The sequence below is a fragment of the Tigriopus californicus genome, chromosome 11, assembly GCF_007210705.1.
Source record: "Tigriopus californicus strain San Diego chromosome 11, Tcal_SD_v2.1, whole genome shotgun sequence".
Lineage (NCBI taxonomy): Eukaryota > Metazoa > Arthropoda > Copepoda > Harpacticoida > Harpacticidae > Tigriopus > Tigriopus californicus.
The window spans coordinates 11,781,740-11,833,225 of record NC_081450.1 but is presented as its reverse complement, the minus strand read 5'-3'; the positions used below and the strand labels follow the sequence as shown (position 1 = coordinate 11,833,225).

The window sequence follows — 51,486 nt, the reverse complement described above, 5'->3', positions numbered from 1 at the left end:
GAATATCGTAGTTGCAAGGAAGTTTTGAAAGGCTCTCTTGCCCCTTTTTTGCCCAACTATGACTTGAATGATAGCTCAAAGAAATCAAGGATTATGGAAAGTCACGAATTTGTTTAACAACAAGGATAATACGTAGCAAAAGTCAAGAATCCAAAGTTCATGGTTCCTTTATCTGATGTTGATAACTTAAATCCTGTGGAATTTGAATTCAGCTCTTGGAAATATTTATGAAGTATTTTTACGAATAACGCCCTCAATAGTCGTAGTCTCTTATATAATTTTATGTATTCTCAACAATAAAAAATAATGAGCTATAAAACTTCGGAAAAACTGAAACAGTGTTTAGAGGCGTACTGAACTAGAAATGAATGCAGACCCTCCTCTTGATTCATTGGGGTGCTCGCACCAAGATATTTTTCATATTTGGTTCTGGGCAAGTTCCCGACTTGGTTTTAGCGAGCCAATAGACCGTTGAGGTGGAGAGCTTGAGCAGATAGCACTTCGTGTACGTCTCTCATTAGATGTAAGATTGTCATGGAGGATAAGGGACCATTGGGGAGTTGAACAAGAGATAGATATCCATTTATGGTCTCAAACTTCGAGGAGGGTAATAGAAAACGTTGTCTTTGACGATGAATGGACATTACACCAAGAATATAAACATAGTAGGAGAATGATTTAACCACTAACATTTTTTTGAACCCGGGTTTAAAATCAGATGGTTCCAGTAAAGCACGAAAAACGTGAAAATGTCAAAGTTGGATCATTTTGAAATAAACTCTAAACTCTAGTCCTCATTTGGATATGACTGGCTTTGTAACCTTACGAATTCACGCTTGAAACTAAAGTTACCCTTTAATGTAAGATCAAGAGGAAAGACATCAAATATACATCGAGCCTTTGATAAAGATGTTTACTCTGTACACGTCAATTCTTCTTCCACAATTTCAATATGCTTCAACCATTTGGTCTATTTAGTCCTTCAGGATTGCAAGAAAATAGATCACGTCCGGAAAAGTTTTAATAGAAATAAAGCATGAATTACAGAGCTCTCGTACTTACGATAGACTAGAAATGTTGCAAATTGTTCAGACAAGGAACGAAATATATCTGATATAAGCTCTGCAAAGCCGGCCATCATATCGTCCATTTTTTAGGCAGTGTCCGTTTCAAATTGATTCTCCGTCCATGGGTGTGATTGGGTCAAAAAGTTTCTTTTGAGGCAAGATCGAGGAGAATCGAACCACGGCCTCTCGCATTCTAAAACACTGCACTAACCAATATACCATCCCCCACGTATCCTTCCTCCTGAGTGACATACTCGTCACCATCCTTTAAACCCACGGCGCCTGGTGGAAGATTGCTGCCTTGTTCTGCAAGCCCCTAAGAGTTCTTGGCACCACTAGCTCCCTAGTTGTAACAAATAAATACCTCCAGTGATATTTCTACACCTAGACTTATAGGCCAAACCCTTCTTCCCAAAGAATGGAGTGCCACAGGGCGACCCAATCTCATCCCTTTTGCCTGCACATTTTAGATTGAAATGGTGTTGCCTTCAATCGGTTGGAGTAGCCAACCGAGTGTTCCATGACTCCTAGTCCATGGTTGCCGATTCAGTTGCAATAAAAAACCACACCAGACATGTTTTTACCTTTCTTTGTTTTCTTTTCAATGTGCCAATGACTGCGTTTTAGGAGATCCGAAGAAAATCTCCAAAGAGCGCTAGAAGATCTTCAGATTTGTTGTAAAAACGATCTCGTCCGAAACATACCGAAAACTAAAATGTCAGTGTTTTTTAAGGGGCGGTTGCCGTCTTGAGAGTTTTCCCTGTTTAGAAGAATCATGAAACGAGTCAATGAATGGAAATACCTCATCCAGATTAGTCCCATCTGCACATGTTCAAGTAATAGGTTCCCTTGTCTGAACCTCCGTCATTTTCCTTTCCCTCTACTGCACATGGTAATGCAGAACTTCCAAGCATATATTTCGCCTATTGTACTTTGAGAGAGCATAATTTTTGACCCAGTCGTTCGATTTAATCACTCACTTCCGAACGATTAATTTTATACCCTAGCTTCCCCCTTCATATTCCAGTGGTTCATGAGTAAGCGGAGGGAGCTGGAACAAAATATGTTTGAATTTCAAGATCTTTAGTCTGAATTAAGAATCATTATCTTTTTTTACATTAGACACAAGCACACAAATTGTAATATGATAACATCATCAAGAATGGAAAAAATAATCAATGATTTTCCTCAAGATGTTTTGTTTTTGACTGGAATTTTTTTCAAAATAAGTGGTGAAACGTGAAATTAAGCCATTTAAATGTTTTAAAAAGGGCTTAATTCAACCAGTTATTTCAGTTCTTGCGATGTTTTGTACCTTAGGCACGGGTCAAAAACCGGCAAAATGTTCTTTTTTTTCACGGGTTTATTTTTCATGGGGTGAACATGGGGTTAACTTTTAATTATCAGTTTTGCCGAAATATGAACTCCTTGAAGGGCTAAGCCAAAATAAATGTTCTTGTGGGAAAGAACAGATTATCTCTGAATCAGTCATCGAAATGACTGATTGTCACCCACCCTAATATTACTCAGGGCAAGAGTTTCATGAGCAGACAAGGAAGGCAGGACAGCAAACATTCGCGGGAATAACTTTGCCAACAAAAGCTAGCATTATTCGTGAAATTCCGTGCTGATAGGACATGAGTGTGACAACCTCCACCCGCCGTCCCACCGGTTGCCCCAATTTCACGATATGCCTCATCCAAGATCTTACACCGATGCAGTACTCTCTCTACAGAATGCCCTTGAGATGACTCAGAGACTTAGGTAAGAGAAATATGTATTTCATATGTTTTAAGAAATATGAGATCGAGAAATTTGGGACTGAAACAGGTTTTTTTTTCTTTCCTTTTTTATTTAAGAAAAGAAGGCGAAAAATTGAAAATCGAGAATCTGTTATCTTTCTATCAATATCCTGTTTTAGGTTACTCTTAAGTTACAAATAACGACACAAGTGATTTTACCGAAATAGGTTATAACTCAATTGATTGCTTCAATTTGTGCCTGTGTTAATTTGACCAGAAGTCAAATGCACTTAATCTCAAAGTGACAAATGGCATAACAAATGACAAACTTAATTGGCGTTTTTACTTACCAAAAATGTAACGGAAATTTCAATTGTCCGATGACCTAAGATAAAATTCGCTATTACGTCATTGCTTTCAACTCTTGTACCTTACGCACTTTAAGCCCTAAAACTTTACTAAGTGCCTTTTGGTTGCTCTAAATATTCATTATATGTTAAAGCTTCGACTTTTTTTGACAAGGTTCATCTTATTTTCATACAGGTACTTCAAGTACGATATTTACTATTTTAACATATTCTAAATCCTGAATATCAAGCCTTCCTTAGGCACCCTTTGTTACTCCAGTGCAACTTTCATCTTATCCTTACTACTAACTCACTTTGAAGTACATTGTTCATTATTGAGTGCCAAGTTTTTTCAATAATTAAGACTGGTTTGGAAGTCATTTTTGCAACGTCCCATGGTTGATTGTTGGCCAAACAATGCGTTAAAACATGTATGCACTTGATTTGATCATCAACTACAAACAAGATTGTTATTTCAAACCCGTTTAGGATGTTGTCATTGAATTCCGCAGCAAAATGTACTACAATCAACAGAGAAGGATCTAAGCTGGACTCTTGAGTGCTTATCAGCTTGCCCCTCTCGTCTCAAAAGCCTTTTTGAAGAATGACTGAAAATTTCAAGCAAATCCTGTTAAATAATAGGGAAATTGGCGTTTGAAATGCGCCAGAATGCAATTATTCAATCAAACTTAAATTACTCCTTAAAGTTTGGCGCGGTGGAAAACTGAAAAAGATGGATGCGAGTATTTTTCTCAAGACTTGATAAGGTTTTTTGACCACCGTGATGAGATGGGTGAGACGAGAGGAGGAGAGACGACCGTGTCCAAGAATCCAGCTCTAGTCCTACTTCATTCGTAAATTTCATCTACACCTTTTCTTGAGCCTTGGAACGACGTGAAAGCATATCGTTTACGGTAACAAGACAACTCAGACAAAGGCGTCAGCACATAAAACTTTGAGGGTTTCTAATTTCAATCTCCTGCTGAGTATGAATATTAAAAATGGCGACTCCAGCTCAATTCTCCATAACAGAATCATAGGAAGAACATACAGTCTTAATATGAAGCCTCATCCCTAGTCGCCTCTTGATTTCAGAGCATTTCATTGTTGTTGTTTTTGACATGAAATTTGGAATACCATATAAGCGGTAATGAACAGAGGTGGGGAAATTGCAATCGCATATTTACTGCAGCTTTATCACTTTGCGCTTATTCTGCATATTTTGAGTATCTGGGTCAATTTAGGAAAGGTTAGAATTCAAATGTTTTGAAATGTTTTGTCATTCATATTGGCAAACCTAATTGCGTTTCTTCGTAAGTAGATCAAATCAAAATCAATCGTTAAAATATGATCTGGTGCATGGACGACGTTACACTGGGCATATTTGATGCCGCCAAATGTACCCTAAAAGTATAACGGAAATTTTAGAAACCACTGAACTCAACGTCTCGACCAGAAATTGAAAAAAATATGGTCACGCTCTCCAAACCAGGCAAATTCCCTCGCCATAAACATTCGAAATTATAGGGAGGAACATGGCCAATTTTAAGCAGTAGCTGGAGGAATTCCTGTCTACCAGGATTCTTTTCCCACTGTTCAAGTTTTTCAGCTGTCCAAGTTAAGTTGAGGTAAACGGGTGATACGAGATGGACGAACCATGAAATTTGACTTGTTCGAATAAAAATTAAAAGTGACAAGAATTCGTGTAAAGTTCCAAAATATTTTTGATGTGAGTGGTTGCCAGAAACATCAAGGACTCCTTGAAAGTGAATCAGACGTGTTTTATTAACTGCAGAGTGAAAAAGGGGCCAACTACTACACAATCCTGGAATTCCAATGTCAATCATCTTGAATTAGAAACAACAATATGCGTGAAAATTGGACTATTTTGACTGGAAATGATCAGCAGTAACCTCTTAAACAGGATGGAGGGTGAAAACCAATCCAAGGTAAGGCCTAACTCATCGTTTTAGCCCCGTTTCCTAATCAGATCAAAACATACCGGGGTATACGGCGACAATTTGATAGACCTCCAGTTAAATTAAGACCTCCATGTCTGGAGAGAGAGTAGAACGCAAGTACAGTAAAAATCGGATATAAGAGCAAATCGGATCGAAGGGCAGGATTGTGAATCCCGGAATCAAATTATATAATAAAGTTCAGTAAAGTAGCATCGGATATAAGAACACAAAATTTTGGGCCACATCGAATATAAGAACAGAATAGAAGGCGGCAAAATATTTTTCTTTTTTTTTCCCGCGCTCCACAATGAAGCTTTCGATGGAAACTGGTTCAGACATTTTATAAAAGCAAGATTTCAACCGCTTTCTCATAAAAACAAACAGTCATGCATAATGGCTTATGCCAAGAGAACCACTTTTTCCATCAAGGAGAGGCAAAAGCTCCTTGCCGATTTTGACAATCTGTCCAAGATAAGCCTGACCGAAGCTGCCGCAAAGTTAGGAGTCAAACGTGCTTCCTTTGGAAAACTCTTGTTTTTTTTCAAACTTTATAGCCAGTATGTAATTCTATGACAAATTAACTACGTATTTGGCGCGTAAACATACGGCCAAGACACTGCCCTCCTTGCATTTTGATTCATTTTTCTCGATTTGTATGTTTGCATTTTGTTTGGACCGTAAAACTACATCAAATTATAGCTTAAAAATATGTTTTCTGTCATCAGTTTCGCCTCTGGAGCCGCGGAACTGGAGCATCGGATAAAAGAGCAAATCGGATATAAGAGCAGAAATTCACGGCCCAAAGCTGTTCTGATATCCAATTTTTACTGTATTGGCAAAGCGATTTTCCTACCTACGCTGCCAATGGACGAAATTCAGCACTTATTTGAAGTTGCTGGCTTATTTGGGAAAAAAAAATTCGATTTTGAGTCAGGGTAAGTAGTGCAGCGTTAAAAGCCCATCGAACAATGCAAACTCGTTGGTATATTAAGATTTTTAATATTGTTTTTGACTATTTTTAATGGACTTTTTTTAATCGAATTTTGTAGACTAGGCATGACCGATTCTTTGCTTGTAAAGTAGATCTTGGTGCCAAGAAATTTAAAAAGATTCAAACACAGTCAAAAACAGATGTGTTTGGCCTTGGTAAAGGAAATAAATGCCTTTATATTTTACATTGGCTCTAAACTGAGGCATACCGCATTACCAGAACTGCAATCAACATTTGTTATCAGCTGCTGTTAAGATGGAAAAGAAAATATTGGAAATAAATGCGTTAAAACCTACTTATTTAAGTGCATATTTTTGCCGTGTCGGTGCACATTCAAATAATAAATGGAAATTTTTTTGTGCATATTTTAAAAAAATATAATATAAACATAATATAAATCAGAACGCCATCGTTAGCACTCTTTATTGGGTCCTCAAATTCTTTGCTTTGAGCCGCATTAACTCAATACGGTGGATAAAAAGTCCGATCAAGTTTCCAAAGAAATATCTAACCCAAAAATGTTCTTTTACTTTTGTGACAGACAAAACCAGGGCATTTTAGAACTAAAAACGATCAAACTTGGACGATTAAATTCCATATACGTAAGATGTGGTTTACAAGATCATATGTTAATTTCGGAATAAGTGTTCTCTAAATTGTCATTGAATAGGGTTAATTTTTTTTAGTTTTTATATTCTTGTATTCATGGTTTTGCTTTCAACGATCAATCATGATTTACTATCATATATAGTGATTAATGGGCTAATCAAGTCATCATAACTGGCAAATGGAAAGAAATAAACACCAAGGTGTTAAGCTTTCAAGATTTATATTTAACTTGGAACGAGTCGAGTCAAGAATGAGTACAAAAATAGCAAACGATAATTTTTAGATTTGCGCTTGTGAGTAACAAGGTCAAACGGGTTGCCACAATTGAATAACTGAACCCAAAAATTCGACAATACGCAGAAGAGAGTCTGACCAACAATGGCATCTTGTTGCCACGATGCTATATCGTACTTTATACCTAGGTATATGTAACACATTCATAGCTAATGATAAGAGTGATAAGATTAAAGTCCATTCTAATTTGGAAGTGTCATCACAGAACGGGTTCGGCAGAAGAGCTCTTGGAAGAAGAGATCATCATTTCGAGTAGATTGGCCCTGACGGAGCTCCAGACCAACCCGAGATCAACAAGCCCACTTGGAGGGCTTTTGAGGGGCACTTTGGCAAACTTCATGGATCACGGAAACCTCTCACACATACCATTCACGAATAGGCTTCCCGTTATTCTTTTTCACCGTTGCAGTGTTACCATTTCCATAAAACCCGTTTGAGTCACCCACGGTCGTGGCACTGGTTCGAATCACGGTGGCACTCGTAGGAATAATCGTGGACCCTGCGGGCAAAGTATTCACTGTAGGTGTGAATTCATCTGCAGGCGGAGCAAAATGATAAGTCCGAGCTTCTTCCACTTTAAAGTTTCCATCGGCCGATGTCCTGGTTTTGAGAACGATCACCACTATCAGAACTATGGCGATCATGGCGAAGACTATGATTCCGATGACAAGTATCGTACTGGGCGCCGTGGCTGCAGACACATGGTTGTTTTGTGGAGGAGGGTCTTTAATTTCGGGCTCGTTGTCGTAGACATTGTATTTGGTATCATAGTTTTCATAAATGATTTGCGGCTTGGAGGTTGAGATGATGGGAGCTTTTGTGAGAGGCTTAGGAGCTTCGGTTGTGCTTTGCCAATGAAGCCAATCTTCTGTCGTGGAAGCCGTGGTAGTGAGAATGTAACTAGGTGCCCGGGTATCTGACAAATTTGAAAAAATGTATATCAAGTGAATATATGAAATGGAATAATTCAAAGTTGAAGATCTTACATGCTTGCTCACTGTCCTCGAACCCGGAACCGCAATCATCGTCGTCGTCATCACATGGCCGATACGGGTTGTATGGTTGCTTTGGTTCTCTCCAAGGAGGTCTCGTGGGGGTGATGTACACCGGAGTTATAAGCTCATCGCCAACTGCAATCCGGGGATGAAATCTTTGTTAACATTTGCCTTCCAATCACAGAGTGAGCCAAGTTGGATAATTCTTTACCCGAACCGTCGAACGAGAAACATTTTGGATCGTAGTACATGTCATCATCTCCAGTGCATCTGGACCTCCCATAGACGAGCTCGTCATTAACCCCAGGTTCTGGGCGATTTGAAGGGTTGGTTTGTTGCATCTTATGATCGTCAAAGAGCCTTCTATTCCGTTCTCGATAGTCGAATGGGATGATGTCCAATAACCGGACATCTCCTTGAACCTTGGTGCGGCCATCACCCTTGGAGGCTAAATCTAAAGGCCGTAGTCCATTGTAGACTAAACCGGCCATGACCCCCCGAAAAGGTCGTTCGACACGGCTTAAGGTCGGGTTCCATTTGCCTCCTAATTGAATTTGGGATTGCCCATTGAATACACTCAATTGTCGACCTTTAACAAGGAGATGAATCACGTCAACAACGCTTATGGTGGTCAGACAAATCTAATGAATTTCATTTACCATAAGGATACTTTGCTTGTATTTGGTTGTCGTCGATCTGTAAGGTGGAATTGGGTCCGGATCTGGTGAATCTAATTACGTGATATTTTCCATCATCCACCCTAACGCTCAAATCGCCGATGGCAAAATCCTCAGTGCCAAGGTTGTACCCCACAAAGATATTTCCACCGACCTAGAAATTCAATGTGATGATTGGAACACGTAACCAGTCAGAAGACCAACTGAACCTACAATCTCTAGTTCAATGTAGTCGTTGGCTGCATCACTATCAACTCGAATAACCACGCAATCCCGGAGAGGTGTGATGAATCCCAAAGATAGAACATCGGCTCTGGTGTCGGGTCGGTGGTCCATATGGTAATAGTAACGAATAAGGCCTTGTTTGGAGCCCCATTCATAGGCCACAGACTCTGAAAAGAGGTATACCAATGGATGATTTATTTGTTCTTGACATGAATCATTGAGAAGGTGGAGTAAAACGCCCATCATGCCGAATGTTCTAACTACATTTGATGTATAAACATACTGCACTAGTAGAAGATAGATATATACCAATAATAACTCTACAGTACAATGCATGGGCTTTGGCGATGCCAAAGTTTTCTGATAACATGGAAGTCCTGGATAGATACGGAGAGAAAGAACATTGGGTCTTTCATGAGGTTTGTGTTCCAAGACAACGGATCTCTACGAACTACGAGTGAACACTGCAGACAGTCGTTCTCCATACCATCGGCACAATTGGGCCCGGTAAAGGATGTGAGATCACAATCACATTCCGGAGTCAACCAATGGTTCTTGCATACACCATTGTTGGCGCAAAAATCCTTCCGACAGGACCCCGGAAGGGCTCCAAAGCCTCCCCCAGCTCGGGTCAAGGAGGCAGGCGAGGATCGGATGAGATTGGATGGGGGTGGATGGCCGAGATTGTCGCCTATTTGTCAAAGAGTGGTCGTGATGCGTCGTCATCCATGGTTTGTTTCGATTGGTTTAGAGAGTGAGGTTTTTGGAACAGTTGGTGTGAGTGTCGTGTGTATTGAGGTGAGTGAATGATTGAGAAAAGAAAGATTGTGCGTGAGTAGAAAGTACCAAAGGAGAATTGAAGTGCTCGATCCTGTGACTAAAGGGAAGGAAACTTTTATGTCGCTTTCCACTTTCTTAAGCAATCGAAGGACAGGGAGTAGAGCGTTGAAGGAGATGGCCTAATTACATTAAAAGCAGTGCAAGATGACTCGATGAGGTTGATGTCGGTGCGGTGTCCATCAACCTCGGAGGGGAAACTTGATCAACTTTCTTTTTCTTCGCCAGTGCCAATTCCAAGTGCAATGAATGGAACAATTTCCATGGTAAAGGATTGGGTGCTGATCTATCAATCATAAAATTCGGTGCGGAAGACGAGCGTCAATGCTTCAAGGACAGATAGTGGAACTTGTGTGAAAGGGATTGGCGACGGTGCACGATTGGTGGAAACTTTCGCTCGGTGATATACAACTTTTGTTAATTGATCCTTTTGTTTGTTCCATTCGTGCCACTCTTCAAGCTTAGAAACCAAGTGGTTTGGTTTAGAAAAAAAGATCCAGAATCTTACCCTCACATCCCTCATTGACAAGGTCTGAAGTCCTCAGGGCATTGTTCAAGGGATCCGTGGCCTCGCCATTCAAATCAAGACTGGCTAAACAGCCATGGTAGCCTTTGTTAGCTTCCACCTCTCTGGGCAGCTTGCCGTACATCGTATCCCGGACTCCGCCTAGATGGAATATACGTACATGTTTGAGGAGTCTTTTTTTGATGCATAGCAAAGTGTCACCATGTTCCCCAGTGTGATTATCCTCGTTCCTTATAGCTATGGTTACTCAATCAGTTCCTAGGCCTCATCTGTTCGTTTGGGATAATTGGCCATTGACCTTGAAGTAGTCTCAACTATAATGAACAACGATGATGAGGTGCTTTTTTTCAGGAGGGGCTTCTCACTATGACCCGAAGAGAGAGAGCATGGGTGGCCAAACCGTCTGCCTTGATGCTTTTCGAATTGCTTTCTAACAAAAGCTTATTTCAGTCAAGAGTGAGGGTATCTAGTGCGTAGTGTGAAGAGGAAGAGGAGGGGGCCATGTCATTGAATTTCTTACTTTTGTCCCCCAGAAACCATTGACGAGGTCTTTCTTAGAATAGCCTCTGAGCTCGAACGTTTGCAATGAAAAGAGACAGACTAAGGAGAAGAGGTAATGGTGGTCTTTGATGAGCTAGCTGATGATGGCTTTGACAAAGAAAGAGAACGAAAATCTTCTCTTTTCCCCCGTTTTTTTGGAGAGGTGCCAACGTCATCAGAGTATGACCAATTTATATGCCAGGTTCCTGATGCTTCAAAGTGTCTGACGAATTTCGGCAAAAGGCTCTCGAGAATCATTTGGAGACCCTCTTGACCTTGATAGACGATCGTCTCGCTCACCTAAGAAAAGAATTCCTTGCAAGTCCAAATGAATGTCACGTCCATCAGTGGTCATTGTGGCCAATTGGTTATCGTCAATGAGGAGTGTGTGTTTGGTCCTGCTTGGTCTTCCAATGAACACCGAGTGCCAGAGGTTGTCATTCAAGGCCTTCGCACTCGTGTCTCGCAAGACGACGGTATCGTGGCCCAAATTGAACACGTAATGAACATGGCCACCAACCATTTCAATGGCAAGAAAGTCCTTGCCCTTGCCAGCGTTGTACATGATCAAACCATCGGGCTCGAGAGTTCGGAATTGGAAGTAGATGTTGACCTCGTTGTAGGCCTTCATCTGGGGCAAGATCAGGTAGGTGTTATTGCTGGCAAAGCTTATGGTGTGGTAGAGCATCCCTCGCTTGCGACCAAAGGTCCCGCTGAGCACATGGTCATGATAAAGGCCAGACAAGATGTGCTCCAAGTAGGGGATCCCATTAAAAGACAGTTGTTGGATGTGGCCAATGAAATTAGGTGCCGTGCTTGGGATCACATGTGAAGGATAAATGGCACCCACATGTAAGCGAGAGTAATCCAAGAAGCTTTCGCTCCCATAAATTTCAGCTGCAAAAGAAGAAGGTGAACAGGAAGTTATAATATGAAAGTGGAACCTGGACAGCCCAGAGCAACGAATCCCGCGATTTCTTTTCAGCCCCCCTAAAGACCCAACTTTCTGAGTTGGGCTTCAACGTGGAACTAACCTTACCCAATTGCGTAAGAGTAAAGTTAAGCCTTGTACAGCGCGTGAAGCAGGTGCTTGGTAACAAATGATAGGAAGCTTCTCACTCACCGACGAGAGGCGTGTCATCGTCTACGCCCAAAGTGATGATCATGCCCATTCGTTTCATCATGACCGTGTGCCAGATATCATCATTCAACGAGTCCCCAACGATCACCGTTTTCGCTGTCATGCCCATCGTGACCGACAATTGGAGTCGACCAGATTCTGAAACGAGAACCGCCACCAAATTCATGCCCAGACTGGTGACTATTTGGGCCGGTTTTTTCCGCCTTTGGGTGTCGACTTTCGAGAGTGGGCGGAGATTCGTCGCATGGAACCCATTGAAAGTTACCTCGAGTCACGCAAAGACCACATTGAGTCAGAACCACCGAATCGATCTTTGTTCACGAACCTCGGTGGGTGCACTGAGAAACCCTTGCGGCTAATTGGTAATTACCTAGCGACAATTCCAAGCGGTCCGTCGACGAATCATGGCGTGTGGCCAATAAGAAGGCGTGGCTGAGTTTGGTTTGAAATCGAAAGGCAATCTCCTCGGCCTCACTCACTCCACGGCCAAGGTCATTGATGCTGAGATGTTGGTGGCCATTCAAGTGGATGGTGGCGGCCGCTGGAACAGGGCAATCAGAGGGGATTCATCATTCAGAGAGATCGTTTCAAAAGTGAATGGGACATGGATTTGAATTGATGGCTCGGGTGGGCGCAGGAAATGAGCTGAACCTGTTTGATTAATTAAGTGGCTCGACGTCGTAGCTTTCCAATCACCGACTTTTTCCCTGGCTATTGCTCTTATGTTGAAAAGGATTGGTTCGAGGCGAATAGTTAGGGCGTAGTTCTTTGCATGAATAGTTTGGTACATATCGCTCGATCTCCGGCTATGGAGGATGTATCTTGCGAGTATCCGGTTTCGGCGCTTATATCGTTGGGCATTTGAAATTCAGGGAATGATCTCTTAAGCTCCTGAATTTGTCTGTCAGGCCTTGTGAGACCCCTGGCGACAGCTGTGGTAAATCCTTCTCATTAGTTTTAACTTGGTTCACGTAAGAACATGTTCACTCGTTGAAAAACCGTCCTAAAGTGGAAGAAAGGATTAACAAGATACCATCGAGTCAGCTGGAATCGTGATGGGCTGATGGGAGGAGATCTCTAATGGTCCATTCCTAGTTTTTTTTTCTCCTTCAAGAATGGAATGGTGGAAAATGGGAGGAGAAGAGAGGAAGACTAGGAAGTTCCAGACCCAAAAGGTATGAATTTTAAATTGGAAGCTCCGTTAGTGGAGGCTTCTTGGTATGTGAATAGCGTTTGAGCCCAACTTCTGGTCCGTTATGCGCAGACATGTGCTGGCTTCGCCCCTACTATTACTACTACCACTCTCATTTCTCCCATAGAACCACAGGCTGTTCGTGTATTTGAATGTTCCACCACCCTTTAGCCTAACGAGGCTCTTGGCCTGATTTTCGAACTCTTTGGAAATCCCTTTTAAATTGATAGAGATTCTTGGCTTCCATAGACCTCAAGAGTCAATCCCTGATCGATGATGAACGACTCGTCAAAACATCCTATTTCTAGGGCGAGCTCTCTAATCTGTGGGGGACTTACGTTTTCCACATGTTGATCCGGTGAAACTGGTCATTGAACAATCACAAATGTATCGATTCCAACCTTCAATACACGTCCCTCCTTGTAGACAGGGTTTCTGGGGGCATTTGGGGGGCATGATATGGCAAGAAGACTCAATTGAACCTGGAAAAAAAACCGAGTAAGAATTGAAAAGCTAAAATGAATTCTTCGCGGCTCCTTGAATCCAATTTCTTCTCAAGCGTGTTCCACTTGAAAATCAAGGGTTAGAATGGCCCTGCAGTCATTTTTCTAGGACTCATTGCATGAGTTTGCCGGTGACAGCTGTTGGCTTTTCCAATTTCATAAGTGGTACAGTTGTAAATCTCATTGGGTGCATCTCCACCGTGGGAGATCTCCTCCGCTCCATAAATGGACCAGAGTGATGCAGGGTTTCTTGGTTCAGCTCCCTCAATTTCATGCAGATCAGAAACTCCTCTCACTTCTCAATTGTAGTAGTATAATCTATTCCTCATCTGTTTCTTTTCACAGCTCTTGTTCCTTCTTGTCTTGGCTGCCATTCTTTTGCATGCATGGGCGATTTCTTCCTCTCTTTCTTTTCTGTTCTTTCTTTGCCGGAAATTGTTTGTCTTGCATTTTTACACCCCGAGGCCGAAAAGAGACAAAGACAGCCCTAGAGGCCAGAGGCTTGCGCTCTACACGCGTTTTATAAGGAACAAATTTGGAGCATAACATCAAGAAGATCCAATCTTTGCAAAGCAAACATAACGTCCATACGTCACTTGGCTCAATCTGAATCTGAACGGCCTGTGAGTGGGCTTGCTTCTCCTCTGGGGTTTGGTAATCTTGTCTCACACTTAACCACAAAGCTTGCCTTGGGTAAAGTTAAGTTATCGCAGAACTGCGAAAGGCTCGTCGTTTTCAAGCAGACCTTGGATTGGGGCGAGCTCATTATGAAACGAATGTTTCCTTGGTTTTATCTCCTACCTGAGTCTTGTTGGCTGGCAAATTGGGCGATATCCACCGTATATCCATTAATGTCCAAGTCTCTCAAGCAACCCACATAACCCTTTCTGAGCGAGGCTGTCCATAAAACAGGGGGTACGCGGTAGGGTTCCAAAGACGGATCCAGTCCTCCAACATAAAGGGGTCCATCCAGCTCCAACTTAAAGGCCTCGCCTGAAATAAACAAGGCCGTTGGTAGATCACGAGAAGTGCACCTTGCCAAGGCATAAAAGTCAATCTCACCTGGAGTCTCGAAACTGTGGAGTTCTTCGTCCACGGTGATGGTTCCAGATCTTTGATTCCGTAGGATCTCCACCTTGTGCCAGGCTCCATCATCAAGACGCCGATTGGAGGCTCTTAATTTGACGGCTCCTGAGCCCAAATCAATGTGCTTGTACAAGTAACCCTCCATCATTTCCATGGCGAAGAAATCGCCCTAAAAGACCACCGAAAAGTTAGTCTGGTTTTCGGACCAAGAGATTGGATTAGTTTTCACCTTGCCAATGACGCCTCCGCCGTTGAAGAACATTAATCCCGTTGGTTCGGTGGTTCGAAATTTGAAGGAGAGAGATCCACTTTCGGTGTTATTCCACGTAGGAAGGATCTAGGACGAAAAACGAGATCAAATGAGCGAAAGTTCATTCCGGAAACAAACATGAATGTTCACTCATGACAAAGCCAAGCCAGTTCCAGCGTGATTTGATACAAAGTCTAAACTAATTTGGCAAGTGTTAAATGGGAGTGGAAGGTAGGGGGTGTCAGGAAATTTGAAAAGCAACCTACTTCCATAAGTTGTCTCCTGAAAGACATTCAATACATCTGTGAACTTGGGTGTTTATAAAACTCACATGTCTACGGCAGAACTTTGGTTGGTTTTCTATAATACATAACATTGTATTTGTGGCGCTGTGTGAAGCAAACGTGGACCAAAATAGGCATGGATTGGAAACTTCCTTACTCAAACAAACAAACGTTGGTGCCAAAGCCCTTCTAACCCATAAAAAGGGTAGATGTCCCCGCTAGTCAGTTTCCTATCCTGGCTTCTCGTGGTCCACGGTGCAAATAATGTAACAGAACGAAAGTGCAAGATCAGAACCAGAAATAAGAAACAAAACGACGAGTTGTTGGTGTGGTAAGAACGAGTGGCCACTCCAAGCATTTTTTTCGTGGTTGATGTTGGTTTCTTGCTTCTTGGACTGGGTTGCAAAGGCTCTTACCAAATATGCATTTGGGCGGTTGATTGAGACCACGCCGCCACCGCCTTGATGGGGGCGGGGGTGATTAGAGGCCTGATTAGAGCGAGGAAGAGGCACATCAAGAACACAATTTGGATCAAATAACAACGACTCAAAGGGTTGGATATCGGTTTTCCTGCTCACTACTACTACTAAACTGTTACATGGCGGTACTGTACTATAAATGCTCGAATGGTGAGTGATCCAGTTTTGGAACACTTGACTAATCCACCCAATTGACAGAATGAGTGGTATTATGGAATATAGCATATGTACGGATGAAGATATATCGTGGATGGAATGCATTCCGTTTCCCTTTTCTTCTTCTTGTTCTTAGTTCTTACCAAGTTGGAGTCGCTGGAAGTGAAGGCAATGGGAAGAATGGATTGCGAGGAGCTGCATTGAAAGGCGATCTTGCCAACTGCATTCATCAAACCATTTCCGTCCTTGGCCAACTTCAATAGTGGAAGATGAATGCTGTCCGCTCGGAACTCCACCTAAGGATCATGAGGAAATAGGCTTGCATTATTTCAAAGGCCACTCCCTTAACCCAACAAGGTCACTCAAAATCATCGAGGGCGAGAGTAAGTTTGAGGCCCATCCGAAGAAGAGCCCTGGGTGTGGGTGTGTACGTGTGTGTGTGTAAGGTGCATTGTTTGGAACCCTTGATCAACCGCTACTCACTTTCTTAAGGCAGCCCACAAAGTTGTTCTTATTCCCTGTTCCAGGGAGTTTATAAGGGGCTTCGCTTCCACCAATGAAGACTTTGGCTGATTCCAGCATGGTAAAGGTCCCGGTGGTCGTCCACTTCTCCGTGAACGTATTGTCTACCGTCATATTAACCTGAAATGGATTCAGAATCATTGACTTAGCTTACCAATATTTGGAGGGGTCATCACGTGCTCAACTACAATGAACTCTCTGGAGGTCTTGGATCCCACTTGAGAGGGAAAAAATGTTCCAAAACAATCACACATGCTCGCTCTATGGTCTACATCAATCAGAGATTGAGAAGGAAAAATCAGGACGAGGAAACTTTTCGCTCTATCTCTCAATTTGAGGGGCAGAAGAAGTTGCCCAACTTACGTCGCACATGGATCGAGTAAAGGTCAGCTGAAGTTGATCATACACATGTTAGTCACGGTTAGTTATACGCAGAATGATCACTATTGGCATTTCCCAAGTGGCGCTCTCACCTCTTTAGCAGCCCGGACTATGAGGACATGGTGCCATTTATCGTCATTGAATTTAATATCGCGAGGCTTGATCCCCGTGTCCAGACGCCCACTACCCAAATTAATGGTCAGAGCCACTTTTCCATCTTGCAAGGACAGATTGAGGTAATCCTTGCCATTTCCTGGAACAGATGTCGAAGGTTGAAGAATTTCGTTTGTTTTCTCTGGACGAGTTATTGGTCACATTCCGCAAACCAGAACCAGATTGGGCTCAAGAAAAAATGGGACCGTTTCCCGATACTTTTTTCCCTGTTCTGATTCATTTTATTCCCGCTCAAAGGGAGTGGAACTTCAGGTTCTAGATAGATATGGCACGCCAAAAATGAGGAAAATCCAATAAATTCCTTGGGAGAGAGAAAAATGGGAACCCTGATCCACGGGCATATTTCCAGAATGAAATGATAAATGAGGAAATGGATCTGTGACAGGATCCGAGGGTCCAGATTGACAGGTGCTAGGCTTCCACGTTACTTTTCCATCACACACCCTCACACAAAGACAGGGAGGGACTCCCAATCTACAAATATATGGGCGCCAAATTCCCCTTCGCTTGAGGAAGAAAGATAACCCAACCCTCAACTGTTGAAAAAAAGAGGTGAGCAAATGGTGACTTGGAGAGATTTCTCTTTCTCATTGGAAAATCACGGGCTTGAGATCCATGGCCTCGAATGTTTTGTTCCATGGGATCCTCCCTGAAGTGGATGAAACTCACCCGTGTGGAAGAGTAATCCGTCTGGTCGAGTGGTTTTGAAATGGAGTGATATTTCATCTTGCGTGGAGAGGATCGGTTGGCCACCCAGTTGGACCAAATCATAGCTGAGGTATTCGTCGCCTTTGAAGGTGGCCTCGGGGGGATCCTTGCCTGTAAAAACATATCAAAAAAACGTAAAATGCTTAAGATCAAGAAAATTTGAGACACCAAAAAGATATTCTATTTCGGGAGAACTTCGGTTTCATGAAAAGGGAAAATCCGCTACCCAAACTTTGGGTTAGATATTATGTGAAATTGGCTGATCTCTTTTTGTCCTGAGTACCAAGAAGCAAACCATTTTAACTTAATCATCAAATTTCTTGAGCATGTTCAAGAGGTCGTTGAATATGAACCTACACACATTAAATGATTGTGCAAAGTGGCCCAAAAATGTTCCCAAAAATTTAGCAACATCTCACGTTCTATCATTGGGGTTTAAAACATTTTATGTCTTTGAAGTGGCAGAACTGTCCTGTAAAAAAGAGGAGGCAAGCCAGCCCTTTTTGGAGATCATGGCTTTTCTGGAGCCTCTTTTTTTCTGGCCGAGCCTTGGACTTTCCCCTCCAATCTTGCCGCACGTTATTCATCCATATTAATATAAATCCCCCCAAAGCCATAAGCCACTTGACAATGCAGATTCATGCCAAGAGCGTGTGCCAGAAGGATGACAGTAAAAGATTAACAATAGATCTGTAACTCCAATAACCGTCCATTGCCGACAACTCAATGAAAGTCTTGAATTTGTCAAATCTCAAATGTGCGAATGATTGCACGTTCTTCCCGAATAAATTAATAAAAATAAATGCAATAACTAAGTGGGATTTTAGGGCAGAAAAAATATTTTTGCTTTTCTCATACGGCATGTGAAATGGAGGAGCAATTCAAGAAGCTAAAGTAGCTCTGTGGGCAATGAGGCGGAAGGATCTGACTCTAAAGACGCCCACCCACACGCTCGCGCAGCACTAAATGGAAACAAATAGTTTCGTGTCCAGAGTTGGAAGAAGAATTTCGGGTGTCATTCCACACCGAGAGGCCCCTTGGGCCATGAAATGGGACCGGATTTCTTGGGATGAGGGACGTACAGAAAAAGAGACGACCACCATTCCGCACGCAAAGCAGTAACTTCGGAACTTCAGACGGTTCCAGAGACATCAAGAAAGATGGGTTAAATTGGAACCATTTCCATCGTTTTTTGCAGGACCTACCCGGTATCAGGACAAATGCTATGTCGAAAATCGTGCGCACTCGAGTTGGAAGAAAAGGAAGGTTTCCATTCCATTTAGCTACGGAGATCTGCGGAGGATCACTTGAGCCTAGTTAAGAACATCTTCCTCTCCTTCTTTCATTCTGCCCTTTCGCCCAGATGTGTCTAAGAAAAATGGGAAGGACAGCATTAACACATCAAGGAATACAAAGACAAATGGGAGATCATCTCCAGAGTGTGGAACAACTTTCTCCTCCCTTCCGCTTTAGGAGCGTATACGGATAAAGTGTCCTTTCTGTCCCGCACATTGCTTCCTTACAAGTGGGGCATTTCATTCATGTCCTCCAATCACTTCCATCAAAAGCCTTTGTGACGCAAGGTCACAATTTGTCAAACTCATATCTCGAACCTCGAGGAAAAAGGTGTTTAGCGGGGAGGAATATTTGTGCCTGCCCTACTAAGAGTAGTGCCGTGGTTGGTTCGTAGAAAGGGGAAATGGGATTGGAACAAAATCTGTAAACAGCGGAAGGAAGACTCGAGGAAACTTTGTCAGAGTTTCAGCTTATCATCAACTTCCAAAATCGTATCCTGGCTAACTAGATCACTCTAACCAGGAGAATGGCATCATGGGTTGTTTGTCAACAGTGGGCAAAATAAGGTTTCATCAATCTATGCTCGGCGTCGTTTTGCTTTAAACTAACAAGCACCAAGAGAGAGGAGAGAGGAAGAGAAGGAACCAAGGTAGGAGAAGTGAAGAAAAATAGGAGAAGTGAAACTAATCACAAACTTTTTTTCTGGTGATCAGACAACCCTCCCCTTTCTCAAAAAGAGTCGTGGGTCCAAAAAGGCTACTTGAGAAAACGAAGCCGAGGATGTCCCAATTTCCCAGCGTCAAACCTTCGAAGCCTCGGATTGAGTTGGAACACGAAAAAGATTGGGTGGAACGCCAAGGTACAAGATCAAATGAAACCTCTTTTCCCCTCCAAACCTTGGAATGAAACCACACTTACAAATGCCGATTGGCCATGTATGGACATTAAATATCGAGCCGACGAATGTAAAACCCCAATTTTGAAACTCATCAAAAATGCAACACCAATTTGAGGGCACTTTCAAAGCCTCGAAGGCCAATCGTGGAGGATCATATGGTGTGCCTGATTTTGAAATTCGATTGAGAAGCTCAAAGCGTTTCGAGTTCAATGCGAGACATGGTACATGCGAGTAGTCCACACTAAGTGCCACATTCTGCTGCCAAAGATCCGCCTGTCTTTCATCGATTTGGAAGCCTTTGCTTTCCCACTCAACGGAAAGGCAGCCTTCAGACTGTAAGCAAATCCCAAGGAAAAGAGCTGACGGTATGATGTCACCGAAGTGTCAAAGCTCGAGCATCAAATTGAGATCCCCATCTCAATTGCCGAGAGTGTTCCTAATTATCCTGGACTGGTTGGGCCCTGGTTCATCAGATCCCTCCAACAGACTAATGACGGGAGTGATCCTCCAAATGATGATGACGACCACTAAGGTTGTCCATCTCGATCTCGTCCTATTCTGGGTCCAGTGTGGTGTAATTGCCAATTTCCTGCTTGTTCCTACTATGAACAACCGCCTGGAAAATGACCACAGGCACATAAACGAATTGGGACAAAAGGCTCGAAATGGAACTGGATTGACCTTAATGGACCTAATCTGTTTCCGCTCGCCGGCCAGATCCAGGATTGGAAACGATAGCAAAAGCTCTGATTTCGAGTCCCGGAGAGCTAATTTGTAAGTCTGGACAGAGTTCGCAATATTGGAATGGCATTTAACCATTGACGGATCGTCAATGACCGGACATCCTTTAAGGCAACCACCAGAAGATGGATGCATATTCCGTACCCCTTATTTGAGGCCGTGCTGATATTTAATCTTCCGAAAATCGAGGGCGGAAATAAACTTCTTGGCCTTGGCCCCTAAGTCAGAAATGCAAGGCTTCAAAAGGCCTCCATTTTCCTTTCTTCGCCCTTCCCTCTTCTCTCTCTCTCAAGCTTTTTCCGGTGAGTAACGGAATCAATTTTCTGAAATTTGAGCAAAACACGAGGAAATGGATGGAGCACAAAAAGCATTCGCTAGCCACCTTGATCCACATTCAGCACAATAATGGCCTTTTAATGGCTCTTGAGGTTGAAGTGGAACCTCTTAGACCAAGGTCAAATGAAGACGTCTAAGCAATATTGTCATCCTCGTGGGTTTACAAAAATGGAACCCTGATCAGGTAAGAACTCCTAGGGATTACTTTCCCCTCCAGGTTTGCTTTCCGTGACTCGGGCCAATTGACACTTTTATTGCTGCAATTTGGCCTTGAAAACTCCTGAGAGCGCACAAAGGTGCGAGGAATAATAATTTTGTTAAGGCCAATAAAATGCCTTCCACCACATTTTGCGCTTTGCTAAAATGTTTACTTCTTCAAAATAGAGAGTAGGAGGGACCCAGGGATCAATCTGCGAGTAATTTGGAGCATAAAAAGTTTTCAGTTTAAGGCAGATTCGAAGAATTGATTTGTATAACTATCACTTCTCCGTATCGATTATCAAATGGCTCCACTTTTTCAAGAAAACTGGAAAGGAAGCACTGTACAATTTTACAACGTTCCTCTTCATCCAGTTCTTTTAAAAATTTAATCTCAAAATAGCAATTGGTGGATATTTGAAATTTTTAAGCTTAACTTGAATGGAGCTCAATATCTAGTCCAAATATGACATTATGACGCTTCCGAACCTAGTCTTTCTGACTTAAGTTTGTTAATAAACGAAAGAACCATTTGGTATTCCCAAAAGAACGTTTGTGAAAACATTGTGGTTCATTTATATCTGCGGCAATTTGAAAATTCCAATGCCCTCAAGCTCGAGAACTGAAACTAATAACTGCCCTGCATATTGGTTCTTAATACGATGTTTTGTTGTTGGGACTTTACTTCCTAAAAGTTATCCTTGAAATGTCAAAAGGATTTTAGATTTAATTTCAAACCCTCCATTGTGTGCATTTTCACGAAAGAAGTTAGACAGATAGAGCCTCAGATAATCTGGCGGTAAAACATGAACTCGAAAACTATTGCTCTTCAATATCTTTGACCCATAATCCTGGAACAAAGCATCAGTATTGAAGGTAGAAAGATACGCTTTCTCTTTTGCTGGACTATGGGAACAAGCTGAGAGGTCACTGTTCGGTACCACATCAAATTTTATTTGCAGCTTGGCCTCCTAAATTGGCTCTTTGGCTCTTTGGCTCTTTCTCTCTTTCTTTCTTTCTCTCTCTCTCTCTCTCTGTTTCTTTCCTGAGAGTTCAAATGAGATGACTGCACGCTTTACCTCGTCGCTTTTGCTTATGACCATACCAATTGACAGAATGGACCAAACTTTGGCACACTACCAAGCTAGCTTCTCGGGACTGGAAAATATTTACAGTAAAAGTTTGCTTTCTTGACGGCATCACCATCGTAGCTCTTCTCGGCGTTCCAGTTGAGCCACTACCACAAGTGCAAGAGCCATCCCCGGACTACCTATTTTCCTGGAGGTTGGATTTTGGAGGTCGTAGGTTGGGCTTTAGACGGACACCCTATGCCTTTCTTGGTATAAAAAGTTAGTCGCAAGTTGTGCTCGGTGTCCCTTCGACGTTGCCCCCAAAGTTTTCCCATGCATGATGTCCAGTTCAAGCCATTGGGTCATTTGCTAGGTTCAAAATGTCTTTCCACCAAGTCAAACATGAAACTTCCATTGGTGATTGCTCTTCATCAGCACTTTTGACTGGGCCATGATGTGGATGAGAAAAGAGCACCCAAGATCCCGAGTCGTTTTGAGGGGTTCACATTTTCCCTCGTCTAATATACCTTCCACGTTTTGGGAGTGACACACACACATGTCAAGACGGTGGTCCCATTTGCTCCAGGTGGTCCACGAAGTTTCCCACCAGAGAGGAACAAGGAGAAAGAAGAAAAGGAAGGAGCAGAGGAGACCCCAGAGAGTTCATATTGAGTCTGCAAAGTTGGCAGTAATGCCACACTCTGGCCTCGGAGGCCAACCATGGAACCACATTTCTCTTGCCACACGAACCGTCCTGTGCATCTGGAACATTTATTACCCACCATCACTTTTTTTGAGTCCTCGAGGCCCTTGATGGTCTCATTCTGTGTCTTTCTCTGTCTCCCTCGTTCTGTCTTGTCTTTGATAAACGATGCCAATCACGAGTTCCAAGCGAAAACCAACCCAGGAAAGAGCGAAAAGTACTCGAGTCCCAAGGTTGAATTTGGACCACTTAAGCAGAGCAGCATATGGCCCATAGTTTTACTTCGGAGATGAATTGGTGGATATCTGTCTGGGAAAGTCGAGCATGAGCCAAGATTTTGAAGTCTGGCCACTTTTTGTGAGCACTTTATTTTGCCGGAGACAACCGAGCACATCCGGGGCATCATCCACAAAGACCAATTGAAACAGATGGTGTCACTCACAATCGTGCACCATGTATTTGCACACCAATTTGAAAGATTCGTGCTGACCTCAATGGGTCTGGTCTAGTTGGGGTGAGGTATGGGGTCACGTTGGATCGTAAAAATTCGTTCATCCAAATATTAAAAGGGCCATGTTCCTCCCCCCCACAGCTCGGTTAATAGTTGAATGAGTCAATGAACCATTGTCCACATCAAAATGTCGGCAGACAGCATTCCCCACCTTGACAATATTGTTGCTCTTGACAACCGGAGATCCCATTGTTGAGCCGAGAATTTCCATCAGAAAGAAAAGACAACAACCCGATCTAGGAATAATATGCCACTCTCCAATGGGAGGGAACAACGGGGGACTTGCGTCTTTGGAACAGAAAATTGAGTGAGGAGGCCACTGAGGACGGGCCAAGTAAGGCACCAGATCTTCAGAACAGGAGACTGCTTTTTTGCATGAGATTTCTGCCGAGGGACCTTTGAGTCCTGAGGACACACTCAGCCACAAAAAGGGATCGTAAAACACAGCCGGAAAGAATAGCAAGAGAGGGAAGGAAGAAAGAAAAAAAAATGAAGGGAAATTGGGACCTTTTGGGGTACACAAAGAAGACCACTTAAGATGGACCCGTCGACCCGATTTGAGGAAAGTTTTCAAACTCAGGGTGACCGGAGAGAATAAAGGTTATTCATGAAGCTTGATTCATTATAAACCTAGGTACTTTGCTTTTGGGTGACCGAGAAGGGCTATATGGCGCCCAATGTGTTCCTCTAAATTGATATTCCCATCTGTGCCCAAGGATGAAGATTGGTCCATTGGTCTATTTTTTAAGTATTGACCCGACTAAGCGGAGCAACTTTATCTCAGAGATGGCTTGTTCCAGACATATTTTCATGGCCAAAAAGAAGCTATGGGATTAAGAACTTCTCTACAGACCCCAAATGTCTCGCTACGACCAAGATGGATATAATCTCAATCTGGTAGGACAACTTCTCTGCATTTTGGCTTTAGAGTCGTAATAAGGTCATCCATTTCCAAAAGTGGTTCACATTTGCTTCTCATTCCTCCAAGAATGAGAAAAGATCCAGAACAAATTTACACATGTACTCAGAAATAGGATACTTTCAAATTATAAACCTAAAACCCTGTTCATCTAGTGGATTTTCGCCTCGAATGGCGACCCTCGAACCCAGAATGGGCTCCCCAATAACCAAAGATGTCAACAGAAACTGCGCTTATCTCGCAATAAAGAGTTTAAAAAAAGGTTCCAAATTTCGTCACATTCATCATGAAGCATGCGCAAATCAACTGCAAAGGTGGAGCAATTCCCAAACATGATTTCGCACTATCGAAATGATTCTCTTTCGAGATTGGACCGAAATCGGAAAAGCAAAACGTTCTGTGCAAAGCTTTTTTCTCCCAATGCTGATGCTTGTCCAGAAACACAGACTTTATCGTAGCAGGAAAAAGGTGTTATCAAAAGTACCCTTTGTAAAAGAAACTACCAATAGATAGCAAGCTCTGATAAAGAACCATGAGTAATATCTAGGACCAATAAAAGAATGATCCAAGAACTCTTTGACACTCCATGATTCATTTCCGCGTTTGAAACTTTCTTTGAAATCTGGTAGGGTCTTGAAATCATGATATCTGGCCGGAACGTGTGACAAAGGAGTTGAGGGTGGTTTTGGAATTCAGACCAAGCTCTTTCCTTGGTTCCACCCTTGGGAGCAGATTCTTTGTGGATGCTGTCTTGAGCAATAAAAAAACTTTTGTTCAAAGCTTCTGGGATTGCTTTGAACCAGCGTTTTTATGAAACAATATTTTCCTCTCTTTTCCCCAAGACCTTCAACAGAGGCCATAACGGATAAAACAGGAGCCTTAGCGATATAATGAATTCAGATCAAAGTAGTTATGAAATATGTAGATGTGATGAGGACATGTCCGGAAGCTGGCCCGACGTCTTGATCCCACGGGAGGAAGCCCAGCTTGGGAATATTTTTGCACTCTCTTAGAAATCTGTTCCCGTTGAATTATTAAATTTAGCCTGCCTTTCAGGAGATGAGGGATCATGTTCCATAACGTTCCCGTCAAAATCCTTGTCATTTTCTAATCCAACTTTAGAACCGCCATTATGTTGGATGCCGTTTTTGGCCCACATAAAACTTGTGTCCACTTTGTGTTCCCACTAAATTTGATACGAAGATTAGCGTTAGGGTCAGGATTATCTTTTACGTAAAGGTGGATTGAGGAAATTGAATGGGAAACTTTGGATCAGAATCCGGTTTTATAGCTCAGTCGGAAGACTAAGCTCAGATCTTGCTCTTTCTTGAAACCGTCAAAAATTTGACGTTGTCGTGACAACTTGAAAGATATTTTTGCCTTTGTTTCCCCAAAGTTTTCTGAAACATTTCCAACAGCTAATGTAAAGTAAAGCCTAAGGTCCGTGGCGTTGGATAGATTTATCAACCGGTTTTTTTTAGACATAAAAGGCCAGGGGTTTGCAGAGCATCTATGCTTCAAGTGTTCATTGTGTTGAAGATATGAGCGGATAAAAAGTTCAACTCCAGTAATGATTTGTGGTCTGTCACCGTTTTCTTATCTTAATACCACTTGAAAATGGAAGTTCTTCCTTAACTCCTCAATTGACAAAGCAACTATGATCAAAGTGTAAAATTGTAATTTGTTTCCTTCATCCTCGTTGGTGAATCCCCCCATAGATTTCAAGCGACGAAAACGGGTTCCATTTTTACAGACTGTTTAATATAATGCCTTTTTGGGATATGTGCTCGATCAGGTCCATCACTATACAGAGTTTTAAGATTGCAACCAAGAACCACTCATGGCAACAAGAATACAACAGAAGCTCAAGCGGACAGAGACCGTTACCAGACAAACATCTCTTGAACTCATTCAAAATTTCGAAACGACAACGTCAAGTGACAAGTGTAAATTCTTAAGGCTGCAATTGATCTTTTAGGAACTTATTTCACCCTTTAGTAGCAGAATGGGAAACTGTACGGGCACTCCAATTTTCATTGCTAGGACCTGCCAAAAGATGCAGATAAAACTGGTCTCTATTGATGACACAGTTACACGTTAAATCAAAAATAACCTGTTGAAAAACTAACGAACGAAGACCCTAGGGAAGACTTGTTGTTTACAAGGGCTAGTATGAGGGAAAATACGCGAGCAGTAGAAAAGCACAAAGTGGGTTTTTTAAAAAGGATGGGAAAATTAGATTCTGCTATTTTTGGCCGTCATTGGTTAACTTTTTTGTGGACCTGATAGCATGAAATATCTAAGATTGCTGCATACTCGAATTGATATGATATCTGATCCACCAAAGAATTAAAGTTGGCAGACCTGACAAACCATTGAAGAATGTTGTTGAGAAACTAGTTCAAATCTGCCCATTCTTTGCCAAAAGCAATTGTTACTTGGTAGAGAATAACTTATAGAGATGAAGTTATTACGAACTTCGTCGTAAGCGTTTATCTGGTCGGAGCTTTTAACTCAAACGGCGTCACACTTTTGATTGCCATTCCAGATCACCCTACGTACGTATATACAAGAGTTCAATCTGGTCTGATAAAATTTTCAATAGCTATCTTAAATCGGGATTTAGAAAAAAAAGTCACTAAAATACCAAGGCATAATATACTATCTTAATCCTGATTTCCTGATTTTCAGATGTTTTGATTGTTTTCTGTGTGCAATTTCGCCCTACTTACTTTGTTCGCAAAATACTCCTTCGAAGTCAATGTAGCGGCATTCACAGAGTGGTCCACCATCGGTCGAGATGCAAATCCCGCCATGTTTACATGGATTGTGGTGCTCACACGCGTCCACCGTACTGGCACGCACGCCCTGAAAAGAACCCAAGAAAACATCATGATTTACTCCATCCATGGCTCGATTTCCCAAGTTTGCATCATGGTGGCCTTCGGACAATCCCCCAGCAAGGCCAGACTTAATCCTCGGGATCTCTATGCATTGACTCAGACAGAAATCCCCCAGCAAGCAGCAAGTGCGGAGGATCCCCAGTTCGTATATTTCTCTGGCCCGACTTCCACTTCCATCCCAGTTGGTACGAGCGAGATGCTCCCTTGGCCTACATTTCACTCGTGCCTTTCCCTTTACGTCCAAACCAACCACACTGAATGGCCTTCATTACAATTCCTTACTTATTGTAGGTGAAGGGTGTGATCACTTATCGATCCAGTCCAAACGATTGAGAAGCGAAAGCAAAAAAAAAAAGATCTTTATAACGACTTTCAGGTCGCTTGGTATCGAGCTTAATGATCTCCGGGACAAAATGGAAAAATGGTGTAGCTGAGAGATCTTGGCCAACGTGGAAGCGTGGTTCTCTTCAAATATAACCAGGCACCACTGAGAACCACGCTGGTGCGTTTGGGAGTTGGGAACAACGCTAGCAGATATCTTTCCTCGCGCGGATCGATAATCTCGTTAAATGGCACATCACAGGCTCCTTCTTACAATAGTATATTTTCCATGTCAATCCTAGAAAAAGTATGGAGCCCATTTGGCTTCAGAGAAGAGTGAAAAGAGTGAAAAGAGACATTTTTTAGGGCTTGTTAACATTGAAGGGTTACAAGAGTATTGCCGGTTTTAGAGAGTTGGCCATAATTGAGCCCAAGTGAAAGCGTCGAATCGTCCTCTTCTTGGTGGGTGGACGATGGTGTTCCAAAGGAGCATGCTGAATTTCTAGGAACTCAAGATATGTTCCATGAACGACGAGCTCGTTGAGAGATTTTCGAAATATATTGGAAAGCAAGCCAAAAAAACAGTCCACGAACTAGAAAGTTTTGGCTCTGAACGCACAATAATCTTACTCTCGTTTGGCTGAATATCGAGAGTAATAAAGTTAAGGGGCTTGTTTATTGTTGCCTATTGTGTATAAGTTCGATTTTTTGTTATATTTAACTTTCTGATTATTTAGGTTACGATCGTTGGTTAGGCCGTTGCTTACACGATTCGTTCAGCAGAAGCCATTAAAGAAACATAATTTTCGTGGGTTCATTTCTAACTTTGTAAAAACATTTTTTTTCTCCCGTAATATTTGAATGATATATTTAAAAAAATCTAGGGGGCAAATCAGCCATTGAATTTGGTCTTGCCCAAAAGCATTCGGAAATACCCATTTTGTGGCTTGAGGAGGGCCAAGGAGGGCTCTTGAAAGTTTAAAGTTTGCTTCTGACACCCTTACGCTGAGGAACAAAGCAAATGGGCAATTAGTTAATGGTCGAGAATTGAGCTGGAACAGACTTCCCTCGGGAAAAAAGTTTTGCCATTCATTTCTGACAGAGATGTTGCCACAGACACTTGAAGGCTTCGATACTTTCCGGACTCTCCAAATCCTCGCTTAGAAAAGGTTTGGATGTAAATATCCTGATCTATTGTGGCTTTAATGCAGGATGAAGATGAATAGACTCTCCCAGTGGTCCAATGACAACTAACGGAGACTTTGGATTTGGTCCCACCATCAACCAACCAACCAAACAACCAACCCAACCGACTTTCAATGTTCAGCAATGAAGGGTGGCTGTGATGGTCGAGGGCTTTGAAAAGGCCTCGAATATCCATGGAGTTCACTTGCTTTAGAATGGCACTGTTGCACAACAGAGACCTTCTTTAGAAAATAAATTGTTTCATGACTAAAGTCCATCAATTGCGATGGCCGTGGTTTCCGTGTTGGACGGACCGGAAATCCACTTCGCGCACAAGAACGTGCCTCATACTCAAGTAAGTGTGACTGAGGCAATTCAACCCTGGTGTGTCATAGCCAAAATCACGACTAAAATCGCTTTCATTTCCACAGGTTTGCATGAAAAGGGTACCAGAATCACTAAATATGTTGCCTCAAATATTGTTTAGGTAAAAGACTGGCTCTAGTTACCCTGAGTCAGGATTTTGGGCTAATGACAATAAAATACGGCAACGCTGACTCAGCCCTCTCCGATTGTTGTCGATATTTTCCTTTTGGGGGAGTAATTTGTCGGAGGGTCTTGAAACTTGATCACATAAAAGATCCGTGATTATGCTTATGACTCAAAATTGCCTTCGAGTGAGCAGCCCCAATCGGTTCCGAGGATGAACCCAACAACATTGTCGTAAAAGTGGACATAGGAATTGATATTTATCGGACGTGTGTCGTGGGCTCGGTCTGCTGACCCTGATGCGGTCTCCTGATTGCGCCTTGAAGTGAGTCTCTGATCGGGTTCTAGACTTTGAGCACCCCTGAAGGGAATGTCAGACATCATGGGGGTTGGAGCACTTGGATGACATCCATGATTTATGAGCAGCTGATTCATCTTCACCCTCTGTCAACGGGGACGGGCTTTGACAATGGCAAATATTAAGTCACTCACATGAGCAGCAGAAGACACACTGAACGTTGTCGAATTTCTAGGTTCTAAAGCCAAGTTCGTGTCACATATTGTCGTTGGTTTCAATAGTCATGGTCAAGGACAATTCGTATTTTAGATTCAATTCAATACCATTGTGTTCTGAACTTCAAACTGAGGATTTATTCTGAACATAATGGTATGGAGGCTGGCACCATCTGACTTGCATCACAAGATGATGTCAACACCTACTACAATATTCTAATGTATTGAATATTTGCTTCGATCTACGTTTCTCAATTTTCTTCAACCTCAATACCCCTGGTAATTTCATTTCCAAAGCTCACGACAAACAAATTGAAACATTCCTTCTCTTTGAAGAGATCCGATCACCCTTTCTCCCCTCTGACCGTCCGTCAAAGGCAAATGCTTTTTTCGCGGAAAAGCAATTTCCATCACAACCCAAAGCAATGAGGAAGGCATGCATGAAAGCAAGAAAACTATTTGCACCACTGCATTGCCTTGAATCGAGCTGTCCACTTTGTAGACAGCCAATTGGGTCTGGACGTTGAACTTTGAGCTCTGAACAGTACTGTAGCATGAACCACTGGAATATGGACGAGGATGCTAGGGTCGAAAAATGTCAATGCATTTCGAAATCGAGTCATCGCATTCCGTTTTCCTTCGAATGAGACGAACCTCTGGATGTTACGACTATGCGCCTTGGCCGTACAGCAGTGAACTTCAATTTTCAGCTCATTTGAATGACAATATCAACAGCAATGCCCCTCAAAGCTCACTACATAACTTCACATAAAATGGACGAGAAACTCAATAATTTCACTCGTTTCCAACTTTTGAATTCTAGACCCTTGCATCCCCGTCCCTATTCTAGATGTTCATGACTATAACCAATGAGGAGAGCATCTATGTAGTCCAGGCGATTCCGCAGTCCTTTGTAATGGTGAAAAGATGCACATTGCACCAGCTCACCGCAAGAGTTTTGCCCCTCCATGAGGCCAGAAAAATGGAGCTTTGCAACTAATGGTGTTCTAATTTCCTGTTTGTCTTTGGATGTGGCGCACGATTGGAGGGAAAATTGGCCAAGACTGGAAACATTTCGGCTTTCTGCATATTTCGGTTATTTTCTTTGAACGAAAGTCATGGAACAAAATTCCAAATGCTTGTTCCTAAGTTTGAGGTGTGACAGGGCATTGAGGATGGTGGTCATTGCATTTCGGATCAACGTCAAGTTCAAGTGTAAACAAGTTTTCACATTTCTTCCCAAATTTTCCCCCATTGTGATATGAACCTCAAGTTTTCCCATGTGACCATGACAAAGGAAAGAAATCTGCTCAACTGCCCTCAAATGGTCTGATGGTTGTGCTTCTTTCACCCAAGCAAACCATATTTGAAAAGACCCCCATTGGAAGGAAGCTTGTGACATAGACGACGTAAATCTTTCTTTGATTTGCTCGATGAAATGAAAGAAACCCAGAGCCACACCCAAACCCAGTCATGCCTACACCTATTGACAACAATGCCTGAGTTATGGTAGGCCACCAATACAAAATTTGTGGCATTTTTTGGGGTTGAAAAAAAAAGACAAAATAAGGCAATTACTTCCCGAGTAAAGGCAGTGAATTACAGATCTCCTTCGGTCTCTTCTTCACTTCCAATCTGTACATGTAGGTGCATTAGCCACAAGGAAAGTGGAATTTTAAATGAGATTAAAGGGATTAAAAGACCCCCAACGGGTTAATCGTCACTTCTCTAGGGTATTTGTGCACCTAGAGGACCACACAAAGAGTTGTTACAGTCAAGTGCTCAGTCAACCCAAGCTTTCATAACCTTAAGCTTATATAAGAACAAGCCTTGGAATGGAATGAATTAGTCAAATGATTTACAAGAATGCTTGCTTGATAGGAATTCCTAGCCTGTTCTTGATTATTAGTATTTCCCAAGGAATGTTTCAATCCTGCGGTCCTCTAGATGTTCATTTTCTAGAACTACCTACTTATGTCGAGGGTGATACCTCTTTCCATCAGGAAACCATACACCGAATCAAGGAGATTTTTTTCTTGTTCTAGCCTTATCCGTGTTATTTACAGCGGTAGTGGCAAACTTGCCCCTAACTCTGTTATCAATACCGATGCTGTTGTTGTTTCCTCATGAAAGCTAGGAATATCTCGAATGCCTCGACTAGTTGGTCCCTTGCCTTGGGTATGCATTGGTTATGTTCCCTGTTCTGTGAATGAATAATGGAAGCAATGAGGTCGGGATTTGGGTGTGAGTGGTATTCGGTAATATACAGTAGTGGTGCACATCTACATTGGGAAAAAGAAAGGGGGAGAAAATCCCAAAGAAAAATCTCTGTCTTCCTGCGTGAGAAATTGGATCTCTAGAGCTTATCCCGGGCAGACTCCGTCAACCTCGATCACCACTACGTTTTCGCTCTGAATGTCATTGTTTCAACTTTGACAACAAGCCGGATTTTTCTCCTTTTCCAACTCAACCAGTGTTGCCATATTTGCAGAGTCCGAGCCAACTCATGAGACTTAACTGAGCTCTGCGGTTGCTAGTTGGGAAGCATTGCACATATCCAACCGTTCTGGTCCATTTCTTATGCATGAGGATTGTACCAGGCCCATTGTTGTTGAGAATGGTGTGCTGGCAATCTCTTTTGCGTTTCTTTGTTTGATATGCAGGGATGGGCGGTTGCATGCTTGGAAACGCTTTTAACTTTTTTCTTAAAATGAGAATGATGTTTTAATCCCTAAAGTGTTACCCTCTTATTAGTCGAACAAAAAGGTTGTTCCCGTGCATACTGATTTCCTTCCACTGATGATATTATTGATGTCAGGACGGACTAAACGAACAAACGGACGTCTTTATTCCAGAATGACTTTTATGAGTTTACGAAATTTCAAGACTCGAAACTTCTAGGTTCCTCTTGTCGCGATCGAACAAATGTAAAAGTGAACTTGACTTCTTCAAACCAGACACACTGAAAACACAATTTTTGAGGGAGGTTCAAATGATGGTTCAAGAAGAAGCCTGAACCTTTACATGGAGATTGGAGAATCCAGAATGTGTAGGTCCTCTTTTCTCATCCAACAAAACAGTGCCCAAGTTCCACCAAAGGAGTGTTTGGGTGCCATCCATCGTTTAAAGAGGAGAAAGACATGGACAGAGGGCGAGAAGAGAGGTGGGAGTGAGCTTTGGAGTGAGTGGCCACCTCACCTTTCAATGTGCAAATACATCATCCTGTTGTTGCACCAGAAAAATCTGAGGGAGCTTCTCGTATCGACAAATGAAGCTCTAAGGACCGGAGCTAACGAATGTTTTGACCGGAGGGCCAATAAATCACGCTTCTTTTCTCTCTCTCTGTCTCTCTCCCTTATTTTGGGCTCTTTGGCTATTGATTGACCCCAATAATGCAGAGAGAGATCCCTTTTTTCTGTGTGATGTATTGGCTGGCCTGAAGCCGTCAACAACTCCTTGAGAATCCTCACAGGCAGCACTTTCTTACCTGTCCATTGCCTTTATCTTGATGAACTTTGAGGCATCCCGGCAAAAAGGGGTTAAATATTTCACACTTTGAACGGAGAGGTCTACTTAAGGAGAACCGCTGCAAATGCATTCCAGATCTAGGCGCCAATTACCTTCTGTGAATATGACACTTCACTTTTTAGACCTCTAGACTCAAGAGGATTGGTTTTTGATTGAAGATCTTTCCCCAATCGCCTACATTTCGTCTAGATAACATCGTTCAATTATGAGCGTACTTTTTGATTTCGCTTGCAAGGCATCAAAAATGCAAGCAACCTTCTCGGTCACAATTCAATGGAAGCCTCAAGGGTCCTTCAAGAGCTGATAGATTATGATTTCCTTGAATAGGATAATTGAAGCATAAAGCGCCTCCTAGAGTCCCCATCACCCATCGATTTTTGTCAATTCTTTTTCCCAATCACTCCCATCGATCTTGTCGCCATTGACAGGACACGAGGAAACGTTTGAGATTTGTAATTCATTTTCGAACTTTTACAAACTGCGTTGCTTCACAAGCCCTCTGGTGCGCATGATAATGGAGGAAATAATTAGTTTGCGCCAACCAGCCCCACTTCATGGGTTGTTAGTCTTTATACGCTTTGATCATAATAGGCAGTTCTCAGAAGAAGAAGAAGAAGAAGAAGAAGAAGAGGAAAAACGTCCTTGCACTTCTCTTTAAGGTGCCAAAATTAATGATTCCATCCCAAGCAAAGAATCAAAGCTGACATGGGAAGACTCTTTCCTACCTATTTCCAGATCAATACATGAGAGAATTTCCCATAAGTAGAAAATTTCACATGAGCTCTAAATTGAAACAGAATAATGGTACACTCTTTCACCGGGGATGAATCAGTTCACGAAATGGTGTAAATTTATCGTTCAGCACCATCAAGGACCCTCCTGGGGGTATTTATACAATGTACGAACAACGCAGAGCTTTACCGTGGCCAAGAGGACCACCGAGATATTGTTTGAGGTCGTGCTTCGATCCTTTCTTTTATCCTATCAACATTTTGTCACGCTCTCCAATGTGTCGAAGAGAAGGTTTCATGCTTAAGTGACAGTTTCCATGTCGTAAAATATGAAGTGACTGAAGGTGAGACGACAATTTACATAAAAGGCTCGAGCTGGAAAGTTGAAAGTGCCGAAAGACTTTAGAGCCGAGATAAATCTTGGTGAATGGCTTTGTGTGGGCATTTTAATAATCAGTACCGACCGTGTACGTACACTAGGTAGGTTCAAACCAACGGCTGTGTTTTCTATGACGCGTTGTACTTTGCTAGTATTTTGCTACTCATTGTTAAACCAAATATATAACTTGATGGCATGGTCAATACTTCATGTGTGGTGTTTCATTATCTCGATGGACGACATTATCATCATGAGGCAATGATCTTGAGTACTTCTTACCTCCTACACCCATAAGCACGTATGTAAGCACTTCTTTCCTCTGCTTTGAGGGCTCTCTCCCTTCACTACTTCATCTCCATTCTTGTCAGATTGAGAGGTACGTAAGCGGAAGAGCACAGAGAGGAAAACCAAGGGAAAGAAAGAGAAAGAAGTACTCTCTTTTGGCTTCTTCCACTTTCTCGCTTTCTTCAGTTTCCTCTCTCCCTTCTCGATCGGCTTTTTGTTCCATTTTCATCGTTTTTCTTTCATTTGCTTCAGTTCCATTGTTCTCGATCACATTTGGAGATCGAACAAGTTCCTTGAAATCCCCACTTCAGTTCTACCAATCCACTCTATGAATTGTACGGTACCAACACAGCGCATTCGACAAGATCTGGTACTGAGGGGAGAGTTTAGGATTTGTAACCTCTTGCCGGCCTGATCGTCGAATCAGGCCTTCATTACTGGATAAACTTCAATTGCATTGCCTTTTCGGTTCACAAAATTCGCCAATAGCTCCCAATTATTCGCCAGGAACTTCCCTCTCCAGTTTTTAGAGTGGCATGTTCAAGCCTCGATAAGAAAAGGACGTTCGTAGTGGTGTCCTGCTCTGATTAATGTTGTGTTGAGCTGTCACTAAAGGTGTATCCATTCCGTATGTCATTGGTTGTAGCAAGGTTTGTCTTCCTTTCCATGCCTCATTTGCGGAACAGCTCAGCCGATGGATTTACTCGGTTTAGCTCCATCTTTCTTTTCCCTTGTGTTTTGTGAAAAGCCCAATGTTATAAAACACAAAAGAACGAGAGGCGTAGAAAAATGTATCTGCCAATTAGGCTTGAAAATTGGTTGCGATGAAATATAGATTGGGGATTCTGCTCATTGTTTTCGGCAAGAGCTCAAATGTGACATGAATGCGTTAATTGCTGAAGAGGATGAAAAATCCTGCTGAGCTGAAATGTCCCCTTTGTCATGCAATTAACATGTATTCAAAGATTATCTGATCGGAAGTACTTGAAAAGTAGATTAACCAAGCGTGGGTAAATAGTATGGTCCAAGACGAACCACTTGAACATGGACGGGGATGCCAGGGTCTAAAATTAACATTTCGGAAGCGGGTGAATACATTGCATTTTTCTACAAGTTAGATTGGTCACAGGTCATTACAGTTGCGTATTCGAAATTTCAGTTCAATCAAACGACCCGGTCAAAAGTTATGATCGCTCAAAGAACAGAACATAAAGAGGCACAGAACGAATGATTTAGCTCTGTGGATTTAGCCCTCTTCTAGTTACCAATTACTACGAGAGGGCTGGCCCATTCATTCTGCGAAAAATTGTGCATTGAGCTTTGAGGTCCATAGAGGGCTTTACTTTTAACGCAATCAATCGATTGCGCTGAAAATTGAAATGCTTGGTCGTAGAATCTTATTTGAAGAATGCATTGAATCGATTGCGTAATACAAATGCTGCACCCAAGCATCCCCGTCCATATTCCAGTGGTTCATGGTTCTAAAAGACATGCAATCACATTCCACTTTTTCTGACCAATGTTAGTAGAGGGGATTGGTTCTCAGTTGCTTCATGCTCTTTTCCAACATCAATTTGATGAAAGATTTATTCACGATGGTTTTCTTTAGACAGAAGTGCAAAGTGTGTAGAAGAAAAATTGTAAATCTTGCCACCCCATACCACAGATCTCCTATTTTGTTCTCCACTCCGGTCATGGGGGGGCGTTCTTGGGTACGTTTCGCACATAATGATTGGGCCCGAGCACAAAAGCAGGCCGACCACGATATTTACAACCATTTGAACTCTATCTGCAAATGTAGGTTAGCAGAGAGAGGGAGGGAAAAAGGGCCCTTGACGAATGATCGTTTGGGTTCCTTGTCCATTTACAACAAATGATGATGTGGTGGTGGTAGTGGTGGTGGTGGTGGTAGTAGTTTGTGGATAGTGCGAACCCGAGTAGTCCCAAAACATTATGGGGAAAGTGGTACATACGGTACAATAGAGCAGGTTTACAATGTTCTAGTGGCAAGTGGTAACGGCTACATTTTTCATGAGTATTCCGCAGTCTCCCCAAGGAAGTGAATAATCAAGATGTTATTCCTCCATGGTTTCCAACTTCGTGGTTGGAGTTGTTGTTTCTGCTCGCTGCATTTTCAAGTTGAGGGAAATTCGAATCGAATCACTTGAACCACCGATAGACATGACCCCATTCATTGGAGAGTAAGTGGAGGTGCTGAAAAGACACATCCAGACCAGAAGTCAACATTCGAGGGCCCTTTTGACTTCTCAATGGAGGCTCCTCGCCGCTAAGGGCCACTTCTTGAAAATGGGGTTTAAGTAAATATTGATTGACTTTTCACTCCCTATTTCTCGCTTAGTTGATCTTGAGCGGACCAAAGGCGTCAAATCTCGAGTGTAGAAATGGGGAAAACTATCGAACTTCATCCAAGTCCTGAAGTATTCCAAAAGATATCGGTTGGCACGATATTCCCGGAAAGAATCCCGACCAACCAATCGTGTCCTCTTTAACACCTCCCTCAAGTTTGCTTGCTTGGAGAGCGAGCCTCCCGAGGAGAGAAGCTGTTGGTCGGGAGGGAGCACATTGGAAGGATCAATCTATAGGGATTTTAAGACCAAAATGCGATGGTTGTCAATGCCAAAGTTTGGAATCATCTTCCAGTGTTTCGCCTCCAAACAAACCAACAAATCTCGGGGATTGTTTGTGAATAGAGCTCGTCTTCCATTCAAAGGAAACTTCGTTTCGTCTTCTTCATTTCCCCAGATTCAACCGAGACCCAATCGGCAAGAAACGCCTTTCAAGGCGTAGTAAGAAAGAAGATTGCTTATCTTCTCACACCATCTCCAATAATTCCACTCACTCACTCGCTTGACTATGGAAGTGGTTCTTCTGTTCTCATTATCAAAAGTATTGTATTCAGTTTGAAAAGGGGTTTCGTCGGCAAGAAAGAAAGAGTGGCCAAGCGAGTAAATTGATGCAGTATGCCGAACAGCTACACTGGGTGCAGCTATTGAAGCATCCCTATTGGCAAATAAGGGTGGGTGTCTGTTGTTGAGCGTGGCTACTACTATTACTGCTACTACTAGCTGTGCCACTAGACCAAAGTGTGGCTGGTAGCGAGAGAGTTGGTGATGACATGAAAGTTATGTCCAAAAGAAACCAGAAGCAACAATGCCTAATGAGGTGTGTGCAAGGAATGTGAGAGCTTGTTACGCTTGTTTGAAAGATCTTAAATGATCATTGTGCTCTAGACGTGAGTGCTATTCCTTCTTCATCTTCGTCTAGTACGAAGGCTCAGATAGAGACTGGTAGATAGAAGATAGAGCGAAAGAGGATCAAGTTTCATTTGGTTGTGTTGTTGATTGAACTGCCACGGATTATCGCTTCTTCGCATCGACCAATCAAGTGTAATTGGCTCGAATTGTGTCATTGGAATGCTCAGATAACTTATCAACAACCACTCTATTTGGCAGTGTTTGAAGGATTTGAGTGTGGCTTCGTCAGGTTAAAGGAATGCTTATGAAACAGCCACATTGATTAACAAACCAATCCACCGTGGGACTTTCTCTCTCGGGATTCAAGGTTGCCTCGCTTTTTTACTACTTCTATTTGGCAAAGCAATTAGAACACTCACAATTAGGGTAGGCGATTTTCCCAGAGAGCGAAAGAACGAACGGACTGAGAAATATTTATTTCCACCCAATTACTAACAAATTGCTCGCTTGAACGAGAGATGTTGGCTCTGCAAACATCGCGAGCTTTCAGACCCAAGCTTAAGACCAATTTGAAGAAGTTCTACTTAGAGTAACTGGCGTTTATGGCAGGTTACTGATACATGGTTGGTGGCTGAGGTTAGTGCAGAGTACTAAACCAAGGGTTGGATTTGGTGAAGAAGAACCTACCTTGTACATTGTACCACCATGACACCACCAACCGAACCAAGACGAAAAACTTTGAGGATCAAGAAAGCACAAAGAAAAGGAAGGAAGCGAACTTCGAAGCAAGAATTTGGAAGGCTTCTCTTTCAACTGAGAACACCATCGAAAGAAATTCATTGTCTCGACACTATTTTCCACTCAGGTGATTGACATGGTACCGACACCCTCATTGGGCCTTTTTCTCCAGCCATCCCCGGCGATATTTAGATTAGGATTTCATCTTAAACTCAGACTCAAGTGTCGGACTTGGGGGGCATGCAAAAGCAATTTGGGCGCTAATCTCATTACGTTAATGGGACTTTGTTGTGCATTTGGATACAACACTTCGTCCAAAGTGGCTCTTAAAGATTATGCCAGCTGTGGCAAGCAAGAAATCAGATCGGCTGTCTTCAAGACATGCCAAAAGAAGTCAGGTGGTGAAGAGAGATGGTAGTGTGTGCGTGTGTGTGCTTGTACATACAAGCATGTTGTACGTATGTAGTAGAAGTGGCAAATTTGACGTGAGAACCAACTCGCGTTATCAAGTTTGGGCTCCTTATTCATGATTCGTACCAGATGACGTATGTTCCCACGTTTCCCTATTCCTTACCCATGTCAATATGTCCTTCATAATTCTTAGGGATCTTACTGGAACACGACTTACATGACACAGATAGGACAGAGGACACTACACGGAATGCCAATTGACCATTGCAAACCATCTTATTTGATTCTATTAAGGGCAGACGTGCTCGGAATGGATGGGAATTGGGAACAAAGCCCGTTGAGGGAACACCACTTAAGGACCAGAGGAGGGAACAACGACGTTTTGGAGCTAAAGGAGCCACCTGAGTTGGCCGTGGATAGTTGGTTGCCTGGTCATGATAATTCATTTCCGTTGCACCAACCAACTTACTAATAATGCCACAATAACAAGAAACTCATTTACGGACAGAATCGGTGGATCAGATTCGATTCTTGTCCCTTAAAGTGCTGCCTGATGGTATTAGGCGGGGAGAGATAATTGATATCGTTTTAAAGACTCGAAAAGAAATAACACCATGAATGTTTTGGGAACCCTTGCTTAAGCCTTAAGCCCCGAGAAAGAAAGAATAAAGAGCGCTGAAGGCCTTAGCTTGAAAAGAAACTGCGTAAGACAACCGACAAAAGAAGGAAAGGAGCAAGGTGTCAAAGGTTTCCCTAGAGTTATATTGGACTTCAGCAAGACACCAATCCAAGAAACGTTGTCATGCCACAGATCAATTCGAGAAGAACAAAAAAATACCTCCAATCAGGGGCCTCCGCACCAGACAACTCGCGCCACTAAAGGACAATACTTTCCCTGTTGAGATATCACAACCTTTGATAGATGAAGCTTGTATCACCTTTCTGACAATGCCGAGGGATTAGAGTGGAGACCGAAAATATCTCCTTGTCACCAGAAAAAAAGTGATCCTGAAAGAGGCTCCGAGTAGTGGCCAAACAAAGGGGGTAAGCTGGATTTTCCAGCCCCTTCAAAAGATCATTTACTGATGTATAGCACCTCACATGAAAGGATGGAGCCCGAAGTCGAGCCCAAGCCAGCCCACAATAGCCTTCAAGGACCTTTTTCGAGATGGGAAGACTGGGTTGCGGAGGATTAAGAAGCCCAAAGAGACAGAGACAGAGCTAAGAGATCTTGGCTGAAACTTTACTAAGGGTTTCTACCAACAAATGGCATAATAGCTGAATCGAGAGGTTGGCGCAGTTCCGCCAATGAGCCAGTAAACGGTACAAAATCCCCAGACAGGATTAAAAGAAGAGCGAACAAAGAGAATAATTCGAAAGTTCAACAAAGATATGCTCTTTGTGATGATGATAAGTGAAGACTTTCCTACTTTCTGTGGAGGACGGTCCTCGCCTACGTTCTAGAATCCCTTCAAATCATGCAAAAGTGTTGAAGTTCATCCAATATTAACATGACCATTTGGTATTCACTAATGACTTGAAGAAAACTCACTCCAACCATGAAGTGTGGAGTCATTTAGCGAGGAAAGATTACATATCACGCTTCTTGCTCTTCAGTCTTCACGCATGCAAATCACGACATTTTGAAGATTGTGAACATTACCATTGAATAAATTGATTTCTCATGACAAGCAACCTCTCCCAATATAGGCAAGATGACACAATGACTAAGTATCTCCTTTACGGAAGAAAATGAAAATGAAGGCATCCAAAACTTGTTGAGGCCAGTAAGATTGGAACAGATTTCATAAGACTAAAATTCCTAGATGGAATATCAGTGCGGGTAGGTATCAGAGACAGTCTCCTTCTGGTCGACCCTGATCTTCAACGACATACAGAAAACGGGTCTTCAACAAGATGTAGAGTGTAGTTTGTATGAATTGCTAAATGCTTCAAATCTATTCATTTGACCTCTAGTCAAGACCACATACGGAGATGCCCTCATATGTTGGTAAATTACTCTCGGTTGAAATGTGCTTCATAATGTGAACATGAAAAGACGAAAGCTAAGGCTACAAATGGACGAAAGCCATTTACGCTTGTCTTCTTTCGTTCTTTACGATTGAGCAGGATATTTAGTGTGCGATACTTGACTACTGCAGTCAATGCAGAGATTATGAATAATGAAGCCCACAGACCATGGATTGGATTCCCCCAGGAACTGAGTGATGCTGCCTTGAGACCGAATAGGGAGTCGGAGAGCATGTTCCCTCTATTTCCAAAAAGGCATGGTGAATAGTGAATTTAGAAAATAGATTTTTCAACTTCTTCTAGTTGATTCGGAAGGCACGATAAATCCGGAGAAAATTCCATTACAAGGAACAAACGCCAACTTTTGGAGAAACTTCAAAGAAGATTCCACCTTTGAAGAGGCTTTCCTGACGGCACGAGACCATAAGTGGATCCCTACTTTTTTGGGTGCTAACAATAAAGGCCTTGAGGAACCAAGTTTGTCTTGGTGTTGTGATAATGCATCCAGTTGCAAATTGCCGCCGTCCGAGTCTCATGTCTTAAATTCGATGCCTTGAGCAAAATTGGAACGGGAAAAATCTTGGGAATTTTCTTTCGGTTCAGACCACGAGGAACAAAAACCTCGAACACGGACTTTTAATGGTCTTTACAAGGCTCTTAAAACCAGGGATAGAATTCTCTTCGAAAATTACTGGCTCTGTAGCGCTGGTACACTTATATAGGGCACAAACGCACGGAAAGAAGAAAAAAGACCGCTCCCAGCCTTTAAAAGGAGCCATTGTTGTAATACGAGATCAGTGTCCTTTTCTCAAGAGGTTCTCCTAAGAAAACCCGAGAGCCAAGTTCAGACTTCAGAAACTCCCGTTCTCTGTCTGCCATTCATTTCTCGTTGCCCATTAAGTGAACAGCCTTTCCTTTTCTATGTAAGGAGATTTCCTCCTGCTTGAATGTGAAAGAAAGACCAATCGGAAGGGCATTTTTGGTACGTGAGCGAGACGAGACGATTCTGATTCCAATCCTAATGCGAATGGTGAATTCTATTCTCCAAGATCACTCCTCCCCTATAAGGTATTGCACACATTGTTCTAGGGTCGACTACTGACAAAGAGGCGGCACGCAATGAGGAACTTTGGGAACAATTCATGCCGCGGTTAGGGGAAAAAGTTGGTTAAAAATTAGCGCTCTCTTACCCGATACGCCATCACCTCTTGTCGCCTTGGCTTGGCTTCACTGCCTTCATCAACATAGACCAGATTCCTGATCGCTCCCTGGAACCGCGGCTCAAACACCACCGAAGGTAAGGCCAGGTTGGAAAGCCTTGTGGTGTACCACGAGGGTAGTCCGCCGACGTACACATAGGAATTCAGGGTGATGTTGCCGAAATTCAAATCCTCGGGTCGCTTTGGTTTGGGGAGTTGAGCCGTGGCTCGGATCTGATCCACGGTCAAGGCTGTTTCCAAACCATTCCGAGCGATTATCACTTTGTGCCAGGTCCGCCCATCATTGAGGTTTTGCCCCACCGTCAGCACCTTGGGTTCGCGATCAAAATTGAACCTGAGCCTGACTGTGCCTTCGACGAGTTTGACCTCAATGAAGTCGTAGTACCCTCCGTCGTCGGTGTAGAGAAGGATCCCATTAGGCTGATCGGTAAGAAACTCAAATTCAATTGAACTATTGGTTGTCGGAAGCCACTTCCGGAATTGAGCGTAGGAGGTCTGGGATCCTTCCAAAACAAAGGCGTCAGCGAGACTCGGAGCTCCAAAGGCCAGCAGGAGCCAGACCCCGAGCATGGACCACAACCGTCTCCGTTTTCGTCGATGAGAAAACAATTGTCTTTGCCTGTGTTGTTGGATGATGGCAGGACCAAGGGACCCTTTTATGTTGTCGTCTTGAAGACCTCGAGCACCCTGCAGCCTCCTGCGGCCTTCAAGCTCCGAAAGAGCATCCTTGTCGTTTTCTTTGGCTGCCTCTTCTTCCCCCTCACTTTCTGAAACTTGATGTCGTGTTTGCAGAGGCTTTTCTTGTTGCATGACAGAACTTGACATTGCTTTGACTCTTCTTTTCCAAGGGATCTTTTCCGCTTCAGCAGAGACCTCGTTGGTACCACTTGAAAAGCAAGGACGAGACGAACGAGACGAAGATGATACAAGTTCCACTTCCAAATTCAGCTCCCAACAATTGGTGCGACTAACGTTTCTCGATAACATCTCCCTCATCCAAGAGGACTTTGTGCATTCAAATGACCTATCATGGTGATGAATTCCCTTAAACCTGTACAGGACTCTCTTGACACTCTCCAAAATTGACAGGAGCCGATCCCCCGTGGGTCCAAGAACTCGTCCGTTGTCACCCAGAGAGTGCGAGAGAAAAAAAGTTGTCTCAAGTATCGCTTGATCAGAAGACGAGTAAATTGGATAGAAGTTGGACAAAACTTTTGGAATTGTGTTCCTCGCAGCCTTGAGATCCTCTTAACTCAGAAGCTCGCCAGTTATGATATTTCAAAGGGCACTTGGGTTGCTAACGGGTGTGGTAGTTCTTCCTTCAAACAGTTTTGACAAAGCGTTTGTTCCACCTTTGGTTCACCATCTACATTGTTCGTCCAAACGACTAGATAGAGTTCCTTTTCTTGCACGTTGGATCCGCCACTCACTTTCTTGTCCTCATGGCTTCAGCCTTGACAGCTGACTGACTTGCCTGGTTTTTCCAAAGTTCCAATGGCAAGCGATATTCCGCCAAACTCCATGAAGACTTATATCGGCCGTGTCCGCGGACGTGTCCCTCTCTCTCTCTCATTCCTTCTTCCCTCTCTTTCTCAGCCCTTCTCTCTCTCTCTCTCCGTCTCCTTGTTCTCTCCTTTCCTTCCACTTTCTTTGGCTCGAGTTTCGTGCGGACCTCGGCGACCGTCGAAGCGGTTGAAGCCGTTGAAGCTGCGGAAGCGATGGAAGCGGTTGAAGCCCCCATGGAAGTTCGTAATCGCCTGTCCTCTTCCACTTCCATTTCTTGGTCCTTTCTTTTCCGTGTACGCTTACTACCTAGCAAGATATAAAAGTCATTTGTGCCGATGTTCAGTGTTGCATTTACTGCATTAGTTTGCCCAAGAAGTATTTCAATCTAAATTTCAACTCTCAGTATTAAATCAATTCACAATGGTGCCGTGGGCTTGTTCGTGTCAGAGTCAATATTAAATTAGTTAAGGTGTTTTCTGAATCGGAGCTGTCCACGTGCACGTTAAAAGATATTGCTGCCCACAGTCAGACGCATTGATTTTTGCCTCGACCTCGAAAATGACGTTAGGCCCGTCCATTCAAGCTCTTACATTTGTGACTCCTAACGTGCATTGAAAGTGCAGGTTAATTGGTTGCGTCTAGCCTGAGTTTCGAACCAACGAACCCCGAAAAATTGTAAATGCTGTTAAGAATTTATGCCAAACACAGCAAATACGTTACGTTAGACTGTTTAATTTCAATTGGAATGCCATCGTAGAGCTCAAATTTCAGGAAATATGACATACCAAGTAAAAAAAAAACAGGTTCCAAATAAATGTTTCCCTTTTCAGCCGTTTCACCTCATGATGGCATGATAAACTAATTCATCTCATTAAACGGGGAAGAGAATAGATCAAACTATTGGAACCTTTAATGAACTCACTGATGCGTTTCCATCATTAGTTCTGACATTTTTTTGGTCCATCCGGTCTTTTTGTTTCGTGACCCAAAATCGTGACTGGTAAGAGCAGCCCCTTTCCTTTAAAAGCATTCATTATTGTTCCCCCTTGCACTCTATCTTAATAGAACTAGAACTCAAGCTTCCATTACCTACCGCCTAGGCAATTACTTTACCCATTTCAAAATACAAAATACAATGCAAAACCTCACGGTTCACAATCTGAAGTACATGGTCATCTGATCAAGGTATTGCGAATACCATTCCCATAAAGTTGGACTCTATTGTTTGGTTGAAAGGCAATTTTCAAGTCAGAGACCAATTTTAAAGGCTCATTTTGCGGACTACTGGGAATATGATCCCCTTCCTTCCAAGATGAAAAACTCTTTGTTAGCTTTATATTTGTGTAATATCTGATCCATAAACAAGTTAAACTAGGCGGATCTTGAAGTTGGGAAGAAATTGAAATTTTGGTTAAAAACATGTCCGAGTCTTACTTGAGGCATCCTACAGGATCAACGTTTCCATCATTATACATCAAAACGTATTGAAGTATTTGTACTAAAGCCAAGTATTTGTACATATTTCCCCAAAAATCACCTCATCTCAAATACTTACCGAGATCAGTTTAGAATGTTTTTCGTTTTTTGGATTAAATATGATTTAGGTGTTTCACATCCAAGTTTTTTGTCTCAACTGATGATGGTTGAAGATTTGCAACTATGATCTAAATGTCCCGATGGAAAAAACTGTATCAAAAATTACCAAGTGCAACACGATGAGGGCTGCAAGTCCACTCAAGATGCAGTGAGTAGATTGGTTAACATCATGCTGGTTTTGTATTTCACTTACAACGGTATTCATAAGGGATTGGAGCTAACGTAGTAGCTCAAATTAGCATCTCGCTACACCTTCCCCCCAGATCAAAGATCTCACAAAGACCAGTAAGGTCCTTGCATTCAGCACAGGAGCTGCACTAATCATACTCTAATCGCAACGGCCACCCATGGCATTGCACCATCAAGGGCTCACAGAAGGACCGAATCCACAGATCCTCCCATCGCAACGGCTTGGTCAGATGGCTTCAACTCACACCATAGAGTGTTCAAGGGCCGAATCCACGGACTCCCTGGATGCACCACTGGGTAGAATCTTACTCCAATCTCAGGAGTCGCACCCGTTTGTTTCTCCATGAACATACAACATGGAACCTTTCTCCCCTCGCAGGAGCATCCAGCCGATTCTCTTTGACCACCAGATCGCTCCCTCAACCACGGAATCGCACCAAGGAGCGTCCACAGGACCACAGGAGGATCGAATCCACAACCCCTCCCCGATCAAAAAAAGGTCCAGGAATCCGTCTCTCCCTCGCATCTCACGAAAGAAGGAGTTGGTTTGTGATCCGTGGGGTTTCAGACACTGGCGCGAAATCCGCACACGCCTTGCCTTACCTACTCCCACTACGGAAACACCGCTGCCACCATGTAACACAATGAAGGCCGCAAGGCCACTCAAGGTGCAGTGAGTAGATTGATTAACATCATACTGTTTTTTTTCATTTCACATATCTGTGCTTTCCTTTGGTCATGGAAACGTGGAGGGTTGGAAATTTGGTGCGAAATACTCAAGCTAAAGAGAGATTTTTCTGTCAACCAATTGCTTGACATTTTCACTCTGAATGAGGCATGGAGTGAATCAGGCCATTTAATCCAACGGAGAAGTAAATCACAAAGTAGTGCACATACGTATAACAAGACTTGAAACCCGAAACAACTTCAAACATGTTAAGAGCAAGTACATTTGTTAGCCCTGATCTTCCTTGTCCAGGTACATTGTTTGAAAATAGCAAAAAATAACCATTCATGTTAAGATAGCCGAAAAGCGTCAAGTTTTCTCAGTTGTTAGGAGCGAAACAAAAATTTACAGGCCACTCTGCAGGGAGAAAAAAGGAACAAGTAACGATTATTTTGGGATTTTTGGTCGTTACAGTTACACCATCTTAAAATGTGATGGGATTAAAGTTCCTTTTCCGACAAACAAGAACGAAGTACTGTGGTTTTGTTATTCTTCATGTCGGTTATACTGCCCTGCTACAATATACTCCGATATGGTGTGGGTACATTTTGATTGATTTTATTTTTTGGGGGGTTTGGGGTGCTAGGGTCGGAGGGTGCACCTCGCCCGGCCAGCGAAGCCAGCCATCAAATCATCCATGTCCAAATTCCGATATACAGTTTCAAGTCCGGTATCAGGTTTTTGGTTCTCCGTCTGTGGGTGCAGTTAGCGTCTAAACGTTTCCTTGAGAAAGGTCGGGGAGGAGATTTGAACCGCGACCTACCTCCTAATAGGAAACTGCTCTAACCACTACACCACGTCTCCTCCCGATGGCTATTGGCAAATATTTTTATTGGAAATTTTGATTGAATGCGTCATTTAGATGATATTTTTACATTTCATTGAAAACAACAACCATGCCTAAACGTTTTTTATGGCCATCCTTCAACTCAAATTAATTTCTCTTGCCAGTAAATCTGACATCAAGCTAGTTTCAGAACCTCTTCACTTCTACACGTCGTGTTTTGCTTTGCGGCTTTTTTGATGTTACACTACCTTTTAAACAATGAATTTTGAAGTCAAGCCAAAAAATGGAAATGCCGAACAAAAAGTCTATCAGCTTTCGTGCCAAAGCTCGTTCGGCACATTTGCACGCAATCGACCATTGAAAAGAGCAAAAGCAAGACATCTTGTAAAGACTAACCTAATACCTCTGGGAATATGAACAATTTGCTGAGTGACGTGAGAACAAAGAAAAACTTAAATTTGACATTTTGGGTTGCTATTTCAGTGAGAGTAATGACTGGACCTCGCAAAAATTTAAAACCTGAAAAAAAGTAAGCAATTTCACTTGTATTTTTTGGCGAGATGAACAGTTCTGAGCGAAATTTCCGACCTATTCTCTCACTATTTTTGACATTTTAGAACATTTTTTGGCCCCTTTATTGTCTTTTGGGACCTTATCTGCTCCCTTCTTAACTTGTTGTTTCTTGTTTGGGACCTTTTTATTTACTTTTGGGCAGCATGATGAGATGAAGGATCAAATCCTTAGCAATTTTTTTTGGTTCAGGTTTTCATTAGCTTTTTTATTTAATAATTGCTGCAAAGAATGTAATCTCCAGTATAATTGAAATGCAAGATTATGATTTGTATAGCTATTGCCACCTAAGCTTTATACAATATTTGGTCTAACAGCGAATTGAATTCATCAAATTCAACTCCAAGTCTTAATTAAGCAATTTTTACCTTAAATTTCACATTAATACTTTAATATCCAAACAAATAAAAAACGATTTCACCTTTCTTAAAACTTATTTCTACGTTTTCAGAACTTATATTGGCTGATTTTCTTGACTGAAATACAATTATTTTGCCAAAATTAAAAACTATTTTTCCGACCCCTAGTAATTAGCCACAATTGCATGGAAATTAATATGCAATTTCAACTACCACGCAGGTCTGTCATTACGTAATAAATCGTAGAGCAGTAAGTTCTTTTTGCATTAAACATCCATGACATGACAAATTTGAAGCACATTTTCAAATTCTTATTTATTAAAACTGAATGAAATGTGTACTTTTGCGACAACCTGAATTGGTTAAAGTGTTCACATGTCTCACAACATTCGGAGGATTTTATGTTTTAGATTTGCAAATGTCTTCTCCAACAATTGAGAAAGAAGTTGGGTGATTGGCGAGCATTGGCCTTAGAATTGATAGCCAACTTGAAAAGAATATCAAGGTTAGCATCTTTCTTTTAAATTGTGCATAATTGGTATTAGGCCTGACATGGCTGGATGATATCAAATAATGCAGATGACATTGACGATCTCATGTGACTTTATTAGAGCATGATCAAACAACAAAAACAATTTTGTCTTTGCATGAAGTCAACGTGTAGTACATCAAATGTTACATAATATAGATCAGATTCGATTCTCAAATCTTTACATTGACGAGTACTTTGGAGTTCAAAGATTAAGATTTAAACCAACAAGATTAATGCTAAACAGCTTGAAGGACGATTCATTTTGGTCAAGGTAGGTCGTGTCATTATCAAAGCAACCTCTTAACGAATGCAAGCGCAAACCGCATGCCAAGGACCTAAAGTCGATATCGGATTTTAAACGAGGCAATCAAATATTGAACCCCCTACTTAAATGAGTCGTCGTGATAAGTACCATTCCAAAGCTTTAAAAATTGGCAATGCTACATACAGCTATCATCCAAATGTTTCTAGCCGTCTTGTTTAAGAACGCAAATGCATCAAATCTCTTGTTTAGTTCAATGTTTGTCTTTGACCTCACTAACAAAGCCGAAGATGACTATCGCTCCTCCTGCATTTACATAGCAAAAAACATTATAAATTTACAATTATTTTGCAATGGCAACTCGCTAACAGATGTCGTCGTCTGTATATTTTGGTAGATGATATCTATCCTTTTAAAGATCAACCGCAAAAAAACGAACCCGCGTATTCCTTGGAATGAACATCGTTTTTTCTATGGTGAATTTGATGTGCTATGGTATCTCATCTCCAATTGTTTCATTGTTCTTTTCCTATCAATAATGGCAATTTTACAATGAAGCGTTTAAAATCAATGTTGCCAAGTCTTATTTTTTCCTGGAAATACAACTATTTTGACCAAAATTACAAACTATTTTTCCGACTCCTAGTAAATAACCACAAGTGCATGGAAATTAAAATTCAATTTCAACTACCACGCAGGTCTGTCATTAAGTAAGAAATCGCAGAGCAGTAAGATCTTTTTGCATTAAACATCCGTGACAAGACAAATTTGTGTTCTTCAGTGTGAGTTTCGGCGGAAGGTAGTTCAATACAAACGCCCCACTTAGAGATGTGTGGTAATAACTGCTTAAACTTTGAATCTATGTTCATTTTTCAGCCCTCATTAATTCAAAAACTTGTAACGTAGTAGCATTAGAACGAACCACTTTACAAAAAGATATCGGGAAAGCACCTTGCTTTTGATTGCCACGATCTAAACTTCATGTTTTATGGATATCACAAGAAAAGGGATTGATATTTGGGCCGACCCAAAGTAGGCTGATTTGGCGTGAAACCCTTCACAACCATAGATCACTACATCCATTTCCTTTTTTCCTTCGTTTTCTACGTTCATAACCCATGTATCTACGTAGAAGTCCGAGCATAAACAACTCTTGAGCACATTGAATTAAAGGATAACCGGGGATATCCAATTTCTCTTCCAAATCTACCAGCACAAGGAAAGAAATGAGCCCAGTACCGTACTCCATGGCCCAGTGCAAGTTGAATGGCAGTTCATCATGAGATCAATAGAGACGTGTAAAGTACCGGCTCGGATTTCAGCTATGTGAGCTAGTCAGGCTGCGCCACAATCGTGGCAAGAACTACCATGACTTCAGCACATCCAGTGCTTCCAAATTTTTATTGACAAAATCGTTCGCCGTCTTAGGAAATCGTTCGACAATTAATTTAAACCATTTAAGTCCAACATTCACTTGAAAAAGACGACATTACATGGCAAGTGACAAAAACATGCAGAAATACGAAAACAATGTTTGGTGCCAACATTTTGTCATCAGTAAGAAGTGTGGTGACACTTTCTTCATGGTAGAACCAGAGGGCGCACTAGTATGAAATCCCAAAGCTTTACACTTCTCTATAGCGACAGTTTGACTAGTCTAGTTTCGCGTCTGCTAGATTTCCTCGTTGCCTATATTTCGTTTCTTTAGCCATGGTAAAAATTATAAGAGCCAAAAAAAAGAAATTGGCAGCATTTTTAATCATTGCATATATGACTGGTAATCATCAAACGCTGAAAAATCTGTATAAAAGAGAGGTTGCGAGATACACAAACCAAATTGAAACGTTTTGAACGAAACGTTATGGACAGTTATTTATAAAAACAACCCTCCAAACCAATAACAATGCATGAATCGTTGCTTTTAAAACGATAATCAATATTGCTCTTAGTCAACCGTAAATTCCAATTGCAAAAAAATCCTTATCTTGACGAAGTGATGGCAGGATTACGCGGGGACATTTTCGTCAAAATACGTTCTCGAAAATTGTCCACAGTTTCCTCAAATACTGATGTAATATGACTCAGTGCTCACCGGGAAACTTCGCACTTGCAAGAAAGGATTCATCCAAACCTGTTGACGCTAAAACGCCCTCTTCCTGTCGTCATAGTTGTGCCAAGTAATCGTTCATAGAGCAAGAATTTTTCATCTGCCATGAACACGGTGATTTTNTCTGTCTAATTGAAGGTCAGTCACATTTGTTAAATTTACGGGTCAAATCTTTCGTTTAAAAGTTATCCTTTCAAAAGCTTCAATTGCTGACGCAGTGGGAAGAAAATTCGAACTTTATGTAAAATAACAACTTTGACCGCCCCTTCCGAGTTCCCTAATCAAGATTTTGGGCCCAAATTTGGTGAAGTTTGTTTATCTAGTCACATCTATAAATCGTACCATGGACTCATTGTGGATAAAGTAAACGGTTTAGGCAATTGTGTTTGTTTATTACTAAGTCTGATGGCAACTCTCGTTCGGCATGCTATGTGAATGATGTAATGAGCCAAGAATTTGCGGGCTGGGCTGAGCTAAGACGAAAGTGGCTCATTTCGAGTTGAGCCGGGTTGACAGTTTTCAAATCACGTGTTTGCCCCCCCC

At 42.2% G+C, this 51,486-nt stretch overlaps 1 protein-coding gene across 1 annotated transcript; it reads right to left on the bottom strand.

Annotated features, from left to right (window-relative positions):
* Positions 1 to 6,920: 6,920 nt before the first annotated feature.
* Positions 6,921 to 44,074, bottom strand: LOC131890454 (neurexin-1a-like). The gene is made up of 22 exons (XM_059239794.1): positions 42,279 to 44,074; positions 27,092 to 27,227; positions 17,649 to 17,798; positions 16,898 to 17,058; positions 16,788 to 16,814; positions 16,386 to 16,544; positions 16,046 to 16,198; positions 15,684 to 15,755; positions 14,963 to 15,070; positions 14,710 to 14,902; positions 14,449 to 14,640; positions 13,483 to 13,626; positions 12,323 to 12,493; positions 11,935 to 12,090; positions 11,112 to 11,708; positions 10,254 to 10,412; positions 9,396 to 9,599; positions 8,897 to 9,075; positions 8,666 to 8,837; positions 8,218 to 8,595; positions 7,998 to 8,141; positions 6,921 to 7,927 (listed from the first exon to the last, which is right to left on the bottom strand). Exons 1-22 carry the CDS (start codon positions 43,302 to 43,304, stop codon positions 7,368 to 7,370), a joined length of 5,241 nt encoding a protein of 1,746 aa, XP_059095777.1. The 5' UTR covers positions 43,305 to 44,074; the 3' UTR covers positions 6,921 to 7,367.
* Positions 44,075 to 51,486: the final 7,412 nt, after the last annotated feature.

Coding starts and splice junctions, on each gene's coding strand:
- LOC131890454 (XM_059239794.1), bottom strand. CDS start 43,304: ATGAGGGAGATGTTATCGAGAAACGTTAGTCGCACCAATTGTTGGGAG. Junction 14,641..14,709: donor CCACAGTTTCGAGACTCCAG/GTGAGATTGACT, acceptor TGTTTATTTCAG/GCGAGGCCTTTAAGTTGGAG. Junction 9,076..9,395: donor CGGGCCCAATTGTGCCGATG/GTATGGAGAACG, acceptor ACCTCTTTTCAG/AGTCTGTGGCCTATGAATGG.